This window comes from Podarcis melisellensis (assembly GCF_964234715.1).
Source record: "Podarcis melisellensis genome assembly, chromosome: 8".
In the NCBI taxonomy this organism is placed as follows: domain Eukaryota; kingdom Metazoa; phylum Chordata; class Lepidosauria; order Squamata; family Lacertidae; genus Podarcis; species Podarcis melisellensis.
The window spans coordinates 51,825,415-51,896,945 of NC_138540.1; the positions used below are offsets into that span (position 1 = coordinate 51,825,415).

Below are 71,531 nucleotides of genomic sequence, written 5' to 3' on the forward strand. Positions count from 1 at the left end.
GTTTATCTCTGATTATTTCCGAAAGAGAGGCTAATTCTGCATATTTTGTCAATTTGGATAACCATTCCACTCTGGTAAGGAGTTTGTCATTTTTCCAACATGTCGCAATGAGCACTCTTGCGGCTGCGGTTGCATATAAAAAGAATTTTCTTATACCCTTGGGGATGTCAATGCCTGTAATACCCAGAAGAAAGGTGGTGTGTGTATTTTAACAACAATGTTCATGAAGATCTCATGTCACAATCTCTGCTGAAAAACTAAGCCTGGTGTTATTACTATTGTTATTCATTACATTTGTTGCTTGCTTCATAAAACGTTTGGAAGCAAATTACCTTTAAAGAAAGAGTTAAACTACAGTTTAAACAGCAGTTTTATCACATGTTTATTCAGTTGATGCATGATTTTAAATCATTCATGCTGCATGATGTTTATCTGCTTACACATATTTTTGTGGTCAAACAATAAGGCTTATTTATGAGTAGTTTCCTAACACAATCTTACATAAGATGGCCTCAATTTTAATTTTTTTACAAAAGGCACAAGCCATCCATTAAAAGTTCGGAAGGTTTCCTCTCTCTGTCCACACATACATATTTTTAAAAAGTAATCATCCCAAGTCAGGCTCCAATTTCACAAATCAAAGAATGGGTTCTAGTCACTTTTGTTCCAACCTGTTACCTTTCTTCACACTGGGCATAGCGACTCTCATTTATCCATGTGGGCTATTTTAATTCATCTTTGCGTGCATATTTTTACACGCTCAGCTACTGCTTGTTTCAAAAACTGCCTGATTTTTGTTAATAATAGCATATTGTACACCATTCTGGAATTTACCGAAAGGTAGTAGAGAGTAATTGTTTCAAATAATTTAAATAATTGTATATAAAGCTGCCTATCTTTGGTAGCAGGTTGATCCAGGTGCCTACAAATGCCTTCCTTCCTCACCATCCTCTGGGCCTCTGCACATGGCCAAGGACACAACATCCCCTGCTGATATCAGCAGACACAGCTGGCAACAGAATGCTAACAGTCTTCACACTGGCATGTTCAAAAGCATCACTTCAGAAGTTCTCCACATTCACGCCACCTAAATTTCAGGGGCAGGCACCAAAAATAATTTGTTCAAGAACACTTGAGCAAAATGCCTCACTGACTGCTTGAAAGCCTCCCTCAAACTCCGCCATTAATGAAATTTTGTTTTAAATAAGGTGCCTGCTGTGGTGATGGCTTAGTTGTATTTAATTCTGCTCACTCTGGCAGCCTTTTCTCTCTGCTTCACAGGGGCAGCTCTGCCCTTAAATGCCCTTTCCTTTTTAAAAACATTATTTGCCAAGTTTCAGCAATCTGCTCTCAGACGACAGAAAAACAAGGGGTGCTGTGGTCTGTCCTCTTCGAGTAAGAGCAAGGAGCTCAAGAGCCAAAATTGACCAGCCACACCATCATTCCATCACTGGGTGACTGTATTAAAAGGATGCAGCTGCTACTGCTTCAGGCAGCGGGTGGCTTGACCTTTTCATCCAGCTCATGCTTCTTCTTTCAGAAGAGAACGTTCTCTGAGCAGAAGTCATGCTAGACTCTAATCCGTGACGCAGGGTAACGATGGCGCAAAGGAACAAGGCCACTGCAAATCATCAGTTCGCAGACTTTTTTTCCTTTTTAACCAACTCTCCAAAATGCTGGGAGATAAATCATTTAATTTACTGTGTTTGCCTGGATGCTTCGCAGGAAAGGGCTGCACTTGCTGGCTGACAGAACAGCCACCACAGTCTGGGCTGCCTTCTCCCCAAGGCCAAGGCAAGTGTCGAGCAAAGCGCGGGCCCGGCCAGTCAAGGTGGGGAACGAAGTGATCATTTCGTAGTCCGTCCTGGACAAGAGCTGCTGGGACCGCAGAACGTCTAGGAGGTGGTTCAAGCGCCCTTCCGTCATGCATCTCAAGATAGTTTCTCGCCCGCAGGCTAGGATAGAGCAGTTTCCCTCTTTGCAGTAAGGACCTGGGCCCACAGAAAAAATATTTTTTTCATCAAATACAAAAGTAATAGCCAAGCCATTTGTAGCCCCACTAACACCCCCCACCTCCAAATGCTGTGGGAGGTTTCCTAACTAAACCTAACGGGCTATACTTTATTTATGACTCCTCTGCTCCCAACCATCGCCACTTCATACAACTCTGTGAAGTGGGTTAGGCTGAGAAGTAGCGACCAGCCCAAGGTGATCTTCCTTACTGAGTGAGGATTTCAATGCTGGGCTCAGGGGTTCCTGTTTGACACCCTAACCACTACACCACACTGGCTCCATACAGTTACAAAGCGCAGTAAGTTAGTACCGTATTCCAAGTGGTGGTAGCGTATCTCCCCGACCCCCAAAATGCAGCACCCCTTTCATTTTTAAATCTCACCTGTTACTGGGTTTTCAAGCCCATTGTTCCGAAGGTTGCTGTACGGAGGGCTGTCATCAGGTGCCTGCACTAGTCGCGGCAGCTGCGGTTGCCAGCCCTCTGACTCTTTGCAAAATGTGGAAGGACTTTTTACAAGTAGGCTTGAATCGGGAGTAAGGAAAGGGGAAGAGGAATGTGGAGGACTTGACTCTTTGCTGCCACAGAAGAGGTGACCTACAGAAATACCAAATATATATAAATATATAGTGTGAGTTGTGAATCCGGGAGGGAATAATGGACTGGGCATGAGTTTTATGTACAGAAGCCACTAGATACTTTATTAACTGTTTGTTGCTGTGATGGGGCGACAGGGTGTGTGTGGGGGGATTCTGAGGCTGGTTCTCTCCCCACCCATGCTGGCTGTTTGGAATTAGGCCCAAGTGTACTGCAGGGGGGAGGACTTGGAAGAACAGAGGCATGGAGTGGGGTTGTTTCTGCTATATAGTTCGCAGAGAAAAATTGAGAAAGGGGGACAAAGAGAGAAGAACGACACACTGTAGAGAATGCTGCAGTGGGTTTTTATTGGGCTTATTTGGTACCTAATAGGAAGCTGCCTTATTATCCAGTAGCTCAGTATTATCTATACTTGCAGAATTGAGTTTGCTGTTAGTATATGTGCTTTATATGGTCATGTGGAAGGACAAGGAACTACAAGGAATACCACTGCCCTGTTCCTAGACTACCACAAACGTTTTAGCCACCCCCGGGCTTTAAAAAAATTATGTCTGCAGGTACTGCTAATGCATTTTCACCCATTTACCCAGCAATAAGGACTAGAAACTTGCCTTTTATTTATTTATTTATTTAAAAATAAAGCTGGTATTCTTAGGAAGTGAAATTATGCACTTAATACCAATCTTTGTGCTCCTCTGTGGAAAGTAACTCAGTTTAAGGTCCTCAGTGTCAATATATTTATTTTTTTGAGCTCTATTAGAAGAACATCATGACTTTGGTTCCCAAAACCATTTCGGTCATATTAATAGTGTGGAAGAAATGTTCCACTTCAGAATAAAAGCTGCTTTGCACATTTTCTATTCATACTCTTAAGATCTGTGACGCGTATGGAATGTCTGCAGATGCTTTGGGCAAGCTTTGGTGAGGTTTCCTGGATGGATTTTTTTTTTTTTTGCACATTTACAAAACATGAGCTTCTTTGCCTGTTTCCCAGGCACTTCCCTACTTGTCTTAAAAACAGAGCAGAAATCAGATGGGAAGTGACTCTAAGGTGACCTTCAAACTTTAGACTTGTTTGTTCAGACTTGTTTTGCATCCTGCTGAAATGTTGGGATTCTGTCAGGAAAACAGTGAGTGCAGTAGGACAAAGCCAGGCAGATTCCAGTTACACCTGGCTTTTGCCTGTGTATCTAGACCTTGATTGGGTTTGCTCATGCCAACAGACACTTCTCCTTTCTCAGATCAACAGAGCCAACTAAAGAGCAGATGTCAGTATTAGGAAGGATGTATTAGGCAGGTTGCAGCCATCCTTGTGAGTTACAGCTACATAGGAGGTGCTGCTTTAGTACTTGCTTTCCAGCCACCAGCCTGACCTGTGCCCTCAAATTGTTTTTGGAAATGCATCTAACTGCAAGTCTACCAATGGAGCTGGGAAGCAGAAGACATGCCCCCCCCCCCCCCCGCTACAGATGTAGCTCTCCAATTGTGCTTTGAATGCAGCTCTTTTGTTTGCCAAGGTGGACCAGGAGATCTGGGGCTCCTCCACACTGACATTTAATGTGGATAGGAAGCTTCCTGTACCTCCATTAATCCTCCATTGTCCATATGTTGTTCCCTTCCAAATCACTGCTTTCCCACACTTTCCCCTCCCTCAATCTGGATTTTCCCATACCAGGGATACTCCGAAAAGGAGAGAGACAAACAGGGATTTGAACAGGACAAGGTACAATTTATAGAACTTTGGAATAGTGAGGTGGTAGGGGTTAGTTATAACCCTTTCTCGGCAATTTTATGAGTTTTGTTTATGATTATTCTTCAGGCATACGTCTTCTTATTCTACTTGAATCTGAATCTTGGATCCTATTTTAACCTTTACCTCTTTCCCCCCTTATTTTGCTTATGATTAAGCGCTAGATGGTGTTATAATACAAACTTCATTTGGTGTGTCTATATGCACATCTTACTATTTACTACGATTTGTTTGTTAAGGATATTGGTGATAATGTGTGCTTGATTTTAAAATGATAAGTGGAAAAAGGGCATGTTTCTTAAGAAATAAGATCCCTGCCCTGCTCCCATCAGCTCAGCTGGGTGCTGGGACTAATGCCCAGTGAGTGTCTCCCCTCCTGTAACAGGCATTGCACATCATGTGAATTTATTGTGTAACAATATCAAAGAGTTGGACACCACAATTCAATTGTTTTCCTTTTTCCTATTCCTTTTTTTAAAATCAAGGAATGGGAGTGGGGCTGATTCTGAGCAGGACTACAGCGAGAGTAAAGGGTTAAAGCCCCCTCTCCAGACTCTCTCACACATTGTGTTTTTTGTGTTGTATGTTATGAACTGTCCTGAGACCTGCAGTTATAAAGAGGTATATAAATTCTAAAAAAAACAAAGAAGAATAAACAAAATTTTAGTACCAATTTCTCCCAACACTATTCACATTTCTGTATGCAGTTTGGACTGAAATAAACATTATTTTATTTTATTTTCTGGCAAGCCATTCCCTGTGACATAATGCATTGTTGTGTTACTTTCATTATGGAATGCATTTTTTGTACATAGTTTTTGGCTGGAGAACTACATCACAAAACTTGTAGTTTTGTTTCAGTTTGCATGTTAATCTGAGAAGTGTGAATTGAGGTAGCTTCTCGTTAAAATGCAAACAAAGCTGAATTTCTCCCCCCATCCCTACCCATACATATGGTAGATTTAGGAGTTCATAAAAATGCTACCTCTTTCTAGCGCTCTGTTTTGAGTAGTGTTTCTGGCCAAGTCTGTCTGGCTGCTGTGCTTCCCTGTCCTTCCTGCACCCCGCTCAAGGTGAAGGTCAGACAAGCTATGCGATTTTAGAGTAACTTCCTTGTTGAGCCTGTTGTTGTTCTGAGGACAGATAACCTGCAACAAACAAGAAACAGTAAATCTACTTTGGATAATAATATTAGTAAATGCACTGGCTTTCGACATCAGAACCCAGAGCACTGCATAAATTAAAGACAGAATAAATAAAATAGTTATAGCTTAGATCCAGACTTCTCTCCCACAGATTGGAGGAGGTGGTGACTTTTGCTGATTCCAGCCTTCCCTCCGCAGCCTTCCATGGGCAGGAAGATCCTTTCAATCCACAGAAGGTGGAGTCTGACTCCATCTAATCCCATTTTTGTAGCTTCTAGTAACACAGAGACCATCAAAAGGGTCTCTGCAGAATCACAAGGAATGGGAAGGCTGTCCTCCTCAACCATTTTTTTAAAAAAAATAAAAATAATACAAATGTGGCAATTACAAACTTCAAAACATTCTTTCCTAAGCATCACGTCCAATGGAGCTTCCAAGTGGATGGACACAGGAGGAAAGTGCAGTGAACTTGTTTGAGAAGCCTAAGGTTTTCTCATTTTAAAGAAAAACCTGCGTTGTGGTTTTGTGACATATTGAAATCAGCAGAAGTAATGTTAAAATGAGTGGTAGAGACACAACAGTGCACCTCCCAGAAATTTGCTAAGATGAATAAGGATAAGAATAAAAATAAAACTAGAATAAGGATAAGAATAAAAAATAAATCTAGATAGATTCTAGTAACATGTTATGCAGATAACATATAGTTCTCTCACCCTGTTTTCCTTATTATTTTTAACACTGTCTTGGTTTTAAAAAGAATACATGGATTACAAAACATTATCGTGGCTATAGAACATAGACTAGGATGCCATTGAAAGATAAGTAGGGAAGTCCTTACTTACTATGGTAAGATGATGGATGGATGTAATATGTTTTATGTAATTTGAAAAATGTGTAAAAATAAAGTGGGAAAAACCCCATTCCCTTTGCATCCTTGCACAATGACATCCAGGTCAGAGACAGCCCACATTAGTAGCCTGCTCAAAATACTGCAACACATCTGGAAACCAACACCTTGACCCTTCTACAAAATGGCCCTTGTCTGAAACCCGGGAAAGCCTCTACCAGGCAGTGCAGGCAACAACAAACTAGATAGACCACTTGGTCTGATATAGTATTGAGCTGCTTCCAATGCTCACCTCTAAGTTGCACGCATGTGTTTTAAGTGCATGAGAAACTGGACCTTTGGCAGAATCTATTGCACAGTCCTGGAAGAGAGGAATACGGCATGAAACAGAGTTAAGAGGAAGTACAGGTACATCACATTAATTCTGGAAAAGGCCCCCCTGGAATTGCTTAATACTAAATATCTCAACGTTCCCTGCTTTCATTGGATTAACTGCTGCTCTTAGTTTCATAACCAGTGTCTTTGTCAGTATAGGTAAGTTTACTGAAAAGCTCATCCAAATTTGTTTACATTTTTGGAGAAACAAACCTCTTCTTCCTTGCTTATATATTCCCAGTGCTCTAAGCCATCAGGATGTTTGCCCTGGAACTCACTGAACAACCTGCTAGTCATGTGCAACAGAGAGGAGCCTGGAGATTTGGGATCACCTTTCTCAATAGCACTGGGTGTTCTTCTTCGAGGCATCCAGGTGCACGAAGGGTATCTGAACGGCACTGTTACCTCATAGTATACCTGCCAATTTGTTTAACCATACTTCTGGTTAGTTTGGGCATTTTAAAAAACCTAACATGCTACAGAGAGTACACATGCATAACTCTCCCACTGAAATCATTGGGACTTCATACTTTATTCCAATTCCAATAGAAAATTTCTATTTTCCTCCAGCAGTCAGCTCAGCGATTCCTGCCTGCCAAGCATGCTCAGTACTTATTCAGTTGGTTTTAGGAGGGAGTCTACCTGATAGTTTTTTTAATATTATATTATCATCATCATCATCATCATCATCATCATCATCATCATTATTTTACAGTTTTGCATACCTCAGAATTCCACAGAGTCTGGTGATGGTATTTTACTTAGGTGTGAGTAGTTTTCGTTTGGCTACATAGGGGCCATTATTGGGAGAAACGAGATCACTATTTCTACAAATGACTCACCTTTGCTTGAATCAAGTTGTATATTGTGTCGGAAATCATCTCCTTCCTAAATGTGCCAAGAATTTCCCTTAGAAGTATTGAGCATTCTGTAGAAGAAAAAACAAATAAAACAGCATTTATGTGCCTGTAGGCAAATCTTTGTACTATCACAGGTCAGAACCAGTTGCTGGCTTACATCTCCTCCTCCTCTCTCCCTCCTCCTCCCCCCCATATGCTAGCATTTAAGAGACCAAAAACCCTTTGACATGTAACCTTTGCTCACATAGGTGCTGCAGCATCTGAGCTGGCTTCCAATTACACAGTCTTGCACCCAGACGTCTTGTAGAAACACCATATTTACACACCGTGCAGCAGACAGATTATCAGCTGTGGTTCAATTTGGAACTCACACAACCCTTGTTTTAAAACAGCTGCCCTGATTGTCAGTTCATTTCCAGGCCATATTCAATTCATGTTGGTGTTTGAAGTCCTAAATAGCTGAGACCACAAATTCCTTAAAAAATCACCTCCTCCCCCGTAGACCCTCTGACAAACAAAGCCATAGCCAGAGGCAAGCCTTTACGTATAAGCTAAACAAGCTATAGCTTAGGGCCCCACTCTACTGGGGCCCCCAAAAAATGTAAAGGAAAAGAAACTGGATGTACATTTCCAAAATATAAGAGAAAAAACAAATAAAATAAAACCTACATACAGCAACAGTGTTTTGTGTTGTGTAGGCTCCAATTTGTTATGTGCAAATGGCTTTAGATACCTATTAGGTCCATGAATTACTATATAGCATATATTCAACACAAAAAACAGTGACAATTTGTTGTTGACAAAGGACAGCTGGACATATAAAGGGCCCCATTACCTTCAGTAGCTTAGGGCCTCATCAAACCTAAATCTGGCCTTGGCTTTTAGGCACAGGTTTGTACTTTAAAGCTCTGTGTGCAAGTGCTGCTTCTCCCCCCCCCCCCCACTGCCCAGGACTTTCCCTGCCAAAACCCACTCTTTACTGCTGAAAAGAATTGCATGGGAAACCCAAACTGCTGTTTGTTCCAACTCAGCATTAAAGAGCAGGTTTTCCTGGGGAAAGTCGCAGGGCAAAAAGAAAAAGTGCTCATACACAGACTGGGGAAGTGTGGGCCTGTGCTTAGAAAGTGCAGGAAAACAGATGAGCTCTCCATGAGACAGAGAACAACTGAGGTAAAGAGCAGAATCAACAAGGTTTATGCTTTATTGCTGTCTCTGCTTTTCCTCAGCTGACACACTCATTTTCAGATCTGACCTATGAAATGGTAACCCGATGGTTTGCCAGTGGTGAGCAACAATAGATGTTACCTGTAGCATGTGGTCTGTAGCTGGGCTCTTGGTGCCAGCAAAGAGCCATGAGCTGTAGCAGCTTGTTCCTATGTGGCAGACTGCTTGGTACGAACTCTGGTTCAATCCCAGGGCGCAAGCCACTGCAGACTCCTGTCACAGCTTCCATCAAGGACTTCTTGCCTGAAGTAGGAAAATAATTTTGTGTGTGTGTGTGCACGCAAAACTTATATCAACAGTCTGTAATTTGCATGGCAAATCAGTTCACTCTCAGGATCAAATTTCCATGTAACTAAAGAAAGGAAGAAAACAACAGCCACAAGAGGGCAGCATAAAAGTAACTGTAGTTACTTTATTTTCCATTCAGAGAAGGAATTCCTTCCAGACCCTTTATCATCTTGGTTTCCCACCTCTGCACATGTTCCAGTTTGTCAATACAGTATCCTTCATTTTGTTAGCTTTGGCCCCAGTACTAGAAGAAGATGCTACTTGCACAATGTTTGAAGAGAATCAAGACTGTGAAAAGATGCTTCAGTTGTGCCACCTATTCCTTGAATGGGAATGCAGCTAACCCCACCTAGTTGACTGCTGGTGCCAGGCAAGAATGGAAGCCACAAAGAACAAACAGGTAGAACAATTTGGGAGCTACCCAAGTCAAATGTGTTAAGAAGAAGTGATGCATGGAGTCCCTGACCTGGAAGTCCTATTGAACCCTGCAAGATTTACTTCTACATAAACATGCATAGGGTGGGGTAGTATAGGGTATATTGGTCATAGCATATTGTACATGCCACCCCAATCTCTGAGTGCTGAGAGACTCCAGAGGTTCTAGGGCTAATTTGTTTAAGATGCTGATGAGAACCCTTAGGTGACCATTTATGGTTGTTGTCTTACAGAGAAACTTGTCTGACTAGTTCAGCAATAGAAACCTCTGCTAGATTCTAACCCTCACTGGGTACAGGGCCCAAGAATTGGACGGAACTCTGGTGAATCTCTGGAGAGGAGTGGCTAATTGTTTGCTACTCCCTTTGCCTGACTATTTTAAAAACATGCAATGCATGCTTCCTTAGCTGGTGTTGGCTGTACCCAAATGCTAGATCTCTCCTGAAAGCTACCTGCATTGTTAGGTTTATGCACAGACCAATTTATAAGTCGCCCAACAATAAATATTCTCCAAGTAATATACATGGTTGAGTAGGCAAAAATAAACCATACTGCGCAATGACTCAATAAAACCACAAATCACTGGAAACAACTCAGCAATAGTAGAACAGCATAATCAAATCATAAAACATAAGTGAGACACAAATCAATGCCCCAATCAATCCAACAAAACTCAGCCAATCTACAAATGAACGAATTGCCATTGTTCTGCAGAGAGAGAAAATAAAATCGCATCAAATGAGCACAGACATGCAAAACTGACACCAACCAGAAATAGACTGATCTGCCCAGGCCTGTGACACATATACTTAGTAAAGTAATTATAATATATGTGTCAGGAGTTGGCAGACTCACTAGAGGATCCTTCAGCCACCCCCAGATTATGAAGATGCAGAAGTCTGTGGGTTGCATCCAACACAGAGCACACCCACAGAACTGAAGGACTTAATTAGTTATGTCCACTAATTTTTCTTTTTCGTTAAAGCAGGCAAGTCCACTAGGGGCTTATCCACACTTATCTCTTTCTAGGCATAGTCCAGGATTTAAAGCTCTGTGTACAAGCACCACTCCCCCCTTTTTTTGCCCCAGAGCTTTTCCTGCAAAAACCTGCTCTTTAAAGCTCTTTAAAACTGGAGCAAAAGTCAAGCCACAGAACACCTGAACTGACATTTGCTCTGATTCAGCTTTAAAGAGTGTGTTTTCGTGGGGAAAGCTCAGGGCAAAGCTGCACTCGGACACAGAGTATTAATGACAGACCTCTGCCTGGAAAGAGTGCAGCAAAAGGTAAGTGTGGTTAAGCCCCAGGATAGAGATGTATCTTATAGATGTTTGATGCAGATTTGTAACCATCAGGGAAGAATAAAAAGCAGCAGTAGCTATGGCCCTTAAAAGACTCAGAAGGCATTTGAAGCTGCTCCTTTTTCAAATGATAGCCAGCAGAAAAGTATTCCAGTATGATTGCATTTAGGAAGGGACCAAACCAGATAGGAGGAGGTTAAATTAAACAGCACTTCTTTTATATTAGGGGGAAGAAGCTAGGAGGAAAATACAATGAAAGGCATACATGCAGCTGCCTACCTTTCAATGGCTTCTGTCTGACTAGGATTTCCCAGCACATCATTCCAAAACTAGGCACAAATATGGAAAGAAAAACGTCTGTTACTTTGGAATATCTGCTACCCATACTAGTTGGTTCACAAGCTTCATGGAAAAATCCATTTTTCATCATTGATCAAATAATTATTTCAATTGTTTTCAAAACTTGAGTTTCCACAAGTGTTGGTCTACACCTGAGTTTCCCCAGAATGTAACAGTAAAACTGTGGTCAAGAAAGAAAAAGCTAACAGCCCTGAATCCGGAAATGGAAAGCAAAAGAAAAAAGAAAAGAAAAAACACCTATGACTAAAAAGACCAGTAGTTCCAGTTTATCTAAAGTATACATCTGCACGAAAGCTTGGGAAGGGCTCCAGGACGCTGCCTTATCACTCAGCCCTTCCACAAAAACAGAAAGGTTATTCAAACAAGTAGCCAGTATTAGGAAATTGTATCTTGGTATTGCACAGAAAATATTACTATGATCTTCTAGCTAACCCAGAGAATGCTTAGAAGTAAGTGATATATACAGTTGTTGATGATGACGATGATGATATTAAACCACATATTGTCAGGCTCCATCTGATTTCTTTCTTTCTTTTTATTGAGTGCAAGCCTTTGCATGTCTACTCTGAAATGTCCCATTGAACTCAATTCTCATCACTCTCAAGTAAATGCACAGGACTGCAGGACTGAGATGTTTAATGCCCGTTCCTTCCAACTTCAATGGAAAACCTTCAGTCTTACAATAACTTTTAAAAAGAAAAATAATAGGAATGTAAGCACAAGCAAGGTACAGTGGTACCTCTGGTTGCGAACAGGATCCGTTCTGGAGGCCCGTTCACAACATGAAAAGAGTGCAACCTGCAGTGGCGCATCTGCGCATGCGTGGGTTGCGATTCACCGCTTCTGTGCATGCGTGTGACATCATTTTGCGCTTCTGCGCATGCATGAGCGGTGAAACCCAGAAGTAACACTTTCTGGTATTTCTGGGTAGCCGCGCATGCGTGAGTGGAGAAACCCGGAAGTAACACTTTCTGGTACTTCCGGGTAGCTGTGGGACATAACCTGGAAGAACATAACATGAAGCGGACGTAACATGAGGTATGACTGTATAGGCAAAAGCAGCAGTTTCATTTAAAAGCCAGAACATTATACAGCAGCAGTAATTTAGCAAATTAAACCACCTGAATAAATTCAAAAGGTCACATTGTGTTGAACAGATGCATGACTTGGTGCTGAGGAGATCATTTCTCAGACCGAGTGGCACAGCCTTTGGTCCATCAAGGGATGAGATTCTGTTTTTGAAATAAAAACTCACCTGTAAACATCATCTTCTTGTGAGAAGCTACCCCCTTGAAGTATTTCTGGGGAGAGATAAAGCAAATCCCAACAGCTTCTGTTGTTACAGTTCTGTAAGACAGATATTAGTTGCTGCCTTCTCCAGGTGGCTAGGCCATAGTCTGATATCTGAAAGAAAGAAGTGAAGTTTAAGAAATAGGATATGCTATTAACTGACCCAGCCCTCTCCTATGCAGTGCCCCCCAGATGCTTTGGACTACAACTCCCATCAACCCCAGCCAACACTCCAGTGCTGGCTAAGGCTGATGGGAGTTGTAGTCCAGTACATCTAGAGTATGCCGGTAAATGTTTAAACAGACCCACCTTAGCTCTGTACTGCAGATCTAGTAGGACATTTGAAGGTTTCAGGCTGTGGTGAAGGACAGGAGGCTTCAAACTGTGTAGATAACTTAGGCCCTCTGTCACATCTGCTAGGATTCTTACACAGAGAGGAAAAGGCAGTTCTGGGTAGAGTTCATGCTAAACAAAAAACAGGTTCACAAAGCCATTATGTCAGTGTTCAGCTCTATCACTACTTTACTAGTATCAATATTACCTAATGCACTATTTAAAAATGGGATTGCCAGTGTAGCATCCTTCAGATGTTAAATGGACTGCAACTCCGATCCTCCCTGAGCATAATTTATTCTGGTTTGGGCTGATAGGAGTCCAGCTACATCTGCAAAGTACCAGACTCTCTTTCTCTACCCACACCCCAATTTAAAACATGCATTTCCAACCCAATTCAAAGTAAATATCACTGTGGGTCCTGAACAAATTTTAGCCAGATATTTTTTTGGTGATTATGCTAACGTTGTGTGCGGAAGATGTGTTCCTTTACTAAAAATAATTAGTAGAGGATTAGTTTAGTATGTTTGGTTTTAAATGCTGCATTGCTCTGCATTTTGTGGTGTCAAGTCATTTTGAGATTCTTCTGTAGCAAGCAGCAAATAATTTTATGCCCCTCCCCAAAAAACACAGTTGGCCATGCAATTCTATACATGCTTGTTTCTGAGACAAGTGGGACTGACCTCCAGGTTGAATGTGTATACAGAATTGCAGCCTAAAATGCCTGCTGGAGAAGAGCCTAGAGGTTCCAGCCCAAAACATACCCCTTCCATATCCCAATTGTTCACTCCCCAGCCCACAACCAAGGCAACCTAAACCTTGCTCTCATTGGCGGTTAATTCAGAATGACCAAAGTGTTCCTTTACAGAATGAACAATTAAATGATGGAATTTGCCGCCAACTTTTTTTTAAAAAAAAAACTCCTCTCCTTCCCTGTTACAATACCCTATCTGCAAAGATAACGGGGTGTCATGTTACTGAAGACAAATGCAGGCAGAAATGAATTATACCCTGTACAAGCAGCATAAAGGGGCTCAGTAGAAACTCACAAAGGATACTTTGGAACCGCTAAAGGAGGGCTTGACAAAAAGACTCCACTGCCTCTTACATACCTCATGAATGAGCAAATTGAGAGATCCATTATGCATCCATTCAGTGGCCACCCCAAGGACTCCTTGGAACTGGTAGATCCCAACAGGAGGCATGAGCCTGTTGCACTGTATGCAATGTATGCTGGCTACCTCTTGAAGAAGTGCCTTTAAATCTCTACAGACATGATAAGGATCAAAAGACAGCAGTTATGCAATGAATATTTCATTGATGAATTCAGTGAGAGAATATTAATTCATTACTGCAAAAGTACTTGTCAAAAGTACCTTTGTGGTGCACAGCAGTTAAACTCAGAAGTCTACAGTTAACTATTAATTCCACATTTTTGCCTGAACCAGGGGTGCTGTAGTTACTAGGTCACCTCTGGACGCTTGGCAGCAGGGCTTCTATTAGCCTTAGGGGCTGAGAGGCAGGGAAAGTTTACAGTATGGGATGTACTGAAAGTGCACTGTTAATTTATAGTGCCTGAATATAATCACACAGAAAAAATTCCTTCCAGTAGCACCTTAAAGACCAACTAAGTTAGTTCTTGGTATGAGCTTTCGTGTGCATGCACACTTCTTCAGATACACTGAAACAGAAGTTACCAGACCCTTCTATATAGTGAGAAGGTGGGGAGGGGTATTACTCAAAAGGGTGGTGGGAATGGGTGATTGGCAGATAGCTGTGATGAGCCTGTTGACGACTCTTAACGACTGCAATAGGTCTTACAGGAAAAAGCAAGGGGTCTTCCTGTAAGACCTACTGCAGTCGTTAAGAGTCGTCAACAGGCTCATCACAGCTATCTGCCAATCACCCATTCCCACCACCCTTCTGAGTAATACCCCTCCCCACCTTCTCACTATATAGAAGGGTCTGGTAACTTCTGTTTCAGTGTATCTGAAGAAGTGTGCATGCACACGAAAGCTCATACCAAGAACTAACTTAGTTGGTCTTTAAGTTGCTACTGGAAGGAATTTTTTTTGTTTTGACTATGGCAGACCAACACGGCTACCTATCTGTAAATAATCACACAGGTAAAGGATGACTCCATTAGGGGTGCCTTAACAACCCCTGGAGCAAATACTGAAGGTAATCTACAATCAGTATTTGGGACCCACCCTCAACCGGTTTCTAAATCCTTTCCATATTGTAAGTGAAGGGTGGCAGACCTTGGGCCCAAGTGCCAAAGGTGGCTCTCGCAGCTGCTCTACTTGGCTCTTGGAACTCTGCTCAGGCTATACCCCCTCTGTAGGCCACGCCTCTTGCTGGCACTGCTCCGCCCCCTCCTCAAGTGCTTCTGCCCGGTTGGAATGTGCTCTTGGACTCTCACGGATGGAGGATGGAGAGGTGAGTACATGTTTGTGTGTACAGAAATTCTGACTGGATGCAGCCTACCATACATCTCTGTGTTGCTCCACTCACTTTTGCCTCTGGCTCCCTGCCCCTCTCACTGGCATGTGGCTGTCATGAATTCTGACAGTAACTTTAATTTTTAAGTTTCCCCTTAGCACATTCTTTGCTTGCAGAAGGTCTCAAGTTGGCATATCCAGGTGTGGATTGGAAACTCTAGTCTGAAATCCTTGAGTGATGCTACAGCCTCCTATGTTGTAACCTTGTACCAGTAATCCATACCTAACCATATCTACTTCCTTTCACTTTCTCAATATTACATATCTGTGTGCATTCCCACCACTGTAGAGTATTCTGCTTCTGTGCAATTCACACTTATTTCTAATGCAGCAGCAGAAGTCACCACCCATTCTAGGAATGAAACAAACAAATAAACAAATAAACAAACAAACAGGAAACCCACCTCTCTGTTGTTTCCTGGCTAGTCAACAACTTCAAGGAGACATCTATATTCGAAGGTGCATGGAAGGCTTTGAGAGCAAAGCCAAATCCCGTCCTAGTTAGACAAATACTCTCCAGATCTTTCTGGGAAAGGATGGGCATCAGGTTTGACATTTTGCGATGTTTAGAAAAGGACTGAAACAGAGAAGTGAAGCATTTTGTTCTGATTGCTTGTTTTTAAAAGAACACTACTGCCAGCATATCACACTGCAATACAGAAAGTCCAGAAATACTCCCAAGAGTGCAAACCGTTGAACTCCAGAGTCAGGAGAATTATCATATGTAGCTTGAGGCTCTTAGTTGAAGCAGCATGATTTTTTTGTTTCTGGTATTGTAAACTGAAGGGGGCTATGTTGAAGCAGGCTGGCCAAGCCTGCCATAATTTGCTCTTGTGATTATTAGATGACCAACTCTGCATTAACAGAAGGGCAAGCCAGGGACACCTCATCCTCTGCAGCATACATCTTGGTCCATAATTCTCATGGAACTTGTTGTCGTGGAACTAGAGCAGGAGAGTCATCCCTTACAAATTAGGAATGTAGAAACAGGTGCATGAATCAGAGGAGCACCACATGTTATGGGACAGCAAACTCCTACGCAATACCTCTGGAGCTGGATAAGAGATAGCATCAATAAATGAGGTTGTGTGTTCCAAAAATAGAAAGGGACTTAAGCAGCATTAATCCCTAAGTGCATTATATGCAGACATTGCTGAGTGAGTTAGGAAAGCCAGCCTGAAATTAAATATTCTTCAAAATAGAGAATTTAGGACTGTGGCTTTCAAGTGCTGTTGGGTGAACTGAGGGTCTCCTTGGAAGCTTTTCAAGTTCACCTACTCATGAATGGGAATGAGCATCAACGGTCAGTGGCAGATCTTCCTCTGCTACCATTTACATTTGTATCCTATCTTTCCATATGTAATAGCTCAAGGTGACTCACAGCAATAAAACATGCTATTTACAATAAAATAAAAAGCAATACAACAGAAGGATATTGAGTATATTTTAGGGTTGCACAAGCAACATTCAGGCACAACAGGTCTATGCACCATTCAAAATCTTTTCCATATTGACAAATCTGCCAGGGAATCCTTGTATATTGCAGAGGATACGCCCTAGGGTGCACCCTGTTTCAAGCAGAGTGTTAGACAGATATATAAGGCAGCTCTGAAAAGCTGCTTCACAAGAAGCAAAATGTCCTACAAAGATACATAGAGAAGTGTATGTTTTGTATCCCATGTATACCATATTTCATGCTATACATGTGCATCAGCAAGCCTCAAATGAAGACAAATCCCCATGGCATATACTTGTAGCACAACAGACATGTGTACACTTTTCACATTGCATTTACCCACACATACAATATCAGTTTTCTACATGGAAATGATAAGGCCTCATTGATTGAACCGCGTGCTTTCTGCAGGAGGGAGGGGGGAGAGATACCACACGGGAACATGGAAAAGCTGTGTTCATTTCTGAGCTCTGCAAGTATAATCCTAGTTTACCTGCCTAGATCATATCATTAAATCAAAATGTCTCTATACTTCCAATTTGTACAGCTTGGATGGTCTTCTTCAGTTTACGAGCGTTTTGGTACAATCTTTGTCATTGTGTTTATTTACATGACCATGGAAACCAGTGCTCCAAACTAGGCTTTTACCTCTGTGCAAGCAGTATTAATTCCAGTCACATAGCCTTGCTAGTCTGTTGCAATGAAGAGTCTTGTGGCATTTTAAAGAAGAAGAGATGTATTGCAGCATCAGCTTTCCCAGACTAGAAGAGGAATGGGAAACTCTCCAAATGTTGTTGGACTGCACCTCCCATCATCCAAGACCACTGGCCATGATGGCTGGGGCTGATAGGTGTTGAAGTCTGACAACATCTGGGAGCCACAAGTTCTGCAGCCCATTGTTGTCACAGGCACAATCAAGCTGGCTGTCACAAAAATAGCCACAGAATTCAATCATGCTCACACACAACTGGTGGATTGTTCTTTGGCTTGTTACATTTCCAGCTTTAACATTTGAGAACCTGACAATGATTTTCCTTCCTGTAAGATTTAGCCAGAGATAGCATCCTACAACATGCAAGGATTTCAAGTGGATAAAAGGAAAATAATCCAAGGCTTTATGCTCCAGTGCACACAAAGATCCTGACTGCATAACTATCCCTGAGAGCTTGCAAGGTTAAGTCCTAGTTTGAACCCCCACAACCCTGTTTCCCCTATCTCCCCTGGACCCCTACCATCTGGTTGAGTAAGCAAGAGTAGAGCAGTTTTCATCACTCTGCCTAATTCCTCATATCTTCTCGGAAATAAGGCTATTTTAAAATGTGACTTGCTTATGAAATATTTCTAGCCATAGTTGGGGTTTTTAAAAAAAGAAAAAGAAAAAGATGCAGTGAAATTGGCAAAGCCAAAGACTGTTGTTCTTTTAATCTATTTTGCTCTGCTGAAGAAGCACATAGCCTTGGCTTTCACTCCTATCTTTCATCCACGCATTCAGTCTGTAGCCAAACATGCTGCATCTTCCATTACATCACAGGAAAAATATAACCCTTTCTCAAAAGCCCTGGTGCATGCTCCAGCCACCTCTCTTGTAGAATACAGTACTGCAATCTTCACTCTGGCCTCCTCACATCTAACCTGAACTCTGCTATCCAAATCATTAAACTCTCTCATTATCCTGGTCATGCCAAACTCTCTTCTTGGCTGTTCCCAGATACAGCACTAGCTCTATGTCCTTAACTTTGAAGTCCACTATGTCTTTGCCACCACTTTATCTCTTTGTTATTATATCTAAATACACCCCTGTCCATGGTTTCTGCATCACTTGCTCCACAAACCAAAGAGCTCCTGATCCCATCTTACAGCTCCACCCTTTTTTCCTTGCTTGGGACTTCCTCCCAGATCACCTCCATGATGCTACCTTTCTTGCTTTCTTTAAATATCTCTTCAGAACCCACCTTTCTGTACTGAAATCCATAAAAGTTCATAAGGCAAGCTGGAAACAGGGACAAAGTCCACAAACGTCTTGATTTGCCCCCAATGTGGAATGTGTGTGGAGCAGAACAAATACAAACTAAGCAGAACAGAAAGTGTAACTAGCAGCTCTGGTGATAGGGCTGAAATAAAAACGGTGTCTGAGCTGACCCAAGACCTCAACCCTGACAAAAATATGGTTTAGCAGGCCAAAGTTTGCTTTCACTTTCACATTGTATCTATTCTAAGCCATCACTTGGCATTTCTCTTCAAAAGGAATTGTCAGTGGGAAACAGAACTTGTTCACCTACTAATGTAAAATGCATTGCAAGGATGTTTAGCTTGTTTAAAACCAGCAACTATGCAACTAGCCCCCAGAAGAAAAGTTGAGGATCTGATTCTGCAAACTGCACCCATCCAAGGCATAGCATTATGTCACAAACAATGGATTTAATTAATTGAGAAATGTAATAAAATCAGCCCGTGACAGCACAGTCCTTTTCATGTAAATCCCATCTAGTTCAGTGGGTTGTATCAGCCCAATTCATAAGTGTGTATCAGATAGCAGTCAAAAAGACATGTTGTGCAATCCATTTCAGCATTGCTTTACAGTATAAAGACTTAGTTTCAAATCGGACTAAAAGTGAAAGGGCCGGAAAAGTGACTTCTTAAAGATATAAACATATAAATAATTCTTATAGGACCCCTTCTCATTAGGCCAGGTTTTATTCCCCCCCCCCATACCATTGCTATGCACTGAGGTGGGGGAAACAGCATATTTTGGAACACGAAGTGTTTAACTATCATCTGACCAGCAAGCATTGGGGGACATTTGAGAACTTGTCCCACATTACAGAATTTTATTTTTGTTCGTCAATTATGCTTCAAAGGTACCTTCAACAGTCACGAAAATTTGCAGACTCATTCTAGTACTAGTTGGTACAACAAAACAAAGGCTTCATCAGATCCCATTGTCACCTCCCTGTTGTGGGATGTCCCCTGCTTTAACAACCTCCCACTAAAACAAGCCAAAACACCATTCCGTAAAAAACCCAATTTGTTCAGCCATATGGGGTGGGGTGGGGTGAGAAGAGAACACTTGCAAAGAGAGCATTCAAACTTACCTCAAAGAATGTGAGCAGTGAATACGCAGGCTTAATAGCGGTCAACTGCTCTGGAGAAGAGAAGAGAGTATCTCCAACCCAGCACACTTCTGCAACGCACTCTTGTGCTCTGCTGATTATGAGTCAGATGCACAAACTCCTCCTTTATTGGCTGCTGACAGAGGCCAATTTCCCCCCCAGGCTAAGTTACAATTGTAACTCTTCCGTGCCCACAGATGACTTCATTTTCAACCGTGTGTGCCTTCCTTCTGACATTCTGCAAAACACATTTAGCAAAAATTCATACAACATGCAAGAAGGGAGGATTCTGGTTTCTTTGTCAGTAATAAACCCTGATTAGTTAATTCAGGCAATACCTCAATACCTTTAACCACAACCTCAATACCTTTAACCACAATAATAATTTATTTAGATCTTTTTTATATAAATGTGGCTTACAATAATGTTAATAATATGCAATTAAACATTAGCATAATATAAAACAATACAACGATAAAAGGCAACAGTTTAAAAAGAAAATGGAATTCAGACAGTACTATGGTAGGACGTGAGGAAAAAACTCCACACATCAAGCGTATCAAGGCAAACTTGATTTTTTTAAAAAAAATTTGGTAGAAGTGAACATTACAGGCAGCAGCATTAAATGTAAACCTGACCTACATGCCACTCAATTACCAAGGGTATGAGAATAGAGACAATTACAGAATGGCAGAGAAGAACAGAAAGGACAGGGGAAAGAAAAAGGACACAAACTTTTACTCCACTCCCTTGGCTGTTGCATTTTTTTAAAAAAATGTTTTCTTTCCATTTCTGGAGGGGAGAGAGACTTTCTGCTGGCCACCAGGCAATTCCTTTTCCACCTGCCTTGACCCACCCTCCAGCCCAGGAAGCCTTTCCCAGACCATGACTTTGAGAGCAGCAGAAGCAGCTGGGAAGAGAGGCGTTCAGGGAGATATATATATATATATATATATATATATATATATATATATATATATATATATATATATATATATGTTGTCTGTCCTTGTTTCTCAATTTGACCCTTTTACATGGTTTTTGTGTTTTGTGGTCATTTATGCTCTGTGTTTTGCTGTTACTTTTATTGATTATAGATTAGCAATTCTTTAATATAATTGATAAGTGTAAACTGTTTAATTATTATTTGCTGATGTGTTTACTATTGGATTAAAATGGATTATTGAATATTGTTTTATTTGGTATAAATTGTTTATTTTTATGTTATTGTGACTTTTTTATATTGGATCAGGTTGTTACTATTAATGTTTGATGTTTTATTATGCTTTTATATGTGTTGGAAGCCGCCTAGAGTGGCTGGGGCAACCCAGCCAGATGGCTGGGATATAATTAAATTATTATTATTATTAATTATAATTCAAAGGCACTGCACTGAGAGAATGTGACTACAGTGGTACCTTGGTTCTCAGACTTAATCTGTTCCGGGAGACCATTCAACTCCCGAAACCATTCAATAACCAAGGTGCAGCTTCCGATTCGCTGCAGGAGCTTCCTGCACTCAAGTGGAAGCTGTGTTGGATGTTCAGCTTCTGAAAAATGTTCACAAACCGGAACACTTACTTCCAGGTTTGTGGTGTTTGGGAGCCAAGCCGTTCAAGTACTGTACTAGTAACTCTGGATTGCCAATGAAATAAAGGTGGTAGCCAAGCTTGGTAAACATTTGGCACCCGGGGGCAGCTGATGGGGTTTCACCCAAATATCTACCAGTAAGCCCTGATCTACCTCCTGCCCAGCCCTAGTATGAAGTCCCACCTGAAGGCTGAAATTGCTGGCCGGCCACTTGCAGGCTAGCTCGCAGCAACAGCTTCATCATTTAATTCTACGGAATGTACAGAGTAGGCTGCACCGTTGTATTCATTTTCTATGCGCCAGCTTGTCCTGCACTGGCTTCAGAAGCATAAAGATGGGCAGAGTATAAATAATAATAATAATAATAATAATAATAATAATAATAATTACTATTGAAGAAAAATGTTCTTGGAGAGCTGCTTCTGAGCAGTGAAGACAAAGCTAAGTCAATGGTCTCACTCATTTTAAAGCATCTTCCTACATTCCTATGATCTATCTCTCCTCCACCAACCCATTCACACTCCTGCATTGAATTCATTGTCAACTACCAGGTGAGTTGTTAAATACAAGCCTGCTGTGTGCAAAATGGCTTGACTGACTGAAGAACAGCAACGTGACTGAAGAACAGCAATGTAACAAAACATTATATCTCAACATGGGATCTGGCCAGGACACCAGAAACCAAACAGCAACGCATTGCTTTGCAGATAAGACTGCAATTCCTTTTAAAAAAACACCAACTGTCAGGTGTTACATCTTTAATAAAGGATTCAGCCTTTTGTGGGTTCATTGACTCTTGAAAGTTTGAAGAAAATATACTTTTAAAAAAGATGCCCAGGTTTGGGGAAAAAATATATCAATAGGTATGAGTATCAGTGAAAGAAAATGTTATGCAAATGCCAGTGTGGGGTATAGATTAACTGAGTTGGTCCCATCAACAACATTCAGAAAGGATAATATTGTGGATGAGCAATGTATTTATGAGTAAGAAATAAATGAGTCAGAGTATCAGGTGGCAAAACATTGCAAATAAGCAGCATGTAGGCTACCAAATACCACAGCCATTGCACATCACTGTTCAGAAAGGCTGTGGGAATGCTAGGAAGGTGTTCTGGTGAACTCTTTCTGTGTCATTCTGGTTATTCAGGTTGGGCAGCACCTTCATTTGTCTGGCTCTGACAGAGACTGAGGACAGACCTATGCTACAATGCCTTGTTGATCTTTGTTATTTGCCTCTGCACAGAGAAGATGAGCATGAAATGATGAACTGAGCAATTAAAATGATGATGAGCTGTTTTGAGGCCTGGAAGAGCTGCCACCTTCACCTATTCACAGGTATGCTTCCCATCGGCAGCTGTGAGCTCATGCCATTTAGGTGCACTACAGCCAACAGCAGCCTCCTCCAACATGGTGCCCACAGCTTCATTGGTCAGGGGCCAATGGGAGTTGTAGTTCAAAACATCTGGAGGACATCAGGCTAGCCAAGTGTAATGCTCAGAAGCCTTGCCTACAGTTTCTTCCATGACATGTTAGTTTTTGCATGCATAGTAGTGTGCGATTACTATGGAGTACCATTCATTTACATGCATCACAATCTGCAGTCTGATCTGATTTCGCAGTAGCGAAATGTGAACCATGTTCAGCTTCTGCCCATTTGAGCTGCCCCTTGTGAATGCTTTATGCAAAACAACAACAACAACAACAACAAAACTTTGCACCCATGCAGTCATGTTTAGTTCAAGGCCTGAGCCCTCCGAATGTAAATTAAGAGGGAGAAGTAAAAGAGTGGTGCCTCTTGGCTGACTTGGCAGGACCACCTGTTTAGCACCGCCCCTGCCAGAACTGCCTCCATCAGCATCCATTGCACCTGGCTCCATCAGAGGGAGAAGCAAGACAGTGAAGCCCCCTGTGCTGGTTTAGTGGGATAGGCTCCTCCCAGCCCAGTGTGGCCTCTTTGCAATGGCCCTTCCACTTAGTCATTATGAAACTCAATGGCAAAGTATAGGCTCTGCATGCAGAAGGTTGCAAGATTAATTCCCATAATTGCTTGCCAGAGAATTTCAGCAAAAGACCCCAGAGAGTCTTTGCAATGCTGTGATGCATATATGGCAGACTCACATGAACTTGGATTTGTGTGTTTTCCTCTTCCCTCCCCATTCCTTTCTCCTTTTGCACTGTATCCATTAAGTGCTCACAAACTATGAGCTCACAAACGGCAAAGCTTTTTACAAGCGGTCACAGAAGGGCACTATATAAATTCAAAAAACAAACGCTATGCTACTGTAGCCTAATGATGCAGTTATGAATCAGAACATTCCCAGTTCATATTTCACTTCTACTATAAACTCGCTTAGGCAAGTCACTCTCCCTCAACCTTAGCCCCCCCATCTGCAAAACAGGAATAACAACATCAGCCAACCTTACAGTGCTGCTGTACAGTCAACAGCATGGCAATACAGATAGCATACTTTGACCACCCTGAAGCACTTTATTAACATTAAGAAGCAAAGCCTGTCCATTGCTGCGTTTAGTCAAAATATGCAGAATATTTATATTCAAAGTCATCTAGATGTGGAAACACATACTTCCCATCTCCTCGGAAGAACACAGGCCTCGTTAATGTCCACACCCCTTCATTAACATCCACAACCCTTTGTTAACGTCCACACCCTCGGCACATCAAGTGTCAGGCGTACCTAGTTCCAAGATGAAGTCTTTGATGATTTAAGAAGCACTGATGATTCATGAGAAGCACTAGGACTCCCAGACCTTTCCCTGGTTTCTATGAATGCAAGAGCTGTGATACTCTCATAAGGGAAAATGAAGACACCAGCTTCTTTGACAGCTCACAATTCTGGAATGAGCCCTTTTCAATTTGTAGGTCACATTCTTCATGGGGGCTGCATGCCAGTGGCGGGCAGTGCTAGAAGAAAAAGTGGGTGGAGCAATGGGCATGACTACATCCCAGCCCTGCAAAAGTCGGAGATTACACACACACACACACACACACACACACAGAGAGAGAGAGAGAGAGAGAGAGAGAGAGAGAGAAAAGGAGAGAGAAGTGTGCAACTACATGAGAGTTGTAGCTCAGAGACACCTGAAGGACCAAAGATTCCCCACACCTGGGGTAGAGCAGGAATGACAAAGGTGGTGGGGCTATGGAGAGACAAGGGGTCTGGACAGGGAGGCATTTGGCTCCTGGGCTTGAGATTCCCCAGCCCTGCCTTAGTACACATCATCCTATATAGCCTTAATCAACACGATAGGAACACCTTCCACAGTTCCAATTTCATGCCATTATTTAGCAACATTAAGATTACATGCCTAAAATGCTAGCATATTAAAAGGAGGTTGTCAGCACTGGCTATCAGTTTTTGTGTTCTTCCTGGGGCCAGTTCAGAGTACTGTAATGTTTTTGACTTGTATCTCTGCCTGTTAGTAATGATCGCCAGAGGCTCTGGCTTTGGAGGTTAAAAGGGTGGAGAAAGAAGGGAGACTTCAAGTTGCTCCAAGGACTTCCTTTTGTTTCTTCTGAATCTTCCAACACTGAGATTCCTTGGATGATCCCAGCTTCCATCATTATGAGAGACTCTATTTTCCCCACACTGTGCATAATTATACACACCTCTATCATGTCAGGACCTTAAGTCTGATCCTGCTATACTCTGCTTATGTTTTTAAACTGACCCAAAGTGAAGTGGTGGTTCTAGGGTGCTTTCCAGGCAATGCTAAACTGCCCAAGGCAAGTAAGTATCTCTTTCAGCTCTTGGCAGAGCAAGTGACAATGATGAAAGGGACTTTCCCAAAACCACTATTAAATTTAACTGTCTAATTTTAGTATATAGAAAAAACTTTTTTTTTTTTGAAAACCCAAAGGAAAGAGCAAATGGTATGTAGGGTATACAGCAGAAAACATGAATGAGAGAATATTCTTATTTACTGACTGCGGGAAGTGAAAAGAAGAGAGAAAATGGAGAAAGAACTAGTGAATTCCCTTATAACAATCCGAGCTCAGGCACAGTGACTGGACTTTCAAACCTGGCCCTATACACCCTAGATTTGAAATGCCATGGTACATCTGAAGCAGAACAACTGGATGCCTTCATCTGCCTGCAATAAAACATGTCTCTCTCATATCTGCCTCTACAACCATGCTGCAACCTTCCAACAGTTTGACAAAGTCTCCCACAAAGTCGCACTCCTCCATTGTCAGAGAAGACCCATGGGAGTTGATGGACTTGCCATTGAAATCAATGTATTTTAAGTTAGTCAAGTCCATGGGTCTCCTCTGAACAGGACTAATATTGGCTAATAACCCACACTTTTACCCTCACAGTAACCCTATGAGATAGGTTAGGCTGAGAGAAAGTGACTGGGCCCAAGGCCACACAGTCAGCTTCACAGCTGAATGGGGATTTTAACCCCATGTCTCCTAGGTCCTAGGCCCACACTCTAACCCTTACACCATGATGGCTCACTTAGTACCTTCATGACTACAAGAATAGAATGGAGCTTGTTTCTGCTGTCCTGATGCTAAACGCATTTGCCTGAGAATAACCACTAGACCTTGCAGATTCTGTAGGAAATTCTATAAACCATATAGCTATGGTGCTACAGCCTTTCCCTGTGTAAATGCACATTCTTCTGAGGAAACAATGCAATTCTGTAATTATGCTTGCAAGCAATCTGTTGATAGGAAAAGCCCCAAATGATTTCATTGTTTAGTGACCTTTCATTCACCTCCTGTGGTAATTAACTCAAAATGATCTAATGCTCCTGGAATTTAGAACTGGCATGATGTAGTCTGGAGTGATATTCTTCCTCCACTTTTATAGAAAAGCAAAAGGCACACCACTTTAAAATGAAAAGCAAGGAGGGGAAATGCTGCTAGCTCTCCTGCAACCAGAAGTGGTTTTAGGGTGGTACGACTAGTGTGATAACACTGGGTGCTACCCTGCAGGGTATGTGAAAACAATGCTGTAGAATAGAGCACAAGAGATGGATTTTAGTGTCACACAGGGCGTGCTGAAATTTGAGAGCCCGAAGTCCACCACTGCCACAACAGCTCCTCACTACAAACAAGACCAGAACTTTTGTTGTAGGAATGCTGCCCTCTACAGGAATCACATGGCTGCACATGGTTCACCTGCTTCCATTTTTTCTTCCTACCTTTGAGGTAGGTTAGGCTGAGAAACGAACAGGCCCAAGGCTCAAAGTCATCCAGTGAGCTTAATGGCTGAATGGGGATTTGAACCCTGGTCTGCCAGGTCCTAGTCTAACACACTAACCACTACACCTCACTGGCTTCAATGTGAGTTATTCCAGGCTAAGGTGGCATTTCCAAACAGGCACATACTGTACAGGACTGAAAACTTTCTGTTCTATCTGGGCATAAAGGGTGTAGGAACGTGTCAAGTAACACAAGCCAATTCCAGCAAACTGTTCTCCATTCACACAATGGGTTTTTGAAGTGATTCTGTAAGTTCATACAAAAGTTACAGTGACACGAGTTCTCCATATCATTCTTTTAAAAAGGTAATTCCCTGACAAGAGTTAAAAACAGGAATCTAGCTTTCTGTTTACTGAACTCTCAACTCACCCAAGCAAAACTGCATATAACCTATTCTGTTGCAAAGTTTTCAAGGGCATTAACTCAAAGAGGAAGTTTTTAAAGATCAGCAACAGGAAACATAACAGACCCAACCCTAAATATTCTGTTTTCTTTGTGAGACATGGCTTCTCCATCTGTAGCAAAATTTACACATGACACCAACTTTGGGAGAGAGAGGGAGAGAGAACCCTGCAAGACTCACATATCCAACTGGCTGGGTAGACAAGGGTAAACAGTGAAGATGTTGCTCAGCAGTAGAGTGTGTGCTTTGCATCTGTGTCTGCAAAGGGCCCCACATCCAAACCCGAGTACAGTGGTACCTTGGGTTACAGACGCTTCAGGTTACAGACTCTGCTAACCCAGAAATAGTACCTCAGGTTAAGAACTTTGCTTCAGGATGAGAACAGAAATCGTGTGGCAGCAGTGGGAGACCCCATTAGCTAAAGTGGTACCTCAAGTTAAGAACAGTTTCAGGTTAAGAATGGACCTCCAGAATGAATTAAGCTCTTAACCCAAGGTACCACTGTATCTCCATGCAAGGCTGAGAAAGAGCTCCTGGCTGAAACCTACTGGCTGATCTCTGGCTGCTTTGCAGGAGATTGGCAAGGGATTGCAATTGCTAAAAATAACTTTTCTCCACCTGAATCAGGTTGCTGACATGAGAAACCAAGAGTAGACTTTTGTGTAAAAGTACTGTGAGCTAAATTCAGTTCTAGTACCGAAAAGCAATCCTGAGACTCAAAGGCACACTGTTCTTTCATTCTTTTTGTGTCTTTTGCACATGGCTATGGTTAGCAGAATTTGAGTTCTAGTAGAAATACCCCAAAGAAGTTCCAATAAGTCTGAAGTTTGCTCATCCTTGACGCTGATAATATGGAACGAGATGGGTCAATGGTTTGACTTGAGACTGCTTCCTATATTGCAAAAGCAATGCTTTAGAAATGAATAACACTCAGTAGCAGCAACTTATTCACCAAGCAGATTCAGTCATGGCAAAAAGCTTTGTGGGTGGCAACATGGGAACACTGCCTTCTGTCTGCTACAGGTAGCATTTCTCTTTGGGTGTCAACCTTGCATGAAGAAGGCCACAGGTCCCTCTAGTGGTTGGTCTGAAGGCAGGTGAAGTCACCATTTAGGTAAACCTAAGCAGGTTTGGGTCTGGTCAGTGTCTGAGTGTAAAGCATATGTATGCCAACTTGGGTTTCATGATGAAGAAAGGTGGTTTATAAACATATGGAAAGTATATTTAGAAGCTTTTTAGCTCACACCTTTTTAGCTTAGGTGTAAGCTATTTTAAGTGTTCGTTTATTCAAAATATCCTTATGCTCTCCTTAAGATGAAATTCTTCAAAATAAAAATACCGGTAAATATTCCTCTTCGCGGGGGGGCGGGGCGGACCGCGCGTGGCCGCCATGCCTCCTGAGTCCCAACAAGGTGCAGGAGCGCAGCCGAAAGCGCGCCTTCTTACCTGAGCAGCGTCAGCACCTCAGTCCCGACGGGGCGGGGCCACGAAGGTGGAAGTTGGCAGGGTTGGGCTGGAGAAGCAGTACCTGCCGCCGCCGCCCCGCCCAGACTTTCCAGCGGGCCAGATCACCACAGGTGCGTAAGAAGGCGCCCGCGCGACGTCTCTCCCTGGGCCCGACGCCAGAGGCGGAGCTTGAGAAGAAGAGAAAAGCGCGGGAACGGAACCCGGGGTCCACCAAGCCCCGCTACCTGGGCTTGGGTAGGCTGAAGGGCCGTCTCGCGCGCTTTAGCAAGGGCACGCGCAAAGGCGTTTGGGTGGTAGCTCGGAGTACGCGCGGTCGCGCCCCCCTCACCTGTGCGTCCCTGGGGGCGTGGCCCCGCTCACCTGCGGGGCGGTGTCGCAGGCAGACCGAGGCCACCCGCTGCTGCCTGGACTAGCGGAAGAGACGGACTGACTGGCCAAGCGCGCGTTTCTCCCTGCCAGCCCATCGCCGGGTGGCCGCGCGAGAGGCTGGCGCGCAATTACTCCCCTCACAAGCAGGTCAGGCTCCCGCCGAGCCTGCCTGCCGCTTCTGCTGAGGTCGACCACCCCGACGACCGCATGGCCTCGGGCTCGTACGACGTGAGCGGCTGCCACACCCCGGCGGACCGCGGCCCGACGGCGCAAAACAAGCCGGACAACACGGCCTTCACTCAGCAGCGACTCCCGGCCTGGCAGCCTCTGCTGTCGGCCGGCACGGTGCTGCCGCTCTTCTTCTGCTTGGGCGCGGCCTTCTTGGCCCTGGGCTTGGGGCTCCACTTCTCCTCGGAGGACATCCACGAGCTGGAGCTCGACTACACCGGCGCGCCAGGCTCCAGTTGCTCTCGCTGCGCCAACGTCACCAGCAGCCCCACCCGCCATGCACCTTGCACCTGCGTGCTGCGCTTTGAGCTGCCCATGGATTACCCTGCGCCCGTCTGCCTCTACTACCAGCTCTCCAACTACTACCAAAACAACCGGCGCTACAGCATCTCCCGCGACAACGCGCAGCTCAGCGGGGACTCCTGGGCGCTGACCAACCCCGTCACAGAGTGTCAGCCTTACCAAAAGAACCACAAGCTCCCCATCGCACCCTGCGGGAACATCGCCAACAGCCTCTTCAATGACACCTTCGCCCTCTACCAAGTGCTTCGCAATGGCTCCATGGTCTCTGTGCCCCTGGACAAGAGAGGCATCTCCTGGTGGACCGACACCAACGTCAAGTTCCGGAACCCCGAATTGGTCAATGGGAGCCTGGCACTGGCCTTCAAGAACACCACCAAGCCTCCCAACTGGCCCTACCCAGTCTACGACTTGGGCAACAACACAGGCCCAAACAACACGGGCTTTGTCAATGAGGACTTCATTGTGTGGATGCGCATCGCCGCCCTGCCCACCTTCCGCAAGCTGTACGCCCGCATCCGCCAGGGGAATTTCTCAGTGGGGTTGCCCCGTGGCACGTACCAGCTCAATGTCACCTACAATTACCCTGTCCTCTCTTTCAATGGTGGCAAGAAGGTCATTTTCAGCACACTTTCCTGGATGGGGGGAAAGAATCCTTTCTTGGGCATTGCTTATCTCGTTTGTGGTTCAGCCTGCATCCTCACTGGCATTGTCATGCTAGTTGTGCATTTGAAATATCGGCACCAAAATGAGGACGATTAATGGAGCAGACTCCGACAGTCAACAGGTTTAGGGGAGGACTGCTGCAGAAAATTTGCTGGCCAGATTCTTTCTGGTATTAGAATTAAACTTACTGTAGTTTGTAGCCTTTCTTTTTTTTTTAAAAAAAAAGAAGCCTCATCTTCAGAGTAGTTGAGAATCAAATAGATGCCTTTAATTGTGTGTGAGAACGTGTGTGCTGCCATCTTCAGTCACTATAATTCAGACATGTGGGGTATATCTGCCAAGGATAGCCAGCCACTGCATGGTTTTCTTTATTCACAACAGAGATGCCCCCAAGGAAATCCATGTTTAATTAAGGGTACAGGAGACTCTCCTCTTGTTTAGTGCTTATGAAACATGGCCTGTTTTCAGAATACTGAGAAGACGTGTCCTTTGAAAAGGGGTACCGTGCCAAAGTTTTAATAATGAACATTATTAAATGTTCATTCATTCATACTTCAGCACTTTGATTTGTTCTCCAGCAGAATTGTTCCCAGATTGAGAGTCCTACTGGAATGACTTGAATGTAGTATCATACATTCATGTTTCTTATTTTACAGCAGTCTTCTGTGGATGTACTTTCTGGCTAACTTCAGAAGTGATGCATAGATACCTGGGGGATTCTACATGCAGTGATACACAAAGTGTGTCCACTGGTGGAGTTTACAGCATTCTTCATACTTTATTGTGTTGACTATGAGCCAGCTGCACTTGCTTAATAATGCATTTTAAATTCTTTGTTGGGATTCAACCATCTTTGGATGCCTTGGGTTTTAAGGTATCAGTTACTTTAGCCTTCTCATTCACTTATGAAGACATGACAGTTGAGATTGATGGAAAGCATGCTACTGGGCGGGGGGGGGGGTGTGAAGAGAGAGAATATAAAGTATCATGCATAGGAAATCCACCCATGCTGATTTTCTAGTGTTCTGTTTTGTTTGCAGACAACTGACTGGAAATATCTTTTCTATCATGCTTTTTGGTAACTAATCACATTTTTTAATTCTCATTCCATAGAAGGTTGAATAAATCTGAATGACTGAGAACTGAAACATATTTTAGTGTCATTCCATTTCAATAAAACTCACCTACCTAGCAGGAAGCCCTACTTATTTCACTGCAGCTAAGCAAAATGTAGTACACTAAAAGATTGCTTGGTTTTCAGTGACATATGAATGGATAAGTAATCACATTGCTTGGAGATACACTTGAGTTCACTTGTTCCCACCCCACACCCCAGGCTGTATGTGGAAGGCATATCCGTTGATAAAATGATTGTGGGACATCCCAGTTTGGGTGTGACCTTCAGCATATAGTGCGATGCATAGGCGGAGGATGGAAATGAGGCATCCAAGCACAAGGGCCCTTCCTGATCTTGCCCATTTTGTAGAAAGAGTGGAAATAGCATCTGGACAGCCCTAGACATGGATGATGTGAAATGTGCCCTTCTGCCAAGGGGGAACTCAAAAGCTTTGGTTGTAGTTGTGCATCCTCTAGCATGTAGAGTGAAAAGAAAACTTTACATGTATGAGGTATGCAAGAAATCCAATTTGCTGGCATCCACAAAAGGCTTCTTCCAGCACCCAGGAGAGAGAAATGGCAGCAGTGGTGGGGAACCAACCATAGGTTGTTGGCAAGTTTTGGCACTGTTTTCCAGCTGCCATGACCAAAAGAGGTAGCCAGTGAGCCTGACCTCATGTATTCAGTCTTTTAAAGAGGTTCATGGTTTTAACTGGTTCTCAAGTGGCTGAAATGGTACAGGAGACTCGTGATCAAAATTTCCAGGTCTGTTCCTTTTTTAACTTCAAGTAGATGGGATTGTAATAGGTGCACTTTTTATAACAAGAATACAAAGCTGAAAATGAATGAACTGCAGCTAAAATCTTATGCTCATTTTTCACATGGTCCAGTCCTCATCTGAAGACTGCAAAAAAACAAAGCCCTACTTCCCCTGCCCCCCCCTAATATTCTTATGAGGGTTCCCTCTCCAGCCAGAGAGTGGCTGGAAGTGGGGAGGCAGAAAAAGGTCCTCCTTTCCTTCCAGCAGTGGCAGTTTTAATCTGAAATCTTAGGCATAGTACTGCACTCAGAGCTCAGAAACTGCTCGCAATAATGAAATTCCCTGTTGCAAAACATGCCTAGAACAGTTTTGAACACTGATGTTGCTTGAATGCCTTCATCAGACTTCATTAACCAGAGGGTCAAGATGCAACAATAGCTACCAATACAGCCACAAAGGTTATCATACACATGAAAGCTACATCACATGTTATTTTTAACAAGCCAGCCTGAGCCAAAAGTAAGCAATGAATATAAATGTTACCTTTGCATAGTACGCCAATTTCTGCACACACACACCATTTTGCCCTCCATTCAGAAAAGCAGAGGAGACCCATTCCAGCCAAGCAAAACCACTCATGGGAGATGTGCAGCAAGGCCTGAATGGAGTGTGGAGGGAGAGGCATGTGGCCTGCAGAGAGTTCTGAGAGCCAAATAGAGGTTTGGAAGGCCCTATTTAGCTGCTGTGTCTGAGGTTCCCCACATCTGTTCTCCTTCCAGTCAGTCCCTCCGAATTCTAGTTTTTCTCCCAAGTGGGGAGAGTTCTGTTTTGCACTAATCCTACTCAGAGTAGACCTACTGAAACTAATAGACATGGCTAATTTAGGTCTACTCTGAGTAGGACCTAGCTGGCTGCAACCCTTTGTATCCAGGTCTACCCTGCTTGGATAACTCATTTCATTGGTTACTTATTAATGGCAGCAAGAATATGGAAAGCTGGAAATTGGAAAGAAGCAAAGGGTTTAAATACACAAAAATGGTATAACATAATTTGGGACATAGCATTCTGAAAAACTGAGGCAAAACTTGGTTAGAGGGTAAAACACTTGATTCCCTCATGGCAGACAGGTGGCCATTCATACAGCACGCAAACAAAGTATCTCCAGAACAGAATGTATCTGCTGCATTCCATAATATATGATTGTGTTAACAGTCTCCTACATATTGATACTGTACTAGCAGCTTTCAGTTTCTACGCAGTTCAGTGCTTGCATTAACTTTACTATTATTGTTTACATCTAAACTTTGCCTTTGGGTTGGGGAAAGGGAGGGGGGAATGTTCAGTTTGTAATTATTTTCTTTTTCATAAATAAAAATAAAATAAACTGAGTTATATTGAAATAACAAAATCTTTGGTCATGATCAGCTGCAAAACGGAGTGGGTGAATAATAAAAGTTTTGCCCACCCCTCTACTGGAAAAAAACCCATGCTGTCACCTACTCTGGATAGAGCAGAAGACTGTTGTTCATGCAACTTGGGAATTCCCCCCCCCCCCCGCTCCTAAAAAAAATCCCTTTTGCCTGATAATTGCTGATCCATCAGATAACGTTATGTACATTCTTGTTCCTTTGTATTTTTATAGGAAACGAAAGCCTCATCCCACCTGGCTTACAAATAAAATGCAGATTGAAAAGTCTCTTTTCACACTCAAGTGCTCCCCCTCTTTTCTTCAGTTATGCAATAAATATATTCCTTAGCGAAGTGCAGTATCCAGAAGTTAATCATTTCCATGGAGGTGATAGTAGAGTGAACTGCTCTATATGTCCTGTGGAAAGAATGTAAGCAGCATGTGTGTTTTACAAAAACTCTGGGCATTTCCCTTTCTTCTAATGCAAATCAGCCAAGGGACTTTTCTGCTTTTTGCAGTGTTTTTTTTCTTAAGAAATACTTGCAACATGTGGCAGGAGACTTTCAAAACCACAGCTTGAAATGGAAGAACAATGTCACATGGATAAACATTACTCAGAGTCAAAGAAAATGAGGTATAGTATCATGAGATGTACTTGCTCCTACAAAGCATCTTCCTTTTTTTGTGCAAGGGAGCAGAATATAGTCCGAAAGTCAGAATAGCCTTTGCATAAAAATGCCAGATACAGGCTTATACATGCATTTGTTGTTGGGGTTTTTTTGGGGGTGGGGGGGATAACTGCAGACTCATGAGAACAGTATTTAAATTATATGAGCTTTGTATATTAAGAGGAACGCTCCATCTGAGCCAGATTCTCTCCTAAGCAGACCCTCAGGCCTGAAAATGGAAAGATGAGGACTAGTGAGGTCTATGAGCACCAATGTTTATCACAGGGGTGTGGAAACTTTTCTGGCCCTTCAGCCAGATTCTTATCTCCCCAAGCCTTGGTGGGCCAAATTTGATTAGTTGACAGAGCTGCCTACCTACCAATTGCCTGACACCACAATGGTGTTGAATGACACTGCCCTTTGAAGCTGCTACAAAGTGCAGTTTTGGGGCTGTTTAAAAGCCTTTTTGCAAACAGCTCCACATTACTCTTTGACTTTCCAGTTTTCAAGATGGGAGCGTACCTTGCTCCAGAAGTTGAATGACTAGGAGCTCACATTAAACTCCCAATTGTTCCTTTAGAGCCATCCCACCCCTGGTGTTGCATATTATGTCAGATGTGGGACAGGTGGGCATGGTTTGGGTAACTAGTCTCCCAGGCCAAATTGAGACTCCAGGCAGGCCACCTTTGGCTTGTGAGCCAGATGCCCTTCATCCTTGATTTTTGTGAATTGTATAATTGTCTTCATCAGGTATGTCAGATAAATAGAGAAACTACCACTTTTGCCTTTAGAATTTAAATCCCTAAACAACTTGGGACAAGGTTACCTAAAGGGCCACTCCCCCCCCCCCATATATCCCTGCCTGGCAACTGCACTGCTCAGATGGGGCACTGTGGAGAATACCATATGCCCCAGATGGATACTTACCGTAGTTTGTACTAGAAACAAGATTTTTAGTGTTGCAGACCCATCCTGCTGGAACCATTTACCAGCTGAAATTAGACAAGTGCCTAGCATATTTAGGCAGTTACTGAATACATTTTTTATTTAAGTTACAGTTAGGTAGCCATGTTGGTCTGCTGTAGTTGAAACAAACAAAAAAAATCCTTCCAGTAGCACCTTAGAGACCACTTAAGTTTGTTATTGGTATTTGCTTTCGCACGAAAGCTCATACCAGTAACAAACTTAGTTGGTCTCTAAGGTGCTACTGGAAGGATTTTTATTTATTTATTTTTATTTCAGAAGACTGTTACTGAAGCATGACCCACTCATTTTATGGAATATTGTTTGCACAACTGTGGAATTGGTTTTATTGCTTTTAGTTTCAGTTTTACTGAAACTGTAACCTTTTATCTTTTTATCTTATTTTTATCAAATTGTCAACCATTTTGAGGACTTTGGGTTATGAAGCACTTCATAAATCTACAAGTGAATAAGAAATAAAGGGAAAGAATTTTGATTTAATTGTGATATCAATTGTAGCATTTTAAAATAATTCTTTATTTTGTATTTTTTGTGAGCCACCTTGGAAGCCTTGTCAAACCAAGGTGCATGTGGAAAAATATAGCACAAATAAACAAGCAACAAAAACAAAACAGGGCTTGCTAGGAAGTGCAGTTTTGTCTGGCTGTCATGTGCCAACTGACATGTTCATTCACCCGAAGAAATGAAAACTCATGGTTGTCCACTTTTTAGTCTTCAGACATTCTGTTTCTTTTGTTGCATACTTGATTAAATTTTTAATTTTATTTTAATAATTTACATCCCGTTTAATACTGCAGTATATGTGGTGTACAATAAAAACATAACATTGGTTTCCTTGAAGTGGGGTCCCCCCCATTCATAGTATATTTTTACGTTTTATGGTGTGTGTGTGTGTGTGCGCGCACTCAAGTATACATTGCCCAGATAACTGAAAAACAATAAGAAGAGCCTGCTGGATTAGGTCAGTGTCCCATCTAGTCCAGCATCCTGTTCTCACAGTGGTCAACCACATGCCTGTGGCAAACCCACAAGCAGGAAATGAGCACAAGAGCACTACACCAGTGTGGTGTAGTGGTTAAGAGTGGTGGACTCGTAATCTGGTGAGCAGGGTTCGCGTCTCCGCTCCTCCACATGCAGCTGCTGGGTGACCTTGGGCCAGTCACACTTCTTTGAAGTCTCTCAGCTCCACTCACCTCACAGAGTATTTGTTGTGGGGGAGGAAGGGAAAAGGAGATTGTTAGCCACTTTGAGACTCCTTTGGGTAGTGATAAAGTGGGATATCAAATCCAAACTCCTCCTCCTCCTCCTCCTCCTCCTCTTCTTTTCCCACCTGTGTTTTCCAGCAACTGGTATTCAGAAGCATTGCTGCCTCCATCAGTGGAGGGAGAGCATAGCCATTATGGCTAGCAGTCAATAATAGCTCTCACCTCCATGAATTTGTCTAATTCTCTTTTAAAGCCAGTCAAGTTTATGGATATCACTGCCTCCTGTGGGAGCGATTTATTGTTAACGGACAGTGTGAAAATCCTGTAAATATTTGCCCAAAAATAATTGCTGGAAGTGTAAAGAAAGGGAAGGAACATTCTTTCACCTTTGGTGGACGTGCCCAAGGATTAAGGCTTTCTGGGAACTGATCTATAATGAACTGAAAAAGGTACTTAGGTACACCTTTCCTAAGAAACCAGAGGCCTTTCTCCTGGGCATAGTTGGCCAATCGGTTGTAAAGAAGGACAGAACTTTTTTCATGTATGCTACAACAGCAGCAAGAATTCTCATAGCAAAGTACTGGAAGACACAAGATCTACCCACCGTGGAAGAATGGCAGATGAAAGTGATGGAGTATATGGGCCTGGCAGAGATGACGAGCAGAATCCGAGACCAGGGAAGAGCGACGGCGGAAGAAGACTGGAAAAAATTTAAAGACTATTTAAAGAAATACTCAAGAATTAGTGAATGTTAGACTGATGTTGAATGAGAAAAAAGAGGGGTTAAAAGCGATAATGGTTAAGTGAAAGAAATGGAATGTTTTTACAATTAAATTGAAAACAAGGGAGGGATTTGTTAATTAATTAATCTGATACGAGAATGCAGAAAGGGGAGGTATGAGAAAGTCGGGAGAGTAAGGAAAATGAAATTAAGAGTCTGAAATTATACGTGTTGTATGTTCTTTATTGTGTTATTTTTTGTGTTATGGATGGAAAATTCAATAAAAATATATCAAAAAAAGAAAAAAAGAAAATCCTGTAAATAAACATGTTCCAGGTCTTTCATAGATGCAGGTACAGGGTGTCCCAAAGGTGACCTATGTGATCGTTGGGACACATTTTTCTGCCATTGCTGAAGAAGTGATTAGAAGTTAGAAAGAGAGAAATAATTTACCGGCTGAGAAAGGCTTCCTGTTTTATAAACTCTCATTTTTGCTCAGGAAGTTGGAGGGGTTGAACTCAAATGGGTACTTCTGCTGAGACTCATCATTAAGGGCAGAAGCAATATTGGTTAGCACTGTGGTTCCCTGCAAAAAGAAAAGAGAAACACAGGAAGCACAAGAGAACTACAGAAGGAAGCATTAATGCTGTGGTTGGCAATGGTGCCCGTGTGGTCTTTCCTTGGCACCCGCAAAGCCTCTGAGCTCCCTTCTCATTAACCTGTTCATCATGAGATAAGGGGAAATGAAATGGTGAGTTACTTTCTCTCCTCCTCTTGAAGGATACATAGGTGGAACCCACACACATACAAAAAATGCTGTGAAAATGCTTTCGAACTTCTAGGTGGGCAGGAGCTGGGACCGAACAATGGGAGCTCACCCCGCTGTGGGGATTCGAACCGCCGACCTTACGATCAGCAAGTCCTAGGCACTGAGGTTTTACCCACAGCGCCACCCGCGTCCCAAATAAAGAAGATAAGAGGGATATAAAGCCTTCCACTGTATCAATGCTTGGAAGCCTTCAGCCCACAATGGGACTCTTTAGACCTGGTATATGTCCTAAATTGGCTTGTGAAGCCATTCCCCCACAAATTGTACCCATCTTCTGTCAAAAACCTTACAAAACACATACACACTTTCATTGCAGACAGATGCTCAGTTATTTCCTTGAGTCAAATTGATATGTAACTTAGCAGGTAGTAAAATGCCACCTGCTATAGCTTCCACGTGACTTTCCCTGTGCCCAATGGAAAGCAAACATTTAGTCCCAAGCAAAAAAGTGAGCTCCAGGCACACCCTCCTGCTGTGCCCTTTCTTCCAATTGCACTTACTCCTGCAAATGGTAGTCAGTCTTCCTTTGTTCTCCATCAGCTCTTTTATTAGATAACGGTGGACCTGGGAGAAGAGAGGGTTGAAGAAGACTGGAAGAAATTCAAGATATACCTACAAAAACATTGTAACTTGGTTGAATGTTAAGAAGGATGCTGATCATAAATAACTGTCCCCCACTAAATTAGATTTTAATTTGACGATAAGTGAGATTAAGAAGATTACATATTCTCTTTTGTTAGAGAACTGTTAGATTGTATTAAAATGAAGGGATATAAGATTCTAAACAAGATGATAATTTGTTTGAAAAATTTTATTTACGATGTAAGTGGGTGCGGGAGACGTGAGGGAGTCCAAATAAGTGATGAAAGTATGTTATGTAAATGAAGTTGGTTATTATTTATGCATTTGTATTTTAAAAAAATCTTAATAATTTTTCTTAAAAAAAAATAATATTAGATAACGGTGGTGGAGAAAAAAGAACCTTACCTTTTCGAAACCCTTCAAGGGGTTCCACATATTGAGCTGCAGCAAGTTTCCAATGAATGGCAGAGGCCGTGGTCCAGGGGGAAATCGTTTTGGATGGATATCCTTCCAGAAACCATACAATAGCAAGAAGATAACCAGCAGCCAGCTGAAGAGAGCCATGGTAGCAGTGTGGGAACAGCTAATGTGTCTTAGAGGCTCTGCTGTTGTTTGTGGCAGTGATCCAAACATAATCTGATAAACTGAGCTTTCCAGTTTGGATGTGTATGTGATTGGAAACCTTGAAGGAGTAGGCATATCTGTCCATCACACACCCTGGGAAAAAGAACAAATGTAAAGTTTTTGGTGTGTAGTGCCAGCGGCAGAGCAAATGCCCATGCTGCCCAGGGTGTGCGCGCTCCTGAGGGGGGTTAGGGCATGAAGGGTGCCCTCCCACGCACCACAGTTCAGGGTAGGAGAGGTGCAGAGAAGCTGCTGCTCTCTCTCCTTCTGCTCTCCGCAGCTGAGTCAGACGTGACGCAGCAACAGAGCTGCTGCAGCCAGGTGCGCCTCACCACGGCTGAGGAGGGCTGCTCTCTGCTGCTGGGTCAGAAGAGCTGTTGCCACCAGGCGCAAGGTGTGCCACCCACTCGCCTGCCATTTTGCCACCTCCCTCAGTCATGACACCTGGGGCGGACCGCACCCACTGCTCCCCCCTTCCTACGCCTCTGTGTAGTGGAGAAGCAGATTCCCTTTCAAGCCATCTAGGTTCCCTCCTCCAAGAAACAGGAGTAGGGTTTGCTTTATAGATAACAGGATCAAGATATTTAGGGAGGGCAAGAAGCAAGAAATTAACTCAGCGTAACAAGGAAGGACCCAAATAAAATATTCATTGTTACAGTTGGTGATCAGTACCAGTTGTGGACTTTGGACTCTCAGATTTCAGTGGGGCCCTGTGAAGTACTAAGATCCAGCTCCCCCCTAGAGTGACATCACTAAACAGAGAAGAAGACTGACTAGGTGATGCAATCTGAAAAGTTTTATATTTCTCTGTGTCTCTCCTCCCCCCCCCCCCGGTTTCTGCAGTATGGTAGCTCTTGCTTGACCACAGGATTAGAAAACATTTACAGAAAATGGTCTGAGCATAGTAGCATGTGAGGTTGCAAAACACAGCCACAAGCCTTGCATGAGTTCCTTTGGAACAGGATCTTGCAAGAATGGAGAACATTGGAATTATTTATCTTCTGTTATGCACTGGATTTGGCTACGATCAGAGCCAAATATGGCATATGTGGAGGAACTGGGGCGTTGGATGAGTTGAATGCAGAAAGCCCTGAATTGCTACAGGTCAGGCTGGGTGGATCAGAGCCCTTTGTGACTGCCGAGGGCAGAGAATTAGAAGGGAAGGAGATGCAGACAGAAAATACAGGAGGAGATGCAGACAGATCAGGCAGAAAATACCTGCAAAAGGGCCAAGACCTATCCTGAGTGACAACTGAAAGTCATAATATCCCTGAGATTTACAACAATCCTAACTTCCTAACTTGACACAGGCTGCGATCTGACAATAATAAGCATTAGACTGATTGCACTAACAATCTTCTCCTTCTTCCAAATGCTTCACCAAACAGGGGGCATTGGCAGGGGGTGACCCAGGTCCTGATATCTCCTCCCCTACCCCCTTTTTAACTGTCTCCCAAGCCACTGGAACCCTGCTCAGGTCCAGGGTCTGCCAGCTTTGTAGGACCTCAATGATTCCTATCATCTGGTGTCTAAACAACTCTCTCATCAATCACAGCTCTAACTTTACTCATTGGTTAAAAGCTCCGAAATCCAGGAGCCACCAGGCTGACTCCAAAACCTCCAACATTTATCTGATGAAAATAGGGGCATCCTATTCCTCCTGCATCACCATCATTTCATTATTTATACCCTGGCTATCTGGCTGTGTTGCCCCAGCCACTCTGGACAACTTCCAACATATAACACAATAAAACATTAAAACAGTTCCCTATACAGGGCTGCCTTCAAATATCTTCTAAAGGTTGTATAGATGTTTACTTCCTTGGCTTTGGGGCGGGGGGGGGGAGGGTCGGATAACTCCATACCCTCCAATATTTCTCCAATGAAAATAGGAACGTCCTAAGGAAAAGCAGTACATTCTTTGATTGAATCAGAAACTGGGAAGGTTTCTATAAATCCAGAACTATCCCTGGAAAACAGGGGTATCTGGAGGGTCTGCAACTCATTTCACACTTAGAAGGACATTTTGCTAGACAACTTTCATTCTAGGAGGGCTAGAGACTGACTTCTATTTTTAAAAATGCTCTGTGTCTTGGACCCCTTGTTTCACCAGAGAGACACCAGTTCCTGCCTTCACCTATTCCCTCCCTTGTGGTGCCACCTGAAGTAGGTCTCTTCACCCCACTGAATGGCAGGGTTGGCCAGGGTTGGCCCAGGCAGCAGTCTGTCTGTAGTCTTTCAGAGCTCTGCACGCTCTCTTTTCTGTTGCCATACCATTGGGGTGGAAGAATTGTATGCCAGCAGTAAAAACCTGGCTGAGCTGTGGCACATGCCCACAGTGCTCCACTTGCATTAAGTGGTGCTGAAGTTCCCCATACTTCTTGTCTTGGTTCAGAAAACGGGAGCCCAGCTCATCATTGGAGCAACAGAATAATGTGAGCTTAGCTTTGAAGTCTGCCTTGACCCTCAGCTGTTGGGCTGCAGAGCCCTCTTGTGACTTCACCCCATCCCTGCATGCCTCCCCTCTTCTTTCCCCCTACACACTACTCTTTTTTGTTTAGACTAGATGCTTTTTAGGTTAGTTTAGATCAGGAGTTGGGCACCAGTGGTCCTCCAGATGATATGCAGCCCTCCACACGATGCTGGACTCCAACTCCCATCATCATCCCTGACCATGTGCCATCCTCATGATCTGATGGGAGTTGAGTCCAGTAATGTCTGGAGGCCCACAGGTCCCTCCACTACCTGGCTAAAACCCATCATGTGAGCAGCTCATTCAGTTTGGGGGCAGTGCATCGCCCCCTGTACTTGACACTGGCCAGACAGTGGGATACTGTCAGGGCTCCAAAGAGTACCATACTTTTCCGTGTTTTTTTTTTTTACTTTAAAATAAGGTTAAAAATCTGGGGGCATCTTATACATGGATAGTGCATAGGCCCATTTTCTAAATTTGGGGTCTGCAAAAGTAGGGGCCATCTTATACATGGGGGCATCCTATACATGGAAAAATACGACATGTGGGGGTGTCAAGGGGCCAGGAGTGTGACCCAGGAGAGGGGCCCAGTGATTTATGGGGCTTGGTGCCACCCGCAAGGCAGGAGCCAGGCCAGAGGGAGGAGGAAGAGTCAGGGCAGTCTGAGGTGGAGGAAGCCACACGGGATGTGGTGGAGGAAGAAGAAGCTATTCAGGCAAGAGAAGGAGCAGTCAACTCCCTACCTTCTCCTGCCCTGCTGTCTCCTAGAACCAGGAGGAGCTTGAAGAGAGAAGAACAGCAGTGACTTCCATGCAGGAGAAGTCTCAGGTCATGGGTGCGACCTGTCAGAGGAGGGTATCTAAGCTGGAAGAGAAGCAGGGCCCCACTGTTGATGCAACTGCTTCGTGGGGCCTAGACCTGTGGACAGCTGTTTAGAGGCTAGAAGCATGCATGCATGTTTGTATCCAGAGCACTATGGAAGCTGTTATAAGTGCTCCACTTGTTGACAAAGAGTTAACTATCTGACACGTGCCTTCCTTAGCTGGGGTGGCAGGCAGTGACAAGACACTGACCTGCTGTAGAGGAAAGGAAACGGTGAATCAGTTACCCTTTAGATAATGAAAAATCAAAACAAACAATGGGTGAAAGAGAACACAGATATTGGCCTAGCAATCACCAAGGGGGCCAGTCCAACCCTCTGTAAAGTGACACCAATCCCTCTACGCTGAAGTAGCTGTGGTCAGCTGGAGGATCGCTTCAGTGTGGATGAGGTGCAAAGGGAAACTAGCCTGAAATCAAAGGAAGCCCCTTGAAAATGATGGCTCTGCGTGACTAATGCCCATTCATTCCAATGAGCCCACACAACCCCATTAACTTCTATTATTGTTTGCAAGCAACTCTTTAAATTGTGCTGTATTTTTTTTTACCACTGGGCGGCAGTGAAGGACTGTCAGTTTTGTTTCCTTTTTCTTTCTCCTTTTCTGAATGGACTAATCTGCCTGCCCTTTCATTAGCCCCTTGTCTTCAGGTGTATAGATGTGCACATGGCTAACATGTAGGCAGTCTTGCTGCTGACCAGGTGGGTGTTGTTTGCTCTGGGGAAAACTGATTCTGCTGTTTTTTGGGGACAGGGGGCGGGCTGGTGTGGGGGACTCCCTGGTCCTGAATGGGGTAATTGTGCCCCTGAAGGATCAGGTGCACAGCCTGGGAATCATTTTGGAGTCACAGCTGTCCATGGAGGTACAGATCAATTCTGTGTCCAGGGCAGCTGTTTACCAGCTCCATCTGGTACGCAGGCCGAGACCCTACCTGCCCCCAGACTGTCTAGCCAGAGTGGTGCATGCTCTAGTTACCTTCCTCTTGGACCACTACAATGCACTCTACGTGGGGCTACCTTTGAAGGTGACCTGGAAACTGCAATTAATCCAGAATGCGGCAGCTAGACTAGTGACTGGGAGTGGCTGTCAAGACCATATAACACCGGTCCTGAAAGACCTACATCGGCTCCCAGTACATTTCCGAGCACAATTCAAAGTGTTGGTGCTGACCTTTAAAGCCATAAACAGCCCTGGCCCAGTATATCTCCACCCCCATCATTCTGTCCTGACACTGAAGTCCAGCACTGAGGGCCTTTTGGGGGTTCCCTCACTGTGAGAAGTGAGGTTACTGGGAACCAAGCAGAGGGCCTTCTCAGTAGTGGCGCCCGCCTTGTGGAATGCCCTCCCATCAAGTGTCAAGGAAATAAGCAACTATCTGACTTTCAGAAGACATCTGAAGGTAGCCCTGTTTAGGGAAGTTTAGGGAATTGTTGTTGTTGTTTTACTGAACAATGTTCAGTCATTCGAGCCTCCACCATTACCACAAAGGGGTACAGCTTAGACAGAAGCCAACAACCTCAGTGAGAACGAGGCCACCATGGAAAGCCACACACATGGGAGAGTTGAAACGAAATGTTCTGGTCTTGTATTTTAAAGTAAACAGGTTGAATTCTTTTTGCTGATATCTTTTTCTAAGACCAGATTCTCTCAAGTCCCAATGCAAATGATGGCAAGATGTTAGAGGACTGAACTTGGTGCCTACTAGGGAAGCAGCTGAGTGGTAAAGTATCAGCTTTGCATACAGGAGGTCCCAGGCCTAGTTCTCAGCATCTCTAGATACGGCTGGGAGAAACTCCAGTCTGAAATCCCTACTGCCAGTCAGTGTAGACAATATTGAGCTAGGTGGACCAGTTTCCTGATTGAAAGAAAGTCCTTGCATGGTCCCAGACATGCTACTGCTTCAGTATTTGCATGGTTGTGGTGAATTCTTTACCTCCACCCCTTCTCCTTATTTTGAGACAGAAAAGGCTCTTCTCTGTATACAAGCTTTATCATGCTTTGGATTTAGCAAGCATCAGTGCTGCTGCTAGGAAAACAAAACACAAAAGGGAGTGCATCAATGTACTCAGCTGACCTCGGAGCTCCATCTTTGAGCCGCACCCCAAAGATTTCTGAAGAAGCTTTTGTCCAGCTCCCTGCCGCTAGGTGTCTGGTTACATGGTTGTCATGGGAGCAAGAGTTGCTCTGTGATCCCTAACCAAGAAACCAGACTCTGATGTCTTACATAACTCGCTTGCCTCCTTTCATGGCAAAGCCAAGTTCCTTGAAATCCTAATCATGGCACAGTACAAAAGGGTGGAGCACTCAGTGACATAACAAGATTAGGAAACCTTTTTTATTATTATGAAAAAGCAAAATGTTCCTGCTTCACTGAGGCAGAGTTGTTGTCAATGCCCTCAGGTCAGTCAAGCAGAGGCAGAATGAAAATAGGGGTGGAGGAGAAACCCACTTCAGTTCGCATTTAAAGGCAAACCTACCAAATTAGCACTTTCTGAAACAATCTGTGGACCCATGTTTTGGAAGCCTTCTGAAACCATACACAACCATCTTTCGGAAGTCACACTTCTCCGAATTTTGCAATGCAGTCAACCAGCCAAGTATTATGTACACAAGTGTGTCTACCAGAGTGAAATGTGCATACAAATATATACATTAGGGAAAATAACAGGCAGTGACACATTGTACTGTGATGCATTGCTTTGCAAAAATAAAATAAAAATGTGCCTATTGTAATTGCCAACAAAAGATGCATAGATCTGAAGAAAAACTAAAATGCTGATGAATTTTCATGGAGAGCTTTAAAAAAAGAGAATCTTCACAAACTGAAGCAGAATTATGGAAAGCTGAACTTCACACCGGAAAAATGAGAAACTGTGAGAAACCAAAATCGACGTCATCTATCCCTAGGTGAGAGCAATTCATTCTGTGAGCTTATATAGGAGCTCCTCACCCCGTGATGCTCTGATCCAAGCAAGTATTCCCAAGTATCCCCCCTTTCCCCTGAATAGCCTAGCTAGCTGGGTGCTTTGGTGGTGCTTCTGAAGTTCTTTGCCTGGCTTGCTGCATTACCTGCTTCTGTGGCCCTGAGGAAGATGGTGCTTTTGCCAAAGCTGGCTTTCCTCAATGACTGCAGCTGTGTAGGTCAGTTTTTCATGATCTTTGTACTTCAACAAGGCATTATTTCCAATAAGGGTGTTTGTTTCCTCTCTCTCTTTTAGCATATCTCTACAGAGCAAAAAGTCCTGCATTGCAAAGGATTGGACTAGATGATCCTTAGGGTACCTTCCAACTCCACATTTCTATGGTTCTTTGATTCTAAACTTAGATGGAGTGATGTGGTGGGTCTGCCACATTCATCTTAAAGCCCTCCCTATTCCTGGCTCTGTTAACAATTCACTAGCTGGCCCTGGAGGATAAATGTTCCCCAAGGGTAGAAGCCATGGACCTTCCAAGGTTTATTTGTTTCTCACCTTTTGATCTCACCTTTCCTTCAAGGAGCAAATAACAGACAACATGGTGTCCTCTTTTCCTATCTCTTTATCTTGCCTGGGTCTCATTAGGTAGATTTGTGAAGAACGCTGCTGGGGCCCCTATTGAGTGTCATAGAGAAGTGGGGATTTGCACCAAGGTTACCCTCACAATCTGACACAGCACTGCCAAGCTATAAAAACAAATCCAGTTTAAATGGGAGTACAATCCCTGTCCAGAAGAGGCTGACCACCACCTACCACCATCTGTACCACCAGCCTGTCTGAACCACCCACCAGCAGCGCCTCTGACCTTTCTAAATTTAACCTCAGTTTAATGGCCTCATCCAATCCATTACTTCAGGGGTGGGAAACCTCAGGCCCAGGGACCAAATATGGCCACCCAAGCCTGTCTGTTTGACTTGGGACTCTCAACAGGCCACCTCCCTCACCAAGCCTGCAATAAACTTGGGTTACATCAAGTTATAGGTTATATGTGATTCCAAAAAGCTGAATGATCTCACTCAAAAGTTTTCTGTTGATCAGGGTGGATAACCTGCTTCACACCAAGGGCCACAGTCTCTCCCGGGGGCCATGTGCAAGTGGTGGCTGTGCCCAGATGCACACCATTCTTCATCCTTTATCCAGGCAAGCAAGGCGTATTATCAGAGTTCATGGACCCATTTCCAGAGGAAGGCACTGAGCAGGGCCAGGGAGGTCTGAGTCTGGGAGGGTGTGGCCTGGGCAGAATCCCAAGGGCCAGATAGAGAGGTCTAGGTGGCCACATTTGGCCCATGGGCCTGAGGTTCCTGATCCCTGATGCAATGCAGAACAGCAGAGAGAACAAAATAAATCCATGTGGAGCACTATCGCATAACTTCAATAGGGCACAACAAGTGTTTCCCAGCATAGGAAATTGCCATGCAGATAGGAATGGGATCAATGAAGAACAGAGTCCCAATTGCCACCTTGGACAACTCAGGCAACATCCTATTTTGGTTATCACAATGTGCTTGTATGTGGAGCGGCTAGAGGCACCTCTCATATTCATTTAAAAGTACCATCCAGCCTATTCAATGAGGCTCAGATGAGCGCTAAGATACATGGTAAGTATCTGCATCAGCTACACACCAGAAGTTTCCTTTGTGCATGTATCTCCCTTGTGGATCAGGGCAAATGTCCTTCTCCATAAGGTTATATGTAAAGATGGAAACGTTGTATTATTTGCAGTTCATTGGCTGCATTTCACCTAGACCTTATTATTTGCAGTTCATTGGCTGCATTTCACCTAGCGACAAAATTGAATATCATTGTTGGTATGTTTGCTTTCATTCTCAAGTGTAAACACTTTCAAAGGACTTTGACTTGTTTATACAGCACTACCAATGTACATTGCACTTTGCAGAGCTATATTTGTGGGAGAGAGGAATGGCAGGTCTTTGCCTCAAACAGCTTACATTCAATAGCTGATACGCAAATTTATCTCTGTTTTGGGAGATTTCACTCTAGAAGCTTTGCTTCTCTTTCTTCAGTTCCCTCCCTTTCTGCAAAGCCATTGACTTAATAATTTAATCCACATCACAATCTGAGCCCCCATCCGCACCCGGGGAATGGCATTTTCTGTCTGTTATCCACTGTGACACCCATTTCTCCCCCTTCTCCCCTCCATCATCTCCCCAAGCATCAAAATCTAGATTGCAAACTGTTTTCAGCAGATGCCTGTCCTATTTGCTCACAGAGCTTTAAAAAGCTCCATTTACGTTGTTAGTGTTATGTAAAGAATAATTATAATAAAGCTACTATTGTTAAACATCATGCCTGGTAATGAGAAGGCTGAATGGGGCCCTAGCACACTCTTCAACTAGCCACAGAGATCTAATGGCCTCCAGAAACATTAGTCTTGACAGTTTGGCTATACACACATTGGTAGTTTAAAACGCAGTTGCAAGGAGAAGCGACTACTGCAGTTTCTGGGTTCCAGCAAGATCTTGTGAGAGCCCTGCAAAATCTGGCAAGAGCCCTGTGCAGAGGCCTCTACACAATATCATGGGGCTCTCAAGTGGCCTGGAAGTTGCAGCTGTGCCCCCCCAGAGGCTTTGGTGGGGCTGGCAAGGGGCGTATGTGGTTCAAGTGCAGGGCAGCACCTTCCTGTTTCGCCTCAGGTGGCAAAACAGGGCAGGCTGCCGGCCCCTACCCTCAAGACTCTCTCTTAGCCATCTTCTTTCCCTAAGCCTCACCCCACCCACTGGCCTTGCTCCACGGTCTCTTTGAGAGCTTTTGCCTAGTTGGCATGTGTTGCAACTCCACACTACAGCATTTTGTTGCAGTTCCAGCTTGTCTTGTCTGTGACGCACATGCGTGTAAAAGCAAAGGTTGGGAAAGTTAATCTCTCTCCCCCTCAAGAGACAGAAAGAGAAGAAAGAGACATGTACACATTTTGCTTTTCTAAAGGTTCTGGGTAAAAGTAGCTCTTGTGTTCTGCAGCAACTAGTATTCAAAGGCGTTCCACCTCTGATACTAGAGGAAATATGTAGGCATCATGACTAACAGCCATTGATATCTTTCCACCACAGATTTGCCTGATTCCACTTTAAGGTCATTCAAGTTGATGGCCATTGCTGCCCCTGGTGGTAGCAACTGTGAGCTGCGCGAAGAAGTCTTTCCTTTTGTCTGTCCTGAATCTTCCAAAATCCAGCTTCATTGGATGATCCCCCAGGCTCTAGTAAAATAGGAGGATAGGGAATGTCTCTCCACATTCTCCACACTGTGCAAACGTTTACACACCTCCAAGTCTCCTCCACCACCACCTTCCTTGACTTTCCCTCCCTAAGCAAAAGAGCCTTCCCTCCTAGGGCAGTTGCTCTAACCTCCCAATAATTGTGGTTGCCCTTTTCTGCCTGACATTGCTCATTTCCTATGTGCAGGGGATTTTCACTGCATGAAGTAGCATCCACTGCCACAAGCCCTCACCTGCAGTTTGAGATGGTGCAGCCCCATCCCAAAGTTTACCATCTTGGTGAGACCTAAGCTCTAGATATCAAAGGCATGAGTAACCTCAGCTCATGGAGATCGCAAAGGTCATTTTATGTCCAGTAGTAACCTATATTTAAAATAAAAATAAATAAATGCAAAAGCTGAAATTGTGCAAGTTATTTTACTGTTTTTAGAGGGAGGAGAAAGAGAATTTGGACCCAATTCAGCATTTGTTGAGGAAAACAGGTTTGTCTGGCATTGGGCCAGGAATGCAGTCAGAAAGTGGTACGGCACACCTGTCATTGTGTGCCTGTCCAGTACATTTAATCTAGATGAGGCCTCACAAAGCTGGTTCTGAGATCATGCTGTGCTGAAGCCTGTCCTCAAATTTCACGAAAGCTTTCTTTTCTCTTCCTAGCACATTTGCACAGTGCTTTCAGATTTCTTTGTGATTTCCATGGGTGTGAGGCTCAGCTTATCTCATGAATACAAAGGGGCTGAGGGTTATGCCTGTGTGTTTTTGTTCACATCACACATCCCTCCCATCATGCCACAGCTTCCACACCTGCCTGTGGAAGTCTAATGCCACACATGTGGGGAACCTCTAGCCCACAGGCCTAATTAGGGTCACTGCCATGGCCCCATGGAGATGGCTTGGAGAGAGCAGCCCAATGGGGAGGGGGAGGACCAGGAAAGTTTGCAGTTGTGGCAGAGTCTCATCCGGAGGAGGAGCCTGGCAGGATGGAAGGTGGCAACTGGGACAGGCTAGAGGACTCTGGCCCATTGGGAACTGGTGATTTGGGACTTAGATTTAGACCCAGTTTCTTTGGGGAGCTGGGCCAACCATGTGGCACACACAGCTCTGCTCTCCAATGCTTCATTGCCACTACCCGGCATCTGCCGCTGGAGGCAGATGCTTCACTCTGCCTAATAGCAGAGCCAGCACTGAGTAAAGATTGTGCTCTTAATACTGAAAGAGAACCAGCCAACCATCCTTCAGTACAGCACGTATTGAATCATAAATTCTAAATTTACATTTGAAATAGGTCCAGTATTAAAACTTGGTTAAACGGAGTACAGAGACCATCTATGTAATGGAATGTTTTCACATGTTGAGATTCTGTCGAGAGAAAATTTTAATAATTGCAGGATTATTTGGTCAACCAGAATATCATTGTAATCTGTAGGAAGAGGTGATTTGATCAAAATGTACTGTTGCAACTATTATTTTCCCGTGGGTACTTGTAAAAATAAATAAATGCTTGCCTCTTATCCTCACCTATTTTATCTCTTTTAATATTTAGTTTAGTTGCTTCCGATAGCTGACCCGCAAGAGATGCAGCCATCCATGTATGATAGTCTCCGATGCTGCATAAAATGTTAATCTGATAGATGGCTTGCAAGAGCATTCCATGGATGTTGTTTTAACTTCATTTGTTTGTTCAATCAACTTCACCCTTGAGTAGGTGAGGGGAAAACACCTACTCAAATTTTGATCCCAAAATAAATAGCTTAATTCAAAGGCCCTAAATCAGCCTTTGAGGCAGTGGTGCTCCAAGCATCTCCAGGTAGTTGCCATTTCCCATTTCCCACAATGCTCCAAAATAGCAGGGGCTCATTTTAATTTCCCACAATGCCTCAAGGCCGATCTGCATTCTGGGAAATCAAAATGGCACCTGGAGCCAGATGGCACCCTTGCTGCTCACAGTGCTGGCCCAGGCTTTTTTTCATGCGGGTGGGGTAGCAGCAGAGCAGAGCACACACACCGGTACAGGTCCCTGCCAGGCCACAAGGAGGGGAGCAGGCCCAAAGGTTTCTGGGTACCGATTCCAGCAGATCCTGTACAATGGGAATGATCAAAGATCCCCTAATGCTCTCTCCAGTATTTTTGCTGTTTCTGCCTACCCTGACAAGCCACTTTGTGGTGGGATCAACCTCTTGCATTTCCAAGGGATCATTACATAATTTCTAAGGAACCTTACATTTCTAAGGAAACTTACATAATTTCCATCATCGCAGTCATGACATTGTGTATAGGAGCGGCTTGCCATTGCTTGCTTGTAAGAACAAAACCGTCTGTCATTCGGTATTATCCCACCCATGACTTATTTATACAATGTTCTGACTTTGTTTTTGTTCCAGCATCTAAATGAAATCCATCTTGATGTGGGTGGAGGGGAGCTGTGCTTATGCCTCAAAGCAGTACAACTTCGAAGAGCCAAGTTTTGGCCATGCCCTCATCGTGCTAAGACTGAGTGAGGTTGAAGAGGAGAGGTGAATGCAAGGTTAACTACACACTGCCTTTTGAATGTCCTAAATTTTCTGACACAGTGATTAGATAGATGATAGATAGATAGATAGATAGATAGATAGATAGATAGATAGATAGATGATAGATAGATGATAGATGATAGATAGATGGATAGATAGATGATAGATAGATATAGATGATAGACAGATGATAGATAGATGATAGATAGATACTGTAGATAGATAGATAGATAGATAGATGATAGATTAGATAGATAGATAGATGATAGATAGATAGATAGATAGATAGATGATAGATAGATTTATGATAGATAGATGATAGATAGATGATAGATGATAGATAGATGATAGACGATAGATGATAGATAGATGATAGATAGATAGATGATAGATAGATAGATGATAGATAGATAGATAGATGATAGATAGATAGATAGATAGATGATAGATAGATGATAGATAGATAGATAGATAGAAGATAGATAGATAGATAGATAGATAGATAGATAGATAGATAGATAGATAGATAGATGATAGATAGATAGATAAACACACAGATACACCCCCACACACCCCCAAGCAGCTTTGGAGGGGGGGGACAGTTGCAGTTGGAGGAGAGGTTCTGTTGTGTGAGCAGAACTCACACCATAACTTTTTTGAACTATGCTTAGAAATTCGTATTTTGAGAGAAAATATAAGAACATACGGAGCTGCCTGATTCTAAACCAGACCATTGAGCCATCTAGTACAATCAATGGCAGTGGCTTTCTTGAGTTTCAGGCAGGATTCTTCCCCAGCCCCATCTGGAGATGCTGGAGATTGAACTTGGGACCTTCTGCATGCAAAGCAGTGTTTAGAAAAATATATATGGGGACAACAAATGAGTACAATTAAAAATTAAATATGTATTTACACACAATTTTTCATTCAGATTTTTAAAAAAAGAAACTGACAGATTAATGTGGAAATGGAACCAAATGGACTTGGGGCAAACAAATGGAAATAAACCTAGTATATCCATCCCTCACTGAATCCAGTTGCAACTGTACACAGTTACATGTGATTTTTATTTAGATACAAATGTATGGCGCTATCGGTATAGATAGTGCTTTGCAGAGTGACATAATACATATAGTGACTGCTAATTAATGTGTAGTCAAAGCCAGTTAGGAGGGAAGGTAACATTCTATCTACCTACTGGAATATGATGTGACCTTCTCTCCTAGCTGGCTATGAGTGGCACCACATATGCATCAAGAGAGAAGAAAAGAGGAAGTTTTAACTTTGTTTAGGAGGACATTGTGCCTGATTCTTACAAGATTCTTGCCACTCTTGGGAAGTGGCAACGGCATATTGTTGCTGTTTTGGAACTAGTACTGCTAGTAGTTGATTACCACCTGCTCAGTCTGTGTATATATATAAACATCACAAATCCCCAGTTTCTTAGTTCCCCTTTCTCTTAGGGCTTACGCACACTTACTGTGTGCTTTAAAACTCTGTGTCCGAATGCCCTTTTCTTTTGCTCCAGAGTTTTTCCCGTGAAAACTCTCTTTAAAGTTGAATTGGAGCAAACAGCAATTCCTGTGGATTGCCATTTGCTACAATTCAGCTTTAAAGAGTGGGCTTGGAAGGCATCAAGGAAACTGTCAGAAAAGTGGGGAATGTGAAATATGCTCATATTTTGCCCACATGGAGCAGGAATACTCTTGTCACAGTTACTAGTTTATCAGTGCTTCTAACTCTTCCACTCCAAAAGCTGGTTGACGTGATTGCAAACCTCCAGTCTCACAGAACATTGTTAACGACTACCTGCTTCAGCTCTCCCTCCTCTGCAACACTGTCCCACCAGGCTATATGTTCAAAGGCAACCCTTCCAGCAACGACCAGCTGGATCCGCATTGTCTCCTCTGACATGCTACTTATGTGAATGGCCATAAAGATCACCATCGCTTCTGATGTGTTGCTGCAGGCTGAAGACCTACAGATTACTCTTAACTGTGTAGGTGTGCACTCCCCAGGAATGGAATGTTGTTGCATTACCTTGAGAGCATTGGATAAATGCTATGGCCTAGGACCCTCGTACCTACGGGACCGCCTCTCCCGGTATGCCCCGCGGAGAGCCTCAAGGTCCATAAATAGCAACACCCTAGTGGTCCTGGGCCCTAAGGAAGTTAGATTAGCTTCAACCAGAGCCAGGGCCTTTTCAACACTGGCTCCAGCCTGGTGGAATGCTCTACCTTATGAGACCAGGGCCCTGCAGGATCTGATTTCTTTCTGCAGGGTCTGTAAGACAGAGTTGTTCTGCCTGGCCTTTGGCTTGGAGCCAATTTGATTCCCTCCCCCTCTTTCTTTTTTCTTTTTCCTTTTTCCTCCTGTGATGAGGCTGCATTTTACTATTTTAATGTTTCAATATTTTAATGTTGTATTTTAATCTTGTTTTTTAAGTTGTATTCATTCAACTTGTTTTTATTATTGCTTGTTAGCCGCCCTGAGCCCAGCCTTGGCTGGGGAGGGCAGGGTATAAATAAAAATTATTATTATTATTATTATTATTATTATTATTATTATTATTATTATTATTAAAGTCTTAGTAGAAGAGGCACACTTTTGCATTTGGGAAGGGGGACAATAGATTGGGATCCTAGGGGTGGCTGGCAAGAAACCTTGGGGAACTGCAACAGTTCCCCTGCAGCAATTGGCCGCACAATGACATTTTCCACCGGGAACTTCATAATGAAGACAATCACAGCAGGCTTACTGTAAGTGTTGAACAAGATGCCCACTGGAATCTACACCTACAGTCAACTCCAAAGCTCAGCTTGAATTGAAGCGCGTAATGCAAAGAGTGTTCCTCTGTAGCCATGGCTACCCACAAAGGACTTTGTTTTTCTTAGGTCACCTGACCTCAGTGTAACTTCTGGTGATTGACAGGTAGGAAGTCCTCCTCACCCCGTCCAATGTCCTGAGGAGGGTGGGATCAGGAATATCAGGTTCTGTCCTACTGGCTTTAGGGTGAATGATGCCATTTTAGAACTCTATGCCTGCCCTGTAACTACAATCCAGTGGTTGTAATCAAGACTCAACAAAGCAAAATTGTGTGTAATGTTTGCATTCATATATAGATATAGAAATATCTACTTTTCAAAGGAAGGGCTGGAACTCTGTGGTACAGCATTTGTGTAGCATGAGACCCAATTCCCATCTTCTCCAGATTGGGCTGCAAAAGACATCTGTGTCTCTGACCATTTGAAGAGTAGCTGTCAGTCAGCGCAGACATCTCTGAGCCACATGGACCAATAGCCTGTGTTAGGGGCAAGGAAGATTCCTATGTTCCTAAATGAACATGATTCTGTAGAGTAATACACGTTTATTAAAAATGCAGCCCCTGCCCTGGGCAGCGTACATTACAACTTTTTTGGGGTGGGGAATGGGCATTCAAGTAAACAAAGGATGGATATGAGTAAATGAGTAAACCCCTATAGTTATAATTTGCGGGTAGCCATCTGATCTTATTTTGATTTTAAGCTGATTTTAAGCTGTATTTCAGTCTATTGCTGAATTTTATGTCTTAATGTATTATATATTTTGATGTTAGCCACTCTGAGCCTGGTTCTGGCTGGGGAGGGCAGGATATAAATAAAAAAAGATATTTATTTATTTATTTATTTACTTTTCTAGCTCTTTGTTTGGGACGGGGAACCAGGGATCCAGCCAAATGCACCACAGGAAAAAAGAGTTAGGGGTGGAGGATTTGAACAGGGAGAGAAAGAGAGACACAAGTAGACATTCTCCCTTCTCTCCTAACACTAGACTGCAGAGTTATCCAATGAAGCTGAATGTTGGAAAATTCAGGACAGACGACGGAAAGGACTTCTTAGTTAAACTCTGGGATTTGCTTCCACAGGAAGTAGCGACGGCCACTTAAAAATTCAGCCTATCAATAGCAGCAACCACAATGGCTATGTTCTGCCTCCACTGCTGGGAGCAGGTTGCATCTGAATTCTGGTTGCTGCAAATGGCAAGTAGAGAGAGTGGTGTCGCATCTGGTTGGCCTCTGTGAGAACAGGATGCTGAATGAGATGGGCCTTTGGTCTGATCCAGCAGGGCTCTTCTTCTGTACAGAAAGAATTAAAAAGGCAGCAAGTGCATCAGTCTCCTTTAGTACACAGTCAAGAAGACTTCAGTATTAAGGGTTTAAATTGAGAGCTATTCACAGTTAGTTTATGCACGGAGGCAAGGAAACCTTTGCTCCATGATACCCAGACTAGCCAGGGTTAATAGCAGTCAATGTATCCATGTTCGTGTTTTCTCAAAGTGACCTTGCAGCAGTCATAAGTCATATCTCAGGATGAGAGTTGCAGATAAGATCATGGCTGGCATGACGCCACCATCTCTGAAAAATGCAGCAAGCGTCAGGCAAAGCAAACTGGAGAAGGCAAAGGGGCCTTGATGCATGCTCAGAAAAGGAAGGATGCAGATCCCTTTCACGTGCTGCCTTCTGCATGATACTGAAACCTCATTTAGGGGTAAGAGCACAACATCTCTTCTATGAGTGTGTCCAAGGATGGAACAGGGCAGTGGATCAGGAACTGGGGTAAGGAGGACACAGTTCCAGGATTTTTTCCATAGCAAGTCTGATGATTGTCAACTCTTAGAGCACTAGGACTGGATCAAAGAAGCGATTCAGTGAAACACATTGTAAACTCATACAGGGAAATCTGGTAGAGAAAGATTGGACTCCACAGTGCCATCTGGTGTCACAGTGTTATATTGCATATACAACACATTTTTGTTTTTGTTTAGTTGGGTCTGACTCTATGTGACTCCATGGACCAGAGCACACCAGGCACTCTTGTCTTCCACTGCCTCCTGCAGTTTGGTCAGACTCATGTTTGTAGCTTCGAGAACACCATCCAACCATCTCGTCCTCTGTCGTCCCCTTCTCCTTGTGCCCTCCATGTTTCCCAACATCAGGGTCTTTTCCAGGGAGTCTTCTCTTCTCATGAGGTGGCCAAAGTATTGGAGCCTCAGCTTCACGATCTGTCCTTCCAGTGAGCACTCAGGGCTGATTTCCTTAAGAATGGAGAGGTTTGATCTTCTTGCAGTCCATGGGACTCTCAAGAGTCTCCTCCAGCACCATAATTCAAAAGCATCAATTCTTTGGCGATCAGCCTTCTTTATGGTCCAGCTCTCACTTCCATAAAACATTTATTCTCTACCAATCTAGCTGAGTCCTAGGATAACTCTTTCTCATGGCACACAATTAAGGGGATAACAAAGTTTTCATGCTTTACTATTGTTTGATCCGTTGCACGCAGCAAAAGAGAAAGTACAAGGCTGCGTGCAGAGTATTTAAACCTTTTACCCCTCCCACCAAAATTGCAACATAACTTTTGCCCCAGCAATTCGGCAATCCAATCAATGCCCCCTGGCCATCTTGGAGAACTTACCCAGCAACAAAGGGGTGGCTCAGTAGACCCCACCGCAACACGTGCTCTCCCTGAAGGAGAACACGCTTTGTACAATTCAGCATAGAGAAAGTCAGAGAATGAAGAAAATAAATAATGAAACAGAAGCTGTGTATGTCTTTCCTTTTCTTTGATGAGGTTGCCACTTCATGCTAGCAGTTTATAGGCTAACACCTCTGGGCATGTGTAATTCAAATCTAAAGTGCATTTTAGCTGACTAAATATGTTTTATTGACGCTCCATGTGTTTTGACAAGCTGAACCCATACAGTCAGAAATAAGGACCACTGAATTTAGTGATACTTACTCCTACAGCTGTGCTTGTTTTTGGATTGTCCTAGGGGCCCTGGCTCTGGCTGCTCTGGCAATGAGATTCCACACTTCAAAATTTACTGCTGCATCACTGGAAGAGAGATGGGAATGGCCTTGCTGTCATTCTCTCTGCTTCCGCTCTTTTAACAACCTAGTTTTAACATCCTGTTCTGAGCACACTACTTCCTAAACCACCTAGTTTAGGAAGCAACAAGTGCAGAGAAGTAGCTCATTCAGTCAGAACATTCTGCTGAGTCACTGTGTCAGGAGTGATTAAATGATTCAGCCCTATCTAGCTGCAATGGATGATATATGTTATTTGCAGATCTACAGATCATATTCAAGGAAAGGTTATATTTTTGTGTCAACAAAGATAATTTAGGTATGTGAAATCAGGAACTCTTGGATCATGACTATACGATTTGTAAGTTTGTCTTAGCAGAATGCAGGAAATATAAATGGTGGTGATTATATGTAAGTTTATTAGTAGATTAGACCAGTGTTTCCCAACCTTGGGCCTCCAGCTGTTTTTGAACTACAATTCCCATCATTCCTGACCACTGGTCTTGCTAGCTAGGGATGATGGGAGTTGTAGGCCAAAAACATCTGGAGGCCCAAGGTTGGGAAACACTGGATTAGACAGTCAAAGAGAAGATAAGGGAAGCAATTGCAACTTTAAAAAAATCCATAAATATGCCTGAAGATGTTGATTATGAATAGCACAGGATATACAAAAGTCATTTGTTAATTGACAATTTATTATAGCTAAAACTGATTTTTAAATGGTTTTTTCAGTTATTACAGCAACTTCTTTTTCCTTTTCTGGTTTTAGACTGTTAATACTGACCTTTAGATTGTCATCATTTTGTGCTTTTTGTCTATGGCTGGTTTATAAGATGTTAATGTTTTTCTGATTCTGTTTTGTATCCACAATTCCTACCATGGTTTTCCTCGGGTAGGATGGGCGGAACTAAGTTTTCTCCAGGTTAACATTTGCTCCAATTTAGCACTAAAGAATGTATTTTTACTGGAAAAGGAGCAGGGCAATGGGAAATGGCTTGGATCAGTGCCTAGAAAGTGTGGGTCAAGCGGAAAACTGCTTGGGGGAGCCAGTGTGATGTAGTGGTTAAGAGTGGTAGTCTCGTAATCTGGGGAACTGGGTTCGCTTCCCTGCTCCTCCACATGCAGCTGCTGGGTGACCTTGGGCTAGTCACACTACTCTGAAGTCTCTCAGCCCCACTCACCTCACAGAGTGTTTGTTGTGGGGGAGGAAGGGAAAGGAGAATGTTAGCCGCTTTGAGACTCCTTCGGGTAGTGATAAAGTGGGATATCAAATCCAAACTCTTCTTCTTCTTCTTCTTCTTCTTCTTCTTCTTCTTCTTCTTCTTCTTCTTCAACCTGTGCGCATGCAGAAGTGTGGATGAGACCTCAGTCAGTGGGTGGCATTGAAATGTAGCAAGCAAGCAAACCAGCAGAATTCAAAAGTAAAACTAGGCACAGCACAGAATTAAACTGTGCAATTTGCTCCCACAAGAGGTAGTGACAGCCACCGACATGACTGGCTTTGAAAGAGGATTAAGCAAAACCGTGGAGAATAATGTTCTAGCTCCACTGGCAGAGGTAGGGATCCTGGGAATTCTAAATGGAGAGAGTAATGTTGCCCACTGTGAAAACAGAGTGCGGGGCTAGGCAGGCCTTTAGCCTGATCCACCATGGTCTCCTGTTCTTAAAAGGAGGGTGGATACTAATATATTTATTTATTTATTTGTATCTGATGTGCCCACATTCAGTTTTCAGAAACTTGGTACCATCTCCAGATGTTTTTGTGCTATACCTCCAAGCAGTCATGCTGGCTGGGGCTGGTAGGAATTGTAGTCTGAAATATACTCAGAGTCGCAAAGTGATTTCATGCTCTTTATTCAGCTCATAGTGGTGAGGAGGAATGAATGAAAGTCCCCTCAAAGTATCTGCTTTATATACATTATTTACACAATGGGCTGCACATGATTGGCTAATTCCGGAATTCTACTGTAAGCCAATCAGGTTGTGGATTCACTTCTATCTGGAGCATGATTGGGTGGTTCCTGCCAACCAACCATACTGCTGCATTGTTCTAGGACCAATCAGACTGCTGCATTCTGAATCCTATTGTTCTAGGACCAATCAGACTGCTGCAGTTTGGATCCTATTCAACTCAGTACGTAACATGGTTCCAAATATTTGGAGGGCCCCCGGTTGGCAAAGGCTACTCTAACTGAACATTCACGAAGGCTGTTCTAACCAAACGTTCCATTCCACTGACTGGCTGACCCTGGCTATTGAAGGAAATAGGCAAAGGACCAAGAGTTCATTCCTTACTGTGAAAGCATGCCAAGCCATGAAATCATCTCATGTCACTAGCAAAAAATAGCATTAATAAGAAGCACCTGACTCTACCTTCTACAGTTAATCAATAACTCTTATCAAGCTGTTGCATAATAGTGAGGGATGCATGTGCCAGCTCTTTCGGCAATGTTAGTAAATTAACTTCAGCACATCTCCTAGTTAGGAAGGAAGGTGGCCCTGTGATGTTCATCTGATTTACTGCTATAAGTGCCACCTGCCTTTATTAAAACAATAAGGAGGAGGGCATCAAAACTAATTCAATTCCCTGTAAGGGCAGGTGTGTTAAGATAGCTTGTAGTTCTCAGGACTGCATTGCCTTGAACTCTTGTATTTATAAACAAGCAGAGCTTGCGATAAGGAAAAGAACACATCTTTCCAACGGCATTCCAGGACTGACCTTTGATTAGGCGGTTGGATTTCAAAGTGTATGTTGGATTTTCCCTGCCCCTCTCTGAACAACAAATGAGGTATTGGCGCCAGGAAAGACATGCCACTCTTGGTTGACAAACTGAGAAGCAGGGCATGTCTTACCATGCAGGTGGACCAGGTAGGTACCAAGCAGGGTCAACCCTGCCATCAGGGAGAATAAGGTGAACACTATAGATGCTTAGCAGGCCAAAGGCGTTTTACCAAACTCTTATTCGGTGGGCCTTATGAGAAACGTATCATTGCAGTCCTGCAAAATAAACAAAACAAAAAAGCATGCTGAGATTAGCACTTATCACAGACAGGCTTTGATTTCTGATTTGCAATTGCTTAAAACATGGGTGGGACACGGGTGACACTGTGGGTTAAAACACAGAGCCTAGGACTTGCCGATCAGAAGATCGGAGGTTCAAATCCCCACGACAGGGTGAGCTCCCGTTGTTCGGTCTCTGCTCCTGCCCACCTAGCAGTTCGAAAGCACGTGAAAGTGCAAGTAGATAAATAGGTACCACTCTGGCGGGAAGGTAAACAGCATTTCCGTGTGCTGCTCTGGTTCACCAGAAACAGCTTAGTCATGCTGGCCACATGACCCGGAAGCTGTACACCAGCTCCCTCGGCCAATCAAGTGAGATGAGCGCTGCGACCCCCGAGTCGGTCATGGGGCCCATTTACCTTTAAAACATGGGTAGTGAGAGCTCGGGCCCAGGTGCCAAATCCACCCCTCCAGGCCTCTCTGCCTGGCTCTGTCCTGGGAGCTTGTAGTCCAAGACTTCTGGGGGGCATCAGGTTCAGGATGGCTGCACTAATTCTTTCATGGCATTTCCAACACCGATTCAGGCCCCAAGGTACCCAAGGTGTGTTTCTTGCTAGCTAACTTGAGGATTAACCACCATCTATATTTTAATTAGTCAGGAGACCAAGCCAACTGAATGATGCAATTCTCAAGAGTGGTGCGAACTTGCTGCTGCCCAAAACGTGTTGCTCCGAAGGTGTGATTGAACACGTTTAAGTCCATAAAACAACATGTTCCTGACAAAATCCAGGAAGTTTTTTGTTTTCCTTTTTCTCTCTCTCCTCAAAAGAAGGGCTGGAGGGTTAAACAGTCTTTCAAATTATCTGGAGGAAAGGGTGTTGCCCCTTTTCAACGGCAAATGATGAGCTTCTTTGTCTCTGCTTTGAACAGAGGCAGCTAGAAGCACTGTAACCAAAAATGGTGCACATCTGCAAACAATAAAATATTGGATAGATGAAGTGGAAAACACAGTAGAATGTGCCAGGGATCTCTGATTATATCTGTTTAGAATTGCATCCAGCACTGTTTTACCCAGAGTAGACCTACTGAGCAGCATCCAATGAAAGAGTTCCATTAGTGCAAGGACTTTTGAGTACAAAATGGAACTTTTCCTTGTTTTCCCCTCCCCATCCCTAAATCTGTTCTGGCTCACCCCCCAACCCCTTTTGCAGAACAAATTTGGGGATAGGATGTGGGGAGGGGAAGGGGAGGGGAGGTTCCATTGGTACAAATGGAAACCCTTGCCATAACAGAACTACTTTGATGGATGGCATCTAGTTAAATTAATGGACCTAAGTCCATTAATTTAATGCTTTAAGAGATATGAAAAAAAGGTTATAAACAGGTAAAAATCTAAGGGTAAGGATTTGCTGAACCAACAATTCGAAGTGGAATACAAAAAAGGGAGGTATGAGGAGGTCCGGGAAATAAGTTAAAGGAAAAGTAGTAAATGGAAAATCTGTGTGTTTTTAATTATTTTTATTTTGTATTTTTGTTATTTTCTTTTTTTTCATTTTTATTGTGATTTTTTTAAAAAAAATCTTAATAAATATTCTATATAAAAAAATAAATAAATAAATGGACCTAAGTGACTCAGCCATTAAATTCAATAAGTCAACTCTATGACTAACATTGGAAACAACCAATATTTTATTTTATTTTTAAATACATACATACTGCCTTTCTCCCAGGTATCAAGGCAGTGTACAAGATCAAATACATTAAAATTCCATTGAAAATACAATAAAACAGCATACAGGGAGCCACTGAACAGGTAAGAGGGAGTTCTAGTAAATGCTTGAGCAAACAATTGCTTTTAATTGTTTTAACTTTTTTTAAAAAAAATCAAACTGGGGACGTTTTTCATGACTGATGTTTTAATGTATTTTTAATATTTTAATATTAATATTTTAATATCCCCAGAGTGGCTGGGGAAACCCAGCCAGATGGGCAGGGTATAAGCAAATTATTATTATTACCCAGTCCCCACAAGCATTCTAGTGACTATATTTTGTGTGTGCATTAGCTGAGGCTTCTGAACTGCCTTTAAGGGCCACCCTACATTGAAAGCATTACAGTAGTAACAAGTATGTGTGTAACTGAGGCCAATATGCTTTCCTCAGATTGGGTTGCACTGGGGAACCAGCCTTAAGACCTTAAGATAAGCCTGCTGGATCATGCTAACGGTGCATCTAGCCCAGCATCCTGTTCTCATGGTGGACAGCCTGTGGGAAGCCCATAATCTTGAACTGAGCGCTACAGCATTCTCCCCAGTTGTGATTCCCAACAGCAGGCATTCAGAGGCATACTGCAGCTAACAATGGTGGTAGATCATAGCTTCCAGCCATTGAGAGCCCTCTCCTCCATGAATTTGTCCAAACCTCTTTTGAAGCTATCTATGTTGGTGGCCATTGCAGCCTCCTGTGGGGGTGAATTCCATAGTTTAACTATGCACAGTGTGAAGAAATACTTTCTTTCGACATTGACAACCTTGGCTGTTGAAAAGCATCTCTAGTCACTGATGTCATTTGAATCACTTAACCTGATTGTATCCACTTTCCTACAATGTGTAGATCCTGTATGCTAAAATATGAGAAATATATTGGGCGATTGAGCTTGAACGGCTCTTCCAGTTTATTTCTCCAGTCCCCCAGAAGCAGCCAACTGTATGCAATCTCCAAAGTCAATATTAGTATTTAAGTTCTAGTTGGGACAGTGAACTGATGGGATACTTTGCCCCGAGTGCCCTCCCTATAGGGCATCAGTGGCAAAGTCCCACATGCAAAGCCAGGCAAGGTGCCAGGAGAAAACAGCAGTGATTTGGGTGTTCTTTCACCCAGTTCCAGAAGAAAATGAGAGAAAGCTAGACAACATTTTCTGCTAAACTTAAGAGCTTGGCTGTCAAGACCCTGAAAGAAATTATATATATATTGTATTTATTTGTTATATTTCTATTCCACCTTTCCTCCAAGGAGCCCAAGATGGTGCAGCTAGTTTTCCTCCTCCCCAGTTTATCCTCACAACAACCTTGCAGGGTAGGTTTGGCTGAGAGTGGGTGACTGGCCCAAGGTCACCCAGTGAGTTCCATGACTCAGTAGGGATTTGAACACTGGTCTCCAAGGTTCTAATCCAACACTCTAGTCCACCACCGTGCACAATAGTTTTTCATGGAAACTGAACTGCAGTGGACTAGAAACAGCACTGATTGCAATAAAAACAGGTTGAGGAAAGATAGTTTCTGGATTGTTTTCTCAGAAATACTGTGGGAGAAGGACATCCTTGAGAATATTTGGTGATATACCTCAATTTCTTTGCCTACAAATAGGGTTAATTTGGGCGTGCCATTTTTGCTAAGCCCTGGTTTGAAAATGAGCTCATTTTTGTTTTGTGACAGATTAATCCTTGCACACAGGAAGTTGCCATATTAAGTCAGACCATGGATCAATCTAGCTCAGTATTATGGATTGGCAGCATCTCTGCAGGATCTCAGTCAAAGGTCTTTCACAGTCCCACAGTGAGATGCCAGGAACAGAAGCTTGGAGTTTCTTCCTGCAAATAGTGTGCTCTCCCATTGGTTTTTTCCTCCCGTTAGGATAACCTTTGCCTGTGTCCCACACCTGAAGCCAGGTGAGTGACTAGTAGATGCTGCCAGCTCAAAACAGCCTCACAATTCAAACTGGAAGGTCCAGTGAGCCAGAGATTTCACCACCACTGAACCAAAGTGTCATTCCTCCAATGTACACTGAACTGGGAGCAAGTGGGACTTACTTCTGAGTAATCAGGATCATGCTTCTCTCATGGTCCCCCTTCTACAATTTGTAACCTCCCCAACTGACCTAACTGACAGGCGAGCAGAGAGCACATTCTTGGACAATATGCAACCAAATGAGGCTTTTCAGAAAGGCCACCTTTGGGTGAACTCAACGCCCCAGGGCACTTTGCCTTGTATGATTGGGAAAGCTCAGTCCTTATGTGGATATCAGATAGTGCTCTGGGAAAGACAGTCACAGGACAAAGTTCTGCCTAAAAAAAGAAAAAGAAACATGGTTGGAGTCTCCATGCCACCCAATCTCAAATCACCTCTAAACACGAAGTCATTAAACTTAAGGTTGAAGATGTTGTGTCCCCCTGTCCTGTGTCCCAAATGCAGCTGCTAGGTGTGTAGCAGACATGGAATTGTGGAAAGATGATCATTCTCTGCACTGTTCTTGGTCTGCAATGTTATTCTTCCTGGCTGGGAAGTCAATGCTGGGCCACAATGGCCCCTGCAGCCAACGGGTTTCAAGTAAGGTTGCTTGCTGATTCCAAGCTTCTCGAGTGAAGCTCTTGGACAGCAGAGAGCTGATTAATGAACCAAAAGATTTCAATATACTTCTCTCTAACACCAACGCTCTTGGAAAGCATTGTGCAGGTCAGCTGGGAAACAAGGCAGAGATGCCCAAATGCAAGGTGATGCACATTCAAGGTGATTGTGGAGGAGGACTTCAAAGGATCACGCAGGACTTGCAAAGACCTTCCCTGAGTTGGTGAGGCTCATTTGACAACACCAAGGAACGGAGTCTTTAGTGTCAGTGGCTCAGTCCCCGAGAACACTCTGCCAGTAGAGATTCAGCAGGCACCTTCTGTGCCAACTTTGTGTGTCTGCTGAAAATGTTTCTGTTCCATCAGGCTTATGCAGGCAAGTAAGACTATAATTAGCTGGTTTCTGATTTTAACATGCTTTTTAATGTAAGGTTTTATATATACTTGTTTTTAAGCTACCAGATTTAAAAAAAATGAATAGTGGCACATAAATACTTTTATACATAAATAAATAACAAAGAGGCCTGTGTGGTGTTTTGGAGTGCTGCTTCTCAGCTGATGGTCACTGCTTCAAAGCCCCAAGCAGGGCTCTTTGCAATGAACAAGGGGCTTGCAAAGCATCCAGCTTGGCTTTGCGCAAGTCCCTTCGAAGATCAGCCAACTGCAGAGTTCTTCATCGGTAACTCTCTAGCGCAGCTAATCTCAAGTTAGCACCAGTCAGCTGATAGGCACTGGCTTCAAAGTTCTGCTTTCTGATGGGAGTTACTGTGCTATGGAGTTCCCTGTGGGTGACTCAGTAGCACAGCTGATCCCAGCAAACACCCCTTGCCAATGCACAGTCAGGAGTGCATTTTAAGGCTCCCAATTTTGCAATGGCAGACGCATCTACTGCTGCCCTTCACCTGACGTAACAGGAGGCGGCAGGTGTGGGGCAGGTGAGTGTTGTCTAGGGAAAACTGCCTCATAGGCTCAATTCAAACCCATGCTGAGCCAAAGAAGGCCCAGAGGTTCCCAACCCCCAATGTACACCCTCCTTAGCTCCTTGGAGGAAGGGAGGGCCAAGAATGCAGTAAGTAAAGGAAGTATAAGCGCCTGAGGCCAAAATCTGGTTATTTGCATTAGCTTGAGGCCACAGCCACCTCTTCCAGTAAACGGCCATACCCTTCCGTATGGTAATTTGATTTCAGTGAAATTCCAATAGCATTATTAGTAATTATGTGTATTTGCTCTATAGACCATAGACATCAGATACAGTACAGTGGTACCTCTGGTTATGAACTTAATTCGTTCCGCAGCTCCGTTCTTAAGTTGAAACTTTCGCTAATGGTGCCTCCTGCTGCACACGCGCCTCTGGTGCGCAACTTCCGCTCACATCCCGGGGCAAAGTTTGCAACCAGGAGCAGCTACTTCTGGGTTAGCAGAGCTCATAACCCGAAGCGTGTGTAACCAGAAGTGTTCGTAACCAGTGGTACCACTGTATAGGGTTAGCATGGCAACCACAGCAGAGAGAAAAACACAATATACATGCACACATAGTATGCCACTGAAAAAAGGCATCTTACAAAGGCTGTGTGTACATCTTTATCTCACCTGCCCCACACAGGCCAGTTGCCAGATGTCACCATGCTGTCAGGTGATGGTGCACTGTGAGGTCCCTCTGATTGTCAAGAATCCTGTGCTGCTGCCATTGGCATGGGCATAGCCAGGATTTTTAGGGAGGGCAATAGTTAAGTATTCCTATTGTTTTACTTGATCTAGGGGGGCAGCTGCCCCTCCCCTCCCCCCGCCCCCTTGGCTGTGCCCATGGCTGCCAGTCAGCTGATAATTGGCACTTCAGAGCACTGAGCAGGTGAGCAGGGGCTTGCAAACAGCCTTCAAGGATTGGCTGACTGAGGAGTTAGAACAGATGATCCCATGGAGCTTTGCTTTCTGGTGGCATATATGCATTTTTAAAATGCAGACACCACCCCAGTTTATACATTTTTGTACCCATTACTTTGCTGGAGAACTGCATTATAAAAGTGCAAATTTCAAAAGATGGCTGCTTTTCGGTTCATATACTGTTCCAGAAAGTAAGTTTTGAGATGAGGATTCCCAAAGGACAATCAGTTTCATCATAAGTTGCACCCCTCCTCCTCAGTCAGCTCTAGGGCTTAAATAGGTTTTTGGTTTAAAAAAAGTAATCTCTAATATCCACTGTACTAGTTAATCCACACCCTTCTGAAAGCCTATCTGTCTTCTCTCTCTTCCCCAACTGTTTTACTGGTGCGGGAGCAGGTCCTGCACCAGCAGTTGGCCAAGTCAAGCACTGGGTCTCAGGGCAGCTCTCTGGCCTGATCCTGACATACCACCATTCCCCACCCTCCAAACTGAGCCCCTGGATGTTTTCCAGTAAATCTATATCTATATCATCTATATCTATATCTATATCTATATCATCTCTATCTCTATCTATCTATCTATCTATCTATCTATCTATCTATCTATCTATCTATCATCTATCTATCTATCTATCTATATCTATCTATCTGTCTATCATCTATCATCTATCTATCATTTATCATCTATCTATCAATCTATCTATCATCTATCTATCTATCTATCTATCTATCTATCTATCTATCTATCTATCTATCTATCATCTATCTATCTATCCATCCATCACATCTTTAACCTAACTTTCCTACAAGGAGTTGAGTATGGCATAAATTTTTCTTTTCCCCATTTTTATCCTCACAACCACTCTGCAAGGTAGGCTAGGTCAAAAGACTGTGAGCTTCATGGCAGAGTGGGGATTTGAACCCTGCTCTCCCAGGTTCTAACCCAACACTCTAACCACTACACTGCACTGACTTTCAAATTTACTGAGTTAAATTTACTGAGTTCATAGATCTAAAGTCTGGATGGGATTCCTAGATCCGTGGGCTGGGGTATCTTAAGATGGTACCATGAATGGGAGCCAAACTTAGTTCCCATTCAAAAATTCCACCACATGTCCATTGTGGGAGTATTGGGGGGCAGTGGGGGGCAGTGGGGAGTGGTACTGCTGCCAAAGCAGAAGTGACAGAGTAGACATGTGCAGGTTGGGTGGTGCTGGTGAGTGGCTGCAAGCAGTGCCATGCCTAGGCCTGCCCAAGTCTGGTGCTGACCCTGGTGTCTGTGTGTGTGGCCCAGTTGATCTCATTGCCCCTAGAGAAGGTGATCCTGCTGCTTTCCCTCACAGGGTGGGGTGGAGGGGCCCAGCCCAGCCAGTGAAAGAAGCAATAACTGCAGGTGGCACTCCACGTATTCTTACTGCAACTATTTAGCAAACTTCTCATTAGCAGGACTGAACGGGCCAAGGCAGGGTGTGCTATGGAATGTACCCTGTGGCAAGCATCAACCAGCACCCTCGCTCTGTATTTTGTAATGAGTGCATAACCTACCAGCATTACAGGCAGCAGATTCTTAGAAGCATGTGGGGCTGGGCATAGGGAAGCAGCCCAACATCCTCTTCTCTAGGTATGCTGCAACTACCTCGTAGCATAAATGGAATTTCCTCCACTGTACAAACAGCATGGGACCAGGTGAAAGTTCTTGGCCATGATGTGATGAAATTCTTGTCGCTGATCTCACCCGTTCACTGCAACTCCACAGTGCAACAGGAAGAATGTGGGCGGTGTTCACAATGGAGGGAAGTTCTCCGGACAAGCCGTTGCCTAGGCATAAAGGCATCTGAGATTTCGGCAAGTCAGCTGATTGCCTTTATTTTGCAATTTTTGAAAGTGAGAGGGGAATGGAGGCTGCTAAGTTTTTGTGATGCATAGAATGTTTTATTATTATTTATTTATTTTTAATACTGTCCTTCATCCAAAGATCACACAGTGATTTACAATAAAAATACAACAAAAATACACACCATATTAAAAGAAAAGAATATGATGATGGTGACATTTATATCTCACCTTTTCTCACCTTCTCCCTCTCTCCAGTTTATGGGGTAGGTGAAGCTGAGCTATAGCAGCTGACCCAAGGTCACCTAGTGGGCTTCATGGCTGAGTGGGGATTTGAACCCTGGTCTCCCAGGTCATAGACCAGAATTTTATCTGCCTTGTAATTTACAAGTCCTATGGAGAACAGTTGAGAACAGGAATCTACAAGTCCTATGGAGTAAGTTTAGCTGAGTAAGTTTAGCCTAGAGAAGGGAAGTTTTAGTGGGAGTACAGAGGGGGTGAAAATGGGTTCACTTTGCATTTAAGGACAAACCTACAGACTTGCACTTTCCAAAACAAGATGTGAGCCAAAATCCAGCCAACTTTCAGAGACATGTAGAAGTAGCCCAACGGTTATGCTTATTGAACTACAAGAGTAGCACTGACAAGAGATTATTAGATGATCTCACATACAAACTTTATTTTCAGTATAGGAACAATTGCAAGGGTATTATATGCTAAAACTTGGGATAAAAACAGAATGAAAAAGAGAAGCTGAACTAATTAGGAAAATATAGGAGCAATTAGAGATTATTAAATTAGTGGCAGTGCTGAGTCCCTACAAAAGCATTGGAGAGGAAATGGGGAAGTGGGTCACAGTAGTAACATTTTTTTAAAAAGGTACTGGGCATAACAGATACAGGGGTAAATTATATATTGCCATAAAGAACTTGTATGGAGGGAGAGGTGTTCGTATGTGTAAAAAACCTCTAACACTTGTGTGGCTGAAATGCAGCTTCATGATACAAAAGGAGGAGTCACATATTTTGCTCCGCCTACATTTTCCCTCTGGCTCTGCCCCCCATTGGCACACAAATCCCACCCTGGAAGGTGGTTCATGAGGGAGAGTGGCCTATGGGCTGAAAAAAACATCCCCCATCACTGGTGCATGCCACCTGGCACCTATGGACAATTGGTGCATCTGAAATAAACATGTTAAGAATATTACATGTATTGTTATGATCATGGTTTCTGGAGTGCCCTCTGTGCCCCACCCTCCAGATGCTAGATGGGTTTCAACTAGGAAAACAGCCTCTCCTGTGGTGCTGCCCTGACTCCAATGAATGGATGCTGGTGTGCAGTTTGTTAAGTGTTAGGTATCAGGCTAGGGCTTTTATTTGCCCAGGCTTTTAAAGACCAGTAAAAAAAAAAACTATTAAAAAAAACTGCAGCTTTACAGTATTTCTACTTCTGGAGCAACTTCCTTTTTTTCTTTTTTAAAGAATCCACTCTAACCTCTTGACTGTCATTTGTTTTAAAGTGATTTAAATAAGTTCCAGTGAATTCAGTGGGACTTGCTCTCAGATCAGTTGTCTTCAGTAATCCCAGCACTGCACTGTTACTGTCCCTTTGGCTCCAGATAACAAAATCTACAAAATGGTCTTCTATGCCTTTGGCACCAGGGGAGTGTCAAGGCTACTTTTTATCCAGTTCTTTTTCATTCTAGGCTGTGTCCGTGCTCCCCCTCCCCCCCCAAGTAACAGTTACTGTGTAGCTCCATTCATAAAAGTGCGTAAATGACTCGGCTGCGGCTGCGGCTGCTGCTGCTGACTCATGCTTATGAGAGAGTTTCCTAGCCCTGCCCACAAGGCCCTGAGCCCCGCCTCCTCTGGACTGGAGACTTGCCTGTAATATATTTAAACTGCAGCTGGAGAAGGGCGGGCGGGAGAGAAGTAGTTTCTCGAAACAGCCGGCTGGTTCATTCTCTTCTGGCTAGAGGGACACCTGTGACTGACAGGCCTTCCTTGAGATCCAGCAGACTTGTTCCAAGGTAAGATGACACTGGAAGGATGCCAAAAAGGTTTACTAAGTTGACTGCCAGTCCGCATTGTAAGAAATAAGTGCTTTAAAAAGAGAAAGGCACCAGATAACCAAGAATTCACCCTCGTTCGTGCTAGGGGAATTTTTTTGGGGTATGAATCAGCTGAGCAGAAGGGAAGCACTTCTCTTGACAAATGGGAACAGAGATGTTTCTGCCTTTTAGAAAGCAGAAGGTGGTGTGGAACTGTGGGAAAATGCCAAGGGGACAGTCTCTCCACTGTATATTCAAAATTGAAGTGACTGGAATCAAAGGAGTGTCTGGCGGCATGTGACTTTGCATTCTTGGGACGCACCTGTCAGACTGGTATGGCTGGCAGAACTTTTTAACCCTCTTGCTTCAAAATAGCTGTGTGCAGGCGGAAAAATGCTTTTGTAAAAGGCTATTTGGGTCCTAATGAAATGACACTATTAGATCCTCTAGCAGAAATGCTATTGCTTACCTTTGGTGTAGGATTTCTAAGATACAGTTTCTTAAACTTGGAAGCATCTCCCTGACTCCAGTGGCCAAACATGGGTGAGCCTGGCATGGTTTGGCCAGAGGGAGGTCTCTCTTCTGAGTACGGTTATGTAATGTTATCACCACAGCGGGATATTGGTGCTGGCAGCGCGAATGTGGAATCTGCAGATCAGTTACAAAGAAGTGGAAAGATACCAGAGAGCAATTTCAGGGGATCAAAGGCCGATTTCACAACTCTGAAGTCATCCTGAATAATAAACTCAGGTTTATGTATTTAGCACACTTTTTCTCTGCTGGCAACTATGGCGTGCCATAAAATGAGGACAGAAAGGGCAATATTTCACATGCATTTTGCATTCAGACCGAGTTCTTAATGTACGGCAAGAATTGGCCCTCTTAAGATGTTTGCGGAGTGCTATATGCTACAGCTGGACAAAAGATAGAATTCTTTGTTCTGTTCAAGGCCTTATTTTGTTACCTTTCAAATAATCTGATCTCTTTTCTTAACCAGCTCACCTCTTGCTAAGCTTATCTTTCTTCTGTTAAGACCTAATGCCTCAGGAAACAAATTTCTTGAAGTTAGATGGCTGAATATGGCCGTTCTTCATTTCTCACAATGCACTCAATCTAGTGTCTCTCTAGGGTCACTGTGGGAAATTAAAAGGGTGTCTAAACCCAGTTGCCCACTGCTGTCTAGCGCTCTGCCAGTGCAGCTAGGTAAAGCCACAAGGACCCAGAAAACAGGACCCATTTAGTTCCACATTGCCTGTACTGATTGGTGGGGTTTCAGACTGGGGACATTCCCAGCCCTACCTCAAGATGCCAGACTTTGAGCATGGGACCGTCTGCATCCAAAACAAATGTTCTGTCACTGAGCTATGGTCCTTCCCCAGGGCTGAGCTCAGGCACTGCAGACCTTGACTCCATCTCTAGCTTGAGTCCACTGTCCTTCACCAGAATACCCAGTGTGGATTGTAGATGCCCACCCCTTGTTATCTTGCT

At 43.5% G+C, this 71,531-nt stretch overlaps 3 protein-coding genes and 2 long non-coding RNA genes across 6 annotated transcripts in view; 3 read left to right on the forward strand and 2 right to left on the reverse strand.

The window, feature by feature from the left end:
* Window positions 1–357: 357 nt before the first annotated feature.
* LOC309375003 (receptor-interacting serine/threonine-protein kinase 2-like) lies at window positions 358–28,680 on the reverse strand. Of its 2 annotated transcripts, none has more exons than XM_081920350.1 (13): window positions 28,554–28,680; window positions 19,864–20,119; window positions 15,720–15,892; window positions 13,927–14,080; window positions 12,791–12,946; window positions 12,447–12,595; window positions 11,111–11,160; window positions 8,891–9,052; window positions 7,568–7,653; window positions 6,643–6,711; window positions 5,344–5,506; window positions 2,396–2,608; window positions 358–1,991 (listed from the first exon to the last, which is right to left on the reverse strand). In XM_081920350.1, the coding sequence occupies exons 3-13, from the start codon at window positions 15,869–15,871 to the stop codon at window positions 1,693–1,695; spliced, it is 1,653 nt and encodes a 550-aa protein (XP_081776476.1). In that variant the 5' UTR covers window positions 15,872–15,892; window positions 19,864–20,119; window positions 28,554–28,680; the 3' UTR covers window positions 358–1,692. The 2 variants fall into 2 exon arrangements, with proteins under 2 accessions (XP_081776476.1, XP_081776475.1); XM_081920349.1 differs by lacking the exon at window positions 28,554–28,680 and adding an exon at window positions 24,168–24,376.
* A 332-nt stretch (window positions 28,681–29,012) lies between these two features.
* On the forward strand, window positions 29,013–30,349 carry TMEM30B (transmembrane protein 30B). The gene has a single exon (XM_081920402.1). It carries the CDS (start codon window positions 29,151–29,153, stop codon window positions 30,231–30,233), a length of 1,083 nt encoding a protein of 360 aa, XP_081776528.1. The 5' UTR covers window positions 29,013–29,150; the 3' UTR covers window positions 30,234–30,349.
* Window positions 30,350–31,374: 1,025 nt separating this feature from the next.
* On the forward strand, window positions 31,375–33,719 carry LOC309375777. The gene is made up of 2 exons (XR_014171032.1): window positions 31,375–32,909; window positions 32,945–33,719. It is a non-coding gene; the product is annotated as an uncharacterized lncRNA (long non-coding RNA).
* A 2,666-nt stretch (window positions 33,720–36,385) lies between these two features.
* LOC309375701 lies at window positions 36,386–39,009 on the reverse strand. Its single transcript, XR_014171008.1, has 3 exons — window positions 38,816–39,009; window positions 37,453–37,585; window positions 36,386–36,560 (listed from the first exon to the last, which is right to left on the reverse strand). It is a non-coding gene; the product is annotated as an uncharacterized lncRNA (long non-coding RNA).
* A 30,879-nt stretch (window positions 39,010–69,888) lies between these two features.
* OSGIN1 (oxidative stress induced growth inhibitor 1) overlaps window positions 69,889–71,531 on the forward strand; it is a 14,721-nt gene continuing 13,078 nt past the window's right edge. Inside the window, exon 1 of the mRNA XM_081920366.1 lies at window positions 69,889–70,022. The gene's annotated coding sequence lies outside the window, so the exon portion shown is untranslated. The remainder of the gene's footprint in view (window positions 70,023–71,531) is intronic.

What these genes read in the sequence shown, in the direction of transcription:
- LOC309375003 (XM_081920350.1), bottom strand. Translation starts at nt 15,871, where the DNA reads ATGTCAAACCTGATGCCCATCCTTTCCCAGAAAGATCTGGAGAGTATT. An exon ending in ATCTGCAGTACAGAGCTAAG is followed by an intron (nt 12,596 to 12,790) that starts GTGGGTCTGTTT and finishes TCTTTCTTTCAG; the next exon opens with ATATCAGACTATGGCCTAGC. An exon ending in AAACAGAGCGCTAGAAAGAG is followed by an intron (nt 2,609 to 5,343) that starts GTAGCATTTTTA and finishes GTATTTCTGTAG; the next exon opens with GTCACCTCTTCTGTGGCAGC.
- TMEM30B (XM_081920402.1), top strand. Translation starts at nt 29,151, where the DNA reads ATGGCCTCGGGCTCGTACGACGTGAGCGGCTGCCACACCCCGGCGGAC.